The sequence below is a fragment of the Onychomys torridus genome, chromosome 3, assembly GCF_903995425.1.
Source record: "Onychomys torridus chromosome 3, mOncTor1.1, whole genome shotgun sequence".
In the NCBI taxonomy this organism is placed as follows: domain Eukaryota; kingdom Metazoa; phylum Chordata; class Mammalia; order Rodentia; family Cricetidae; genus Onychomys; species Onychomys torridus.
This window is the reverse complement of record NC_050445.1, coordinates 113,779,989-113,850,631: the sequence shown is the minus strand read 5'-3', so window position 1 is coordinate 113,850,631 and position 70,643 is coordinate 113,779,989. Positions and strand designations below refer to the sequence as shown.

At 46.7% G+C, this 70,643-nt stretch overlaps 2 protein-coding genes across 6 annotated transcripts; both read left to right on the top strand.

Annotated features, from left to right (window-relative positions):
* Positions 1-10,940: 10,940 nt before the first annotated feature.
* LOC118580382 (STAM binding protein) lies at positions 10,941-38,548 on the top strand. 5 transcript variants are annotated; one of them, XM_036182058.1, is made up of 11 exons: positions 10,941-10,998; positions 12,847-13,063; positions 19,503-19,578; positions 19,875-19,970; positions 21,141-21,498; positions 24,537-24,661; positions 25,747-25,884; positions 28,940-29,052; positions 30,773-30,872; positions 34,577-34,667; positions 36,267-38,548. In XM_036182058.1, exons 2-10 carry the CDS (start codon positions 12,861-12,863, stop codon positions 34,631-34,633), a joined length of 1,266 nt encoding a protein of 421 aa, XP_036037951.1. In that variant the 5' UTR covers positions 10,941-10,998; positions 12,847-12,860; the 3' UTR covers positions 34,634-34,667; positions 36,267-38,548. The 5 variants fall into 5 exon arrangements, with proteins under 5 accessions (XP_036037951.1, XP_036037950.1, XP_036037949.1 ...); XM_036182057.1 differs by lacking the exon at positions 36,267-38,548 and adding an exon at positions 35,055-35,293; XM_036182056.1 differs by lacking the exon at positions 36,267-38,548 and having other exon boundaries at positions 34,577-34,707.
* Positions 38,549-43,935: 5,387 nt separating this feature from the next.
* Actg2 (actin gamma 2, smooth muscle) lies at positions 43,936-69,107 on the top strand. Its single transcript, XM_036182870.1, has 9 exons — positions 43,936-44,026; positions 52,624-52,787; positions 53,175-53,303; positions 58,127-58,237; positions 58,482-58,566; positions 60,434-60,595; positions 61,387-61,578; positions 64,880-65,061; positions 68,917-69,107. Exons 2-9 carry the CDS (start codon positions 52,662-52,664, stop codon positions 69,058-69,060), a joined length of 1,131 nt encoding a protein of 376 aa, XP_036038763.1. The 5' UTR covers positions 43,936-44,026; positions 52,624-52,661; the 3' UTR covers positions 69,061-69,107.
* The last annotated feature ends 1,536 nt before the right edge of the window (positions 69,108-70,643 follow it).

Sequence of the window (70,643 nt, the reverse complement as noted above, 5' to 3'; positions counted from 1 at the left end):
GCCTCCGTGCCTAGTACTCATTTCAGCCCCTCCGGATTGTCCAGTCCTGCAACAGTGTTGTCCTGATGGCCATCTTCCTGACTGTGCTGTGGCCACCAAATACAACATAACACAAAAGTCTGTCTAGCCTAGAGAGGCCTGCTTGCCTGAACGTGTTTCCTTGAAGGCTGGAATTGCTCTGAAGTTGTAATGACCTCATCATGGAAGGTAGTGCTCACTTCTGCCCTCCAACAAGATGAGTCCTGCGCGGGGATGACAGGACAGACACACTGTCAGTGGCAGACTCTGGACTCTGACTGGGTACACACTCTCTTCACTGCTTCTGCTAGTGTTGTCCCTGCCTAGAAGGGGAGCTACCCAGCACACACAGTCCTTCTCCATGAAGTTCACAGAAACTCATATTTTATTTCAAGTAAGTGTATTTTTAAGAGGATTTGTAATTTCTAAAAAATGTGTTATTTAATTCTACAATAAAAGTTAACTTCTGGGGCTGGAGAGATGGCTCAGAGGTTAAGAGTTCAATTCCCAGCAAGCACATGGTGGCTCACAACCATCTGTAATGAGATCTGGTGCCCTCTTCTGGCCAGCAGGCATACGGGCAGGCAGAACACTGTATACATTTAAAAAAAAAAAAGTGGCAGTTAAAAAAAAAGAAAGTTAACTTCTGTGACATGCTCTGGAGTCTTTTCTCTGACCAGGTATCACATGTTGAATGAGAGACATGGTCGTTAGCAAGTGGGACTGACAGGTGCTGGAAGGCAACCTTCTCCTGGTTACTTTCTTTTTCCTCTTTTGTTTCCCTTTACCCTTTTCTGTCTTTCTTGGTTTTTTACTGTGGCTGGATCTCAGTGTGAAGCAATGTCCAGCCTAGAAGTCACTATGTAGTCCAGGCTGGCCTGGAACTTACAAAGATCCACCTGCTTCTGCCTCCCAGGTGCTGGGATTAAAGACTTTTACTTCCTGTGGCTGTAAATTGTGAAACTTATTCTTTGACATTGTTCTCTGTGTCTGTAATGTGTCTTAATCATATTTAATCTTCAATGCCCTCTTGCGTTCTCCAGCTCCTTCCAGAATCCCTGTTCCCAACACAGCCTCCCTACTTTTATGTTTTAAAATGTGTGAGTCATACAGAGAGAGACAGAGACAGAATGCTAGAGGCTCTGTGGTGTTCAGGAAAACTTGCAGGAATCAGTTCTCTGCTTCCCCGCTGTGGGATCCCAGGATTAAACTCTGTCAGGCTTGATGTCAAGGGCCTTGTCCCCTGAAGCCAAACTACCTGCCCCATTTTCTGATTTTGAACAACCTGCTGAGTTTCACGGGGGGGGGGGGGGGGGGGGGGGGGGGAGTCTTGCATGCACATGTTTGTGGGGTCCTATTGGATCCTGGGCAACTTCCCAGGCTATACACCCTTAAAGAAAAATGCCTCCTCCTCCCTGCAAAACAGTTAACTGCCAATAGCTGCTCAGCTAGGGGTGAGTCGGGAGCCCTCACCCCATGTGTGCTGGAGCACTGAAGGGCTGCACCTTGTGAAGCTTTAGTTCCTCCACTTGCTCACTGAACCATTAGGAAAAACTACTCCAGTTCCACTCCTGCTTATTCCACAGTTCACAATGATCTGGAACTCCTGATGAGGATGGCTGGCAGATTAGGAGACAGTGTAGAGTCCTCTGTCCTCTGACCAGTCTCCCCATCAATCCCCCATACTCTAATTCTGTGCTACATTTCTTGGCCAGTCCTGTTATTCAGTCCCAGGCCATCTTTCCTGCTGCAGAGTCCCTCAAGAGCCAGGTATCAGTGGCTCTGCTGCTGCCCTGGGAAACGCTTACCACAGTCAAAGGGCCCAGAGAGAGGAGTGAGGAGGCGGGGCTGCACTTGGGAGGTGGGAAGGCCGTGAGCTTCAGAGGAGGGATGCTTCTGTGGATTCCTTCTGCAGGATGAGGCTGTGGACTGCAGAGCCTACTCCTCAGCTGCATCTTAGCTCACTCCTCGAGTCCCCGAAGCAGTTGGACCCATTACCATTTTGGAGGTGTGCATCGCTATGGGTGTGGGTGCATGCGTGCACAACATGCAGGTGTGGAGGTCAGAGGACAAACTTGGGTGTTGTTTTTCAGGCACAATCCACATTCTGAGACAAGGTTTCTTGGTGGGCTGAAATTTTGCCACATGAGTAAGGCTTAGCGTGGTGCCTGGCTTTTCCGTGGACTTCAGAGATCCAAACCAAAAGCTCAGACTCCTGAGGTTGAGCACTCTACCGACTGAGCCTTCTCCCCAGCTTCCTATTGCCTTCTGAGTCTCCCCAAAGTCCTGCCTTTCTTGTCATCTTCTGTCTTGGGTCTCCTACAGATCCCAGGACTGGCCGTCTGGCCCCTCCTCAGGTTGGCTTTGTGCACCTTTCTCACACGTCTGAGAAGTCACCTGAACTGAGTCACGCCCCTCAGCAATTCCTCTCAATGCTCTGAGAGCCTCCTGCACATGCGCTCTGGCCGCCTTCTGCCTGGGCCCTCTCCATCTGTCCGGACAATAGCAGAGCTCCTACATTGTCTGGTTTAGAACCATTTTTCCTTCAGAGCCTCAATTTATCTCATGGGCTGTGCCAGGCAAGAGGGATGGTACAGCTCCACCTTAGCCTTTAGAGAGCAGCTTCCTGTGTCAGCTTCCTCCTCTATGGCATGGCAGTGGCTAGAGAAGACCCTCTTGGGGCTAATGTGGGAATTGGAGCCACTGCATAGAACCCAGCCTGGAGGACATGCAAGTTATTTCCTACTTGGGAGTTGAAGGCAGAAGGATCAGGAGTTCAAAGTCATCTGTAGTTGGAGAATTTCTCTCCAGTTCCCACCAAGCCCTGGCAGTTCCACAGCCCACTTATAAAATAAACACAGACTCTAAAATTTTCTTTATGTCCCCATAAGATACAGTGCCCCCCTCCATAAGGAAGTAGTAAGAGAAGCTATGCCCAAATTCCCAAATATACCAAGCTGGCTTTGGAGATGGAATTGGCTCACTCCTTCTCTAAACCCAAACATTATTGCTAAAAATAAAAAAAAAAAAGGTTGAGAGATTCTTTTGTCCCACATCAGAAGAGTCCTCTGGTGTGGGACAGAAAGAAAAAAACCCCAATATTTTTATTTAAATCAGATTGATTATAAATGCCATCTCTTTCTAAAGAAGTAAAGGGGATATGATATAGATATGATAGGATGAAAGGGTAGATTATTGAATCTACTTTTAAAGAGCAAAATCTTGTTTGAAGAATTTTTTACATTGGTATGGATTTTAGTTTATTGATATAAATTTAAAGTTAATTTTGTTATACTGTATATATATATATATATATGTGTGTGTGTATATATATTTCTATTCTTGTTTGAGGTATTATGTTTATGTAACTCATTTAGATTGTAATGGATAATTAAGAAATACAGATTAATAATTAGTCTTCTATGATAGTCATGTTGTTTTTCTAGGTATACATAGATATAATTCAATTAGGTGGGTAATCTTCAAACACTTCAAAGACCTACAGAATATGGCATTTTAAATGTTTAAAAAATTTAGACTTTCTGGACAGTGAGACATGTCTGCTCCTTGTAGCACCTATTTACTTCAGAGAGGAGGATGGGCATCAAAGACACTCCATATGGAGTTTATCTACTTCTTGACAAAAATAGCCATTTGGGCAAGAAACTGTTCTTGCCTGGACTGCTTGAAAAAAAAATGTATCAACTGGACATGCAGGACCTATAGGAAGGTGACCACTTAAGTTTGCTTGGCAAAATGGTCCTTCAGGTTCCTGCTTCACAGAGGAAACTGCCAGGCATTCTACAGGACACAGAGAAAAGCCACTGAGAGATGCTAGACCTGTGGGCTGAAGACAGATGCCCCAACTTTACAGAGGAACTTTGGATGACTGTCCAGGCTGCCAACTATCTCTGTCTACTCTCACCAGACTCTCGAAAGTTGCTTGCTTCCCATTTCTCAGGTAATATTATATCCTTCTGAGATCTTTGATGTAGTTGAAGACTAGATATAATTTTCCTTAGTTAGGATAAGAGATAAGTTAAATATGAAACCTTAGACTCACAAATATAAGATAGATAGGATATCTTCTTTAATTTTGCCAAATACAAATAGACTGGATATTACAAATAGACTAGATATTGTAATTGTAATTCTTGCTTGATAATTGTTTTGTTATATGTAATTTTACTATGTGAAAGTTAAAACCTTCCTTTTTGAAAAAAAAGAAAAGGGGAAGTGCTGTGGATATCACTCTGTATAAATAAAATGCTGATTGGCCAGTAGCCAGGCAGGAAATATAGGCAGGACAAGCAGAGGAGAGAATTCTGGGAACAGGAAGGCTGAATGAGAAGACACCGCCAGCCACCACCATGAGTATCAACATGTAAGATCCTGGTAAGCCACAAACCATGTGGCAAGGTATAGATTTATAGAAATGGGTTACTTTAAGATAGAAGAACTAGATCACAAGAAGCCTGCCATGGCCATACAGTTTGTAAGGAATATAAGCATCTGTATGTTTATTTTTATAAATGGGCTATGGGACTGCCAGGGCTTGTCGAGACCTGGAGAGAAAAACTCCAGCTATAGTTATCCTTCATGACAGCAAGTTAAAGGCCAGTCTAGACTTCATGAGACCTTCTCTCTAAAAGACAAGTTACTGTATAGGATGAGTTTAGAATCAAGTTTTCCACATAGACCCCACTATCCACATGTGCAGAGCTCACTGTGCTTTACACATAGATCCCACCATCCACATGTGCAGAGCTCACTGTGTTTCCCACATAGATCCCACCATCCACATGTGCAGAGCTCACTGTGTTTTTCACATAGACCCCACCATCCACATGTGCAGAGCACACTGTGTTTCCACATAGACCCCACCATCCACATGTGCAGAGCTCACTGTGTTTTCCACATAGACCCCACCATCCACATGTGCAGAGCTCACTGTGCTTTACACATAGATCCCACCATCCACATGTGCAGAGCTCACTGTGTTTCCACATAGATCCCTCCATCCATGTGTGCAGAACTCACTGCATTTCCACATAGATCCCACCATCCATGTGTGCAGAACTCACTGCGGTGAAGATGCACTTTCTGACTCCCTACTCACTCTAAGGAGAGTTCTCTCTAGCCCAGTGTTCAGCAGATGGGGAGACAATGCTTCAGAGCTTTAGAATGTGCACAAAGTTTAGTCCAGACTTCTCTGGCCCTGTCCTCTCCCTTGGCTCCCAGCCCTGCCTGAGTGGCAGCTCCTCTGTGGATAAAACACACACAGGGTTCTGCACTGGCATTGTCTTGTGACTCGTGGCTCTGAAGACCCATGTGGAGAACAAGAAGGGTCTGTCCTGAGGGTCCTTGTGAGGAAATGATCTCTGGCTGTTCCCTAGGGAGGAGCTGTGTGTCTGTTCCCCTTCTGTGTTAATGCTGGAGATGCGCTTTTGACCACTGTGAAGCCTGTGGTGGTGTGGACAAGACAGTCACCCCAGCTCGCACGTAGTGAAGGTGCAGGAAGGGAGCCAGGGAGAGCAGAAGGTTGACTCTTTACTGCATTCCTTCCTGAACAAGCAGCTTCCCCAATTTTATCTCATTTTTTATCTCTTCCCCCACTGCCCAGATGTGGGTTGACATGCCTGTGACTCCAATATTCTAGAGCCTGAGGATGACTCTGCCATGTGGGCCTGAACTCTCTTCAGAGCCTCGGTCATGTTGCCGTCTATCTGTGGCATTAATGACTCGTCCAGCAAGTCCCTTAGATAGAAAGCCAGTCCACCTCAGTGAATGAACCCCTTGAGCCCCAAACCTAAGACCTTTCACAGAGCACACAGGAGCACTATGGAAAGAGGTTTTATGAAATAGGACAATGAACTCAAAAGAAAACAAAACCTTGAAAATTTCCCATATTTAAAGCCATATCCCACACTCCCAATCTTCCATGCGTGACCATGGGGGGAAAAAACACTTTTAAAAGGACTATACTTGCAGTATTTATCTGCAGAGGCCCGTCCCATGTCCCCATGGCTTGTAGCCCTTGAAATCTTGTGCCACATATTGCCTAGTCACTCATTCTAAAGTTCCTAGACAGATTCACACAGGCACCCCTGAAAGCTTAGTGGCCCCGACATGGATTGTATCTGTAGATTTTTCTAGCACTACCCTCCTCAGGCAAATCATTAGCAACTCAGCCCAGACTCACATCATCACTGACACAAGAAGCTGGTGAGACTCACTCAGAGGTCACAGCAGAAGCACTAATCAGGGACTTAAATGCTAAAGGAGCTCACGGCAGGCTGGGCTGCCAATGCCTGACCTTGTGCTTGAGGCATGGTGTAACACCATACTGCATTTCTCAAGTGCCTTTCTTTACTGTTTCCCATAAAGTCCATCAGGGCAAGCTGGTTCATGCTGCTTTGAAATATATCATGAGAAGGCACACGGTATGCCTCACCATGTTGCTTTCTTTAAAAATTGTAATAGAATATAAATAGGAAAACATGCATGTAGTAAAATATTAGCAGAAAACAGCATCTTTAAAAGCCAACTACAAGGTTTTTTTAAATAATGGGGCTCATGTGGACTCTAACCCAATCAATGTATTGACCCTTTGGTGGGGTCATAATGTGATGGCACTACTGGGGAGTGACAGAAACTAGCAAGTGGGGCCTGTTAAAAGCAATGTGGTGCAAGGGGTGTGCTTTGAAGCTTGGATCTTTGCCTGTCCCTCCCAGTCTCTACATTAGTCTCCTTCCCCGACCCCTGCTGATGCTCTGCCTCACCACTGGTCCACAGTGATGAGGACAATGATGCTCTGCCTCACCACTGGTCCACAGTGATGAGGACAATGATGCTCTGAAACAGCTGCAACTGTGAGACACAGTAAACTTTTCCTCCTTTGGGTTGTTCCCTCTGGTATTTTGTCAGAGATGAAAACTGACTGATACAGCATCCTTCATGAATAGATTTGCCTTGGGCCATGAAATAATCTGGTTAGGTAAAGGAGAAAGGCCATCCAGGCTTTCTGTGAAGCAGACATTCCTCTTATAGTGTTTTACCCAGCACTACTCAAGATGAAAATATTTGTGTGTGAAAAGGGTTTTTTTGTTTTGTTTTGTTTTTTTGTTTTTTGGCCAGGTGTGGTGGTGTGTGCCTTGAACCCCAGCACTTGGAAGGCAGAGGCTGGCAAATCTCTGAGATGGAGGCCAGCCTGGTCTACAAAGTGAGTTCCAGGACATCCAGGGTTACAGAGAAACCCAATCTCTAAAAAACAACAACAAAAATATTTTTGTTGAGCTGGGAATGTAGCTTAATATGTAATGTAAAGGAGTCTAGTGTGCATGAGGCCCTGGGTTCAATACCTCAAAAAGTATTTAAGGATACAGTTAATTGAATAATAATTAATAATAGTTAATTAAATAATAATTGGGTAATTAAGTGAATACCGTTAAAATAAGGCCATATCTTTGTTGTTGTTGTTTTAGGCCACTAAATATGAACTGTGTGTAAATGCCTTTGTGAACCATGAAAAGTGACCTACCATTTACACGCATGCTAATGGGAGACATAACATGAGAAAACATGTTTAAGTTTCTCTTTTCAGTGTGCAGATTTCATGACCATTTCTGGACTCTCTTGATATATAAAAACATCCAATTTCCAGCTCTGAAAATACAAAAGGAGGCAAGACGTGTTGGCTCATTTCCCACAGTAAAATAACAACAAAAAACCCACGCAAATACCTTTTTTCTGGACCTGTACTTTACCTGGCCTTCACTAATGTCTTCTTTCTCCAACTCTTCCGTTTTTTTTCTTGATCCTGCACCCGAGGTTGATACAGAATGTTGGAGGGTCAAGATTCTATACTGGGATTGGCAGTTTGCAAGCAGAAGTAAGCCAGTTATAACTGCCACACCAGCTGCACTCACAAAAGAAGAGAATGGAGCTGGGCACCTAGGTGGCTCACACCTGTGATCCTAGCACTTCTGAGGCTGATGCAGGAGAACCTCCTGTGCATTTGATGCCTGCTCTGGCTACCTGGTGAGTTCCAGACCAGGTTGGGCTGCAGAGTGAGACCCTGTGCAAAACAAACAAACCAACAAACAAAAAAGGGAAGGAAGGAAAGCATCTTTGATGCTTTTCGAGCATGAAAGACCCAAACAGTGGGATGTCTACATGGTCTAAGGAAGAAAAAGCAGCAGAGTATGGGCAGGATTCAACCAGAATAAGGAAAGCTTGCAGTCAGCTGCTGCTGCCTCTCTGCTGCTTGCTTCTGGTGGGCAGAGCCATTTTCAGAGCATCTGGATACTGAGAAGAGCCCTTCTTCTGGAAGGTGACCGGAAGTGACATCTATGCGCTTAAGAATGCAAAACAAAGGCTTTTTCCAACAAACATTTCCCACAATAAAGGGAGGGGAGGAAAGTAGAAAAGAAATAGATGTATGCCCAATCTGACCTAGCCCATCACAAGGAAGGTAGCAGTTATGAAGAAAGTGAAAAATAAGAACTTTGGACCACACCATCCCCTGAGAGGTGCACCCCATGAACTTCACCCTACTCCTGACCCAAATTAAAGATATTAAAGATATTTTTAAAAAAAGCCTTTAATCCCATTGTTTGGTCCTTTAAAGCTGCCAGAAGTTCATGGATCAGATTAATTCAATCTGGAGGTTTTCCTTTCTCCCCAAGAATAGGTTCTGTCCATATAACATATACTAATGTCAGGTTGGGGATTTAGCTCAGTGGTAGAGCGCCTGCCTGGCAAGCACAAGGCCCTGGGTTTGATCCTCAGCTCAAAAAACAAAAACAAAACAAAAAGAACAAAAAAAACACTAATGTCATCTGTTAGAATGGGGGAATCTTATGCATATACATTTAAAAGAAACGTTAAAATAACCTAAGAGTCTTGGGGGGGGGGCGGCCATGACTGTCTTACAGGCTTTCACCATCATGTCTGGTTTAAGCATTCATTTTAACAACACAAATACACGTTGAAGAATTTCCCAATAACGATAAGAACTTAACTTCCCTAACTAATTTGTTCTCAGTGACAGGAAAGGCCTGCCTTCAAACAAAATGGAGCTCAGAACCACAAGCCCATCCCAATGCTACTACGAGTTCTACACTGGGAAATTTGAGCCAGCTAACTGAGGTGTGTTCTATAGCTGGAGATAAGTACCAACTATATCATTTCCCTGCAATAATAGTGTACAAATTCAACGCCTTGGTGCCTTTTCTGTGTTTGAACCCATAAAACCACATCTTTCCCCCTAAGTGTTTATGGCCTAGGCTCACCTGTCTTTTTCAGTCCCAATGAGCTCACAGCAAAGAGGCCAATACTGTGACCAGTCTGTCTTTAGAGGGCATCACACATCTCCTCACAAACACCCTCATTCCTCAGCAAAGTGTAAGACAGGCGTGTGCAGTGCCGTGGTGCGCCGAGCTCACAGCTTATACTAGTGGATTTCTCCCTACTGCATCTCACCCTAGTCCCTGGCAGCCCTCACAGCAGGAACTTGTCCCTCAAGTGTTCCTGCAGACTTAGTGTCACAGATACTTACTAAATTAACTAACAAGGGTGCCCCATCCCACTGTTGTGGTGATATTTTGCTGGACTCTAATAAAACTTGCCTGAAGATCAGAGGACAGAACCAGCCACAGAGGTCAGGCAGTGGTGGCACACATCTTAAATCCTAGCACTCAAGAGGCAGAGATCCGTCTAGATCTCTGGAAGGCCAAAGCCACCTACACAAGCTTAATCCACTTGAAAAGAGAAACAGCCAGGCAGTGGTGGCACACACCTTTAAGCCCAGCACTAGGAAGGTTGAGACAGGAAGTGATATGGCTGGGCAGGGAAAGGAAGGAGACAGGAATTCGGCCCTCTCAGGTGAGAGGTCTCAGAGGCATTCAGTCTGAGGATTCATGGAGCCAGGATCTTCTCTTTTCGGCTGAGGAGTTGGCGAGGTGGGAAGTGGCCGTGGCTTGTTTCCTCTGATCTTTCAGCATTTACCCCAATATCTGGCTCCGGGTTTTGATTATAAGACCATCTAGGATTTGTGCAACACACTGCCTTCTCCTAGTTCTGATTGTTTCGTCGAGAAATTTGGTCCCAAGAGCACAATGATCAGCCTGTCCTTGTCATGGACCCCTTCAGAACTGATTAGTCCATCCATGTACTCTCAATAACCCCTGCACACGCAAGAATATGTATGGAGTGTGGGACCACAAGCCATTGCAGGCACTGGGGATAGAGCCTTAAGTTAGAAAATCTCCCTTCTTTCAAGAAATTATAGTTTAGGAGAATTACAACAGGACCAGCGTGGGCTGGTGAGGTGGGTCAGTGGGTAGGGGCACGTGCCGCCAGGCCTGATGGCCTGGGTCCAGTGCCCAGAACCCATACGGTAGGAAAGAAACTGCCCCCCCAAGTTGTCCTCTGACAGTCACCATCTCTTGCAGCATGCTCACACACACACACACACACACACACACACACACACACACACACACACACACGATAAAAATGAATGTAAGTTTAAAACAAAACAAAACAAAGCAGGACCCACTGACAGGGTGGCTGGGTGGCTGCTTAGATGGGTAGTCCTTTTGTTTGAAGCGGTGCTGTCACCTGAGCTGTGAATGTCAAGCTAGACATCGACCCCTCGTTGAAATGTTACATTGCTATTGTCCCAGTGGAGGAGCCATTGGCAGGAAACTGCTGCTTCAAAATAATTTTTAAAACATACTGGTTGGGTCGGCAGCTCCGCTCCCTCCTTCACTTGGTTTCCTTCTCTTCCTGGTTCCTTTTCCTCTACGGAGAGCGCAGCTGCAGAGCTCGTTCTCATTGGTGGAAGATTCCAGCCCCACCCACCCGCTCTCCACACCAGGTCTTAAATCCTTGGAGTGTAATTGAAGGAGTGGCGAGAGTGGGCGTGTCATCGGAGGTGACGTTTCCGGAAGCTCCGACTGTCATCCTTCAGGAAAGGTGGGAAGGGTCCCGGGAAGGCTGCGGGACGGGGGATCCTGGTGCGGTGGGGCCCCGCGGGGAGAAGCCATGAGTGTGGGACCCGTACCCCCGACCCCGGTCCGCCGCGTGCGAGCTCCGGGATAGCCCTGTCCCCAGAGCTGGCTCCTGACCAGCCAGGCCCGGTCTCAACACTCCTTGCATTTTCGAGAAACCTGACTGAGTGCTTTCTGGAAGGGCGCTGCCAGCTGTTACAGCTAGATCCCTCTCCGATGCACACGCCCCTCTGCTCTGTCCTTTCGCCTCCTCCAGAGCCCCTCCTGGACCTTCCCCCTTCTTTTCGGACACTATCTTTCCTCTGCATGGTTGCTGAACCCCATGTTGACCCAAGCCAATCGATGGCTTCCGGAGGAGGGTCCCTTCTCTACTCACAAGTGCCTCCCCCACACCGCCAGCATCCCAATCCAGTGAGCTCTGCTGGGCTCTGCCCAGTTCAGCAGTTAGGGACTTGGGCAGGTTTTACACTCAGGAGGAGATGTGTTACATTTGCAATGCCTCCACGTTCTTAGCAGCCCCCAGCTTTTGCTAGGAAATAAGGAGCTTTAGTGGGGGAAACTTCATGGAAGAAATGCCACCCAAAAGGTTGAAGCAAGCTAAAGTAGAATTGGCCTAGAGAAAACAGGACAGGTGAGTAGAACTCAGAAAAACAATGGCTGAAGTTTAAAGGAGACTGTAATCTGCAGTTCCCGGGTTGGTGGGAATCCTGACGGAGGAATGTGCTACAGAGATGGAAAAGTGAGACTGCTCGAACAGAAGATGCGTGTATTCTAGAATAGGCTGGCTGGGGTGTGCTGTGATCCAGTGCACAACAACAACCCGGATTCCACTCTAGATTCTGTGGAATGATGGTGTGTGGAGCAGGGTCTGTAGTCGAAGGAAGTGACATCTAGAAAGAATGTAGACCCACTGGAGCTGGATTGCAATGAGTAAGAACTCCTAGAGTGTCCCACCCCATCTGAGGTAACTGCCCCACTGTTGGTCAAGCCTTGCTTGGCTTGTGGAGACAAGTATACACTGATGCTTCTGAGTGCTACCTGCCTGGCCCAGAAAATAGTAAATGTGCTGGACAGAATCCAATAGTGGTTTAGTGAGCAGAGTAGAAGCCCCCCCCCAAACACACACACACACACACACACACACACACACACACACACACACACTTGTGTTCAAAACTGAGGAAGTGTATTATGGTAAATATCACTTATTTGAAATAGTCAGCATGAGTGAACTGAGCAGTCTTTGCGAAGGTTCACTGAACCCACTCTGCCAGGTATTGGGGAAATGGAAGCAGGTATCTAGATAGAGAACAGAAAAAATAGCTGATGCTTCCTTACCTCCACTGTGCTCTAGGCACACCTTCCCCTGATGAAGAGTGCTTAAGGGAACACCAGACCCAGCCCACAGTAACCTGTTAATGGCTGTATTCCTTGTAGCATCAAATTGTGGGACAATTTCTTTTTTGACAGTCAGTTCTCAAATCGGGATTTGAGTATTCTTGGGGATAGGAGGGATAATTTATTGATCGGAACCACTGCGTGCAGTGTTTTCTTTTCTCTAATTTTTGTTAGTTTGTTTTGTGCTTGGTTTTTGTTTTGAGACAGGGTCTCTCTATGTAGCCTTGGCTGTCCTAGAACTTGCTCTGTAGACTAGACTGACCTTGAATTCAGAGGCTGGAATTAAAGGTGTGCTCAACCATGCCCAGCTTTTTCTATAATTTTTGAGAGAATTGTGATACGCTCATCCTGTGCTAGACCTCTGGGAAGATATGATCCTGGCTTTGATGTTATCTGGTTTTCTTTTTTATCCTAGAACTTACTGGTCCAATGTCTGACCATGGGGATGTGAGTCTCCCACCCCAAGACCGGGTGAGGATTCTGTCTCAACTTGGGAGTGCGGTTGAATTAAATGAAGACATTCCACCTCGGCGCTACTTCCGTTCTGGTGTTGAGATCATCCGCATGGCGTCCATTTACTCTGAAGAAGGCAACATTGAACATGCCTTTATCCTCTACAACAAGTACATCACGTAAGACGCCCACAGTTCTCCTTTTTTCATTCTTGTGAATGACACCCTTGCATCTGCCCCAGTGCTCACCTGTGCTTCTCACAGTTGCTAATAGTAGGGAACTTGACCATGTCAGCCACTAATCAGGTTCCACGCAGCTTTCACCTGTGAGTCGTCTTTGCTGTTCAAGGACTGAGGACCAAAGGTGGCATTATTTGACTCAGAAATTTCCTGGGGAGGAGTCTTAGTCCTTGGTCTAGGCCCACATGGCCCAGCTGGTAGACACAAGAGTTAGCAGGTAAGCTGGGTGTGTCTGCGTTGGTGAGTGTTTTGACTGCACTTTCTCTGCTCAGGCAGCCAGTGACAGGACTACTGCTGGTGTGTGGCAGAGCCCAGGTTCCTGTACTAGGTTTCCTTCTTAGCTATCACTGCGCAGAGTCACCAGATAACTATGGACCACTTGCTGTCTGACTTATCACAGAAAGACACTTCCCAAACTGTTTGTCCATGATAGCTGGGTAGGCAGCATAAATACGAGGTGTCCAGGCTGTCACCAGGGAACGACTCCTAAAGCCCCAGGGATAAGAGCACTGCGTGACTGAGGAAGGGCATATGGGAAAGGTCTTACTTGTCATTTCTAGTCTGAAGTTTAGTACAATAGGACGTATAGAGTTTTCCTGTGACTCAGAGGAACTCTGGGGCTCAGGAGGGGTTTCCCTGGCCTTGTTTCCTTGATCTTCACAGGGCAGTGTTTACTAAGTAGGCACATCACCTTCCAGTTCTGTTCTCAGAGGAGCAAACTTAGGGTTAAGAATGAGCTTGGGTTTCTGTTTGTGCTGACACCTCCTATTTCAGGCTCCATTCTAGAACATGGGTTCTTTTTGTTTTCCGTCTAGACTTACAGAAGGCAGTCCCTTGAGATCATAGTAAACCTCCCTCTCCATTCCTCCTGCCTAAGGCACCGACTCTAACCAGTTCCACATGTGTCCTCCCAGACAGACAGCTATATGTCAGTCCTCACACTGAGTCTCTTATCAGTCCATCAGTCATGACACACTGAGTTTATCAGGCTTCTCAAGCATGGTTTCTGACACAGTAGGGACTACTTCTGGGTTCTGTGCCTGAGCTGAGTGTTGAAGGGTAGCAGCATCTCTGGTTTGTGCCCACTAGGTGCCAGTATCATCTCTCTCCTCACTCTGGCCAACCCCAGTGTCTGGATTTTTCCTGGTTGTTTTTTCTTTGTTTACAAGAAGAGATGGCTAGCTAGATTTGGCCCACTAGTTTTATTTTGCCAAATCCTGGTATAGACAGTTTGGTTTTTGTGTTTTGGAGTGGTTTCTTGGCAGTGGCGGCTTGTGGGGGGGGGAGGGTGTTTGGAGATTTTAGTTTGTTTGGTTTTTGTTTGATTGTTTTAATTTTTTTTGAGACAGGGTCTCCTTTACACGCCCCTGGCTGTCCTGGAACTCACTACATAGGCCAGGCTGACCTTAAACTCACAGATTCTCCTGCCCCTGAGTGCCAGGATTAAAAGTGTGAACCATCGTGCCCAGCTTAGGCATCTCTTTGTAGAAACCTGGGTAAGATACAAAGTAGAATAATGAGAAAGTCATTGAATGGAGATGAGAAGTGTGAATGTGCTTCTCTATATTTTAAGATGGGAAATTCTAGAGCATGGGTTTGTTTTTGGGTTTTGTTTTTCCATAAAGAAAAGATCTTGTGAAAAAGGAGAGGCCAGTGGTCCAAGAGAGAGTGTTACTGTAACAACAAACTCCCAAGAAATAGAGTCAAATGTATATTAATGCTGTTAAGAGTCCATTCAAGGGGCCAGGCGGTGGTGGCGCGCACGCCTTTAATCCCAGCACTCAGGAGGTAGAGCCAGGAGGATCTCTGTGAGTTCGAGGCCAACCTGGTCTACAGAGTGAGATCCAGGACAGGCTCCAAAACTACACAGGGAAACCTTGTCCCAGGAAAAAAAAAAAAAAAAAAAAAAAGAGTCCATGCAGAGCTGCAGATACAGCTCAGTGGTACAGAGCTTGTCTAGAATGTGGAAGACCCTGGGTTTGGTCCCCAGCACCAGTAACAGCAACAACAATAATACTAATGGATGCAGAAGAAATTGGATTTCATCTTTTTTTTTTTTTTTAATGTGACCCAGTGTTACTCTGAATGACACATATTAGTGTTAGTGGTGAAATTGACATGGGGTGGGGTGTCTGCCCCTATACACAGTGAGTTATGGATAGGAGGGTTGCATTTCATTTGCTTGATTTGTTGGATTTGGAAATTAATTTGGGACTGCATTGGGTTGACTCGGCCTGAAGCAGTAGCTGCAGCTGCCTTCATTATTCTGGTACCTGGTTCTGAGTCTGTGAGCTGACGGGGTTGGAGGGGGAATGGGGATGGGGGGTGGTGCAGAGAATTTCTGGCCCAGTGACTGGGAGACTGATTTTCACTTGGTGACTTCCTGCCAGTGAGCCCATCAAAGGGGCTCACTCTACCAGTTACTACAACTGGAGAGGGGGGTGGGCAGACATCTACCTTACCGCCCTTCTGCCTCCCCGACTCATAAGAATATTGTTCTGGCTCTTTCATGCATGCTTTAGTTCAGGATTTAAAAGGCATGTCTGTCTTTCCTCCCCGAGCAGTTCAGGCATCTTAATGATCTCGGGCATATCTCCCCGCTTGGTAGTAATTTTCCTGCTAAAGGAATGCGTTGCCTTTTGCAGACCCCAGTATAGAAGAAAGATCTTCAGCATGTGGGATCAGTACATACTTTCATGATGAGCACAGACAATAAGCCAGGCCATGGATTCTTTCACAGCTTTTTATGGGCATCAGAAGGCTGCACAGAAGGGACTTAGAATATTCTAGCAGTTCGGGTCTGCTGTACTGTGTGAGCTTTCCCTCACACAAATCCTCTTTCTGCAAGTGAACCATCACCTGTACTGAAGGCATTCACTGGGACTGGGGTTTATAGACCAGAGAAAGGGTCTCCCGTGCTTAGGTTCACTTCGACAATTAACTTTGGAAACTGGAAACTGTGAAATAAAGATCCTTAATGCAACCTTCTATTGAAAAATCTGCTTTTTTTTCCTTTTCTTTTCTTTTTTTGTTTGTTTTTCAAGACAGGGTTTCTCCATGTAGTTTTGGTGCCTGTCCTGGATCTTCTCGCTCTGTAGATCAGGCTGGCCTGAAGCTGACAGAAATCCACCCGGCTCTGCCTCCCAAGTGCTGGGATTAAAGACGTACTTTTTGAATGAGTTGTTTTTTTCCCTCAAATATTAGAAGGGAGGAATTCAAGTTCAAACAAAAAATTTAGATGGCAGGTTGGTGATATGTCTCAGTGGGTAAAGTACTTTGCCATGGAAGTTGGTGTTCAATCCCTGGAGCCCACGTAAAGGTAGAGGAGAGAACTAACTCCACAAGTTGTCCTCTGACCTCCACATATGAACACACACACACACACACGTGCAAATAATAATAATAATAATAATAATAATAATGGCGTCCCATCCGGCACCTATGAGATAGCATTTCTGCATACACAAGCATCCCTGCTCCTTTGTCCTTGAAGCAGGAAAGCGGCTGCAGTCTGTATTCTGTTCTGAGCTCATTCTCTTAGTGATACTGTTTTTCCACTTGGGGCCACATGGAGCCTTCTCTTTCTACCTGAACAGTCTTCTGGATCTCTTCATGACCCGTTCTCTTCCAATCCCTACTCAGACGTCGTCTTGTGTGCTTCCCTGAGGTACTCCATCTCAAACCCATCCTCCAGCCACTGCCCATCCTCCTTTCCCGTTGATAATGACCTTCCTGGCACTGATGCCTTTTTACGTATTTCTGTTACATACTGGGGAGTGTTCTGTCTGCTTGTATGTCTGTGAACCACATGTATGCCTGGTGCCAGAGGAGGCCAAGAGAGAGTGTCCGATCTCGTGGGACTGGAATTAGACAGCTGTGACCTGCCGTGTGGGTGCTGGGAATCAATCTCAGGTCCTCTGGGAGATCTGCCAGTGCTCTTAACCTTCGAGCCATCTCTCCAGCCCTAATGGCGCTGATTCTTTGACATACTTCCTTTTTTAATGTCTTTTCTCCATTGTAATGGAGGGGAAAAGCTTGAGTGATTTATGGTATATCCCCAGCCGTCAGAGCCCAGCTCGGCACCTTATAGAAATGCTCAGTAAGTAGTTTCTGAATGAATGAGTGATTGACAAACATTGTTTCACAGTTGGATATGTAATGATTTATTCAATTATCCTGCCTCAATGGACATTGTTGTTTCCCCTGCTTTTATAATTCCATATTGAATCTTCTGGTGTGCATATCTCGGTGTATGCATAGATGGTGTATATTGATCTCCTCCGTAAGTTCCATGAGCCAAACTGAGTTTCTTGGCTATGTACATCTTAAGTTTGAATAATCATCTCCCACGTTTTCCTTCCAATAAGAAAGAAAGGTCAGATCTCTCTTTACCATCTTGCTAACACACGAGAGCACACATTTCCTACACCTGCGCCTATGCCAAGCACAATCTATCTGATGGCAAAACTGCTACATCACCTTTCCTTGGCATTTCCTTCTTCTGAGGTGAAGCTGAAAACTCTTGTCCTGTGCGCTCTCTGCCTGCCCTTCCCACTTTTGCCTCCTCTGTCACTCTGTGAGGTGGGTGTTTTGTTTTGTTTTGTTTTGTTTTGTTTTGTTTTGTTTTGTTTTGGAGCTGAGGATCGAACCCAGGGCCTTGCACTTGCTAGGCAAGTGCTCTACCACTGAGCTAAATCCCCAACCCCTGTGAGGTGGTTTTTGTGTGTTGGCTGACATGTCTTTGTTTTGACTGATTTCCTTTCTCTAGTCTGCAACCAGATATAACCCCAGACAGAAGCATCCATCTGGCCACTGCTGCGTTGTGTTGGCACCTCAGAAGTTTCCAGCCCTGGTGTTAGATCTCCTCCATGATAATTCTCTCCCCTGTCTTTTATTACCGTGTCTGCTACTGACTATAATCATATCCACACATGGCAGATATTGGCTATGAGTGCAGTCCTTTAATTTTTTGTTTTTTTAATTTATATTTATTATTATTATTTAGTAGTAGTAGTAGTAGTAGTAGTAGTAGTAGTAGTAGTAGTATGGAGAGGTATATGGATCACTTGCCATGTTCATGTACAAAGGTCAGAGAACAACTTTTGAGAGTCACTTCTTTTGGCCTGTACACGTTATCTTTCAATAAGTCTATGATTCTGTGTTGGCTGCCTTCAGAGTTACTCTTAGTTGCATCTGCCTTTGGACTGCAGGCTGCACACACTGGGGGCATTCCCACACTTGGTTTGGTGCAAAATATTCTTCTCTGAAGGATTGAATCCCAGGAAAAACTTCTAGTGCTCAAGGTCACAAAAGCAATACTGGCCATGGTTTTCTCTTCACCTCCTACCCCTGGCTGCCAATGGCCTCTGTTCTGCTTGGCATCTTTGTTGCTGTGATAAACCACTCTGACCAAAAGCAGCTTGGAAAGAAAAGGACTCATGTGACTTATGGGAAATCAAGGCAGGAATTTGAAGGGGAAACCAACAGAGGCTGCTGCTTACTGGCTTGCTCCCTGGCTCATGTCTATCTACCTTTTTTTGTACTGTCCAGGCCCACCTGCCTAGGGTTAACACCACTCACAGTGGACTAGGCCCTCCTTCATCAATTAGCAGTCAACACAGTGTCCCATAGAAAGATCCACAGGCCAATATGATGGAGGCAATTCCTCAGTTGAGGTTCCCTCCTCCCAGGTGTGTCAAGTAGACAACCAAGATTAGCCAGCACAGAATGAGGCATGTTTTATGACAGAGGCCCTTTCTGTCATATCACAAGGAAAAGGCCTTTTTCTTTGGAGTTACAACTGGGGCATACCACAGGCTTTTATTTACATTTGGTTTGGAGATGCGGGGGCAATGGCTTTTTTTCTGTTTTAAGACATTCTCACTAAGTAGTTCAGTCTAGTTTAAAACTCACAATGCCTCCTTGGGGCTGGAATTACAGGCATCAATGGATGCTATATCCTTCCTAGGAATTTTTTAAAATTTACCTTTCTATATTTTTTGTTGGGGTGGGGGTGCCGGCAATGTGGCATTCATGGAAGTTGGTAAACTACTTGGCTGGTTTGGTTCTCTTCCTCCACTATGTGAATAGTAAGGGTTAAACTCTGGTCCCCAGCCTTGGCTGCAAGTGCCTTTACCTACTGAGTCATCTCACTCACCCTGAGGCTCTCCTTTTTGATGCAGGAATCTTGTGTTTGCAGTTACTCCCTGTCTGGGGAGAAAAGATCGGAAACTTCTACGCAGGAACAAAGCTGGCAGAGGACAAGGCCTGTGCCTGGTCTCCCTAACATCCCTAGAAACTCTTGTTTCATGGCTGCATTGTCTCAGGGTCTCATGTGGCATTTTCTGTGTACCCTAATCATTCCAGTCTGTTTCCATAGGCTGTTCATTGAAAAACTTCCAAAACACCGAGACTACAAATCAGCCATCATTCCTGAGAAGAAAGATGCGGTCAAGGTGGGTCCCCGTTTTCACTGGTGTCTGTCTCTAAGCTCCAGAGCAGCGCCGAGCAACTGACCTGCAACCTCAGCCCATTCATCTGCCTGTCAGAGCCACAGAGAAGAACTGGGCTGCCTCTCCAATACAGGAGGGGGTAGTGGGATGGCGGGGTGAGGGGTTGAAATCACATACATGTAGGAGGGACAGTGATGTCACTCTAGTTCTCTCTCTCTCTCTCTCACTCGCTCTCGCTCACTCTCTTCCTTGACTGACATTAGAATGTTCTGATTCTCGGGTTTGGTTTTGTATTTCAGAAATTAAAGAACGTTGCTTTCCCTAAAGCAGAAGAACTGAAGACTGAACTCTTGAAAAGATACACCAAAGAATATGAGCAGTATAAAGAACAGAAGGTCAGTGTGAGCAGCCTTCAAGAGCTAGGAGGATGGTGTGCTTGCTCTCAGCCAGCCCCAGGGCTGTGCTGTGCCATGGCAAATGGAGTCTGTGATTTTTAATGGGCTGGTTTGTGCAGGGTGAGGGGGCACAAAGGCCAGTGACTCAAAAGAGTCACTAATGAGTGGTGATAGGGAGGATTCTCACAGATTCAGCCTATGGGCCCAAGAGGGTGACTTGAGGACAGACACCTGTGACCTTTCTGTCATATCTACAGCTAGAGACCTGACCACAGTGAACTTCCTCACCAGAGCATAGGTGTTTCAGAGGTCGGGTGTGAGAAGTTGGGATCCTGTGCTTGTCCCAAAAGCTTTTTGTAGTCATTCATCTCCCCAGTGATGTGCAGTGGGTCTTGTTTAGAATAGTTTCAGCTTGTGGAGAGACACAGGGCCCTACAGTGCTTCCTTGTAGAGCAAGAATACACACTGGAGGGATACCTGTGTGCCAATATGTAGCCGTCTGCTGAGCTGTTCCCGCACACTGGTACTGACAGTCAGCAGAGGGATTAACGGCTCTGAGCCATACATTTCTAATGCATTACAGGAGTTTGTTAATTGATATTTATTAGTTTAAATGTCATTGTATTTCAATAACCACTAGGAAAGCTTGGAGACTCCCACAAGTTGTCCTCTGACCTCCACATATAAGCCTTGGCACATGTCACCACTCTAGTAAACATAGAAGTAAATGTAATTGTAAAAATTAAAAACAAACAGCATGAATGCTTGCACACTGGTGCTCAGCTCTCTTTGTTATACACTCCAGGGTCCCCTGCACAGGGAGGGAATGGTCCCATCTGCAATTAAGATGGGTCAAGATCATCCCCTACAGACATGTCCAGAGCCTTGTTCTCCAGATGATTCTAGAGCCTGTCAAGTTGGCAATGAACACTAGCTGTCACACCAAGGTACCTTGAAGGTAGGAACTCTAACTGTCCCTGACAGGTATATGGTGGCCTGGTAGAACAGGGTGGTGACTACTTCATGGCTTTAGAGGTATCCAGCAAAGCACAAGTTCTGAACTGGGAAATCAGACCAGAGCAAAACAGTATTTTGGACATCTCTGTGCCGAGAAGGCTTTCCTTCAGAGAGGTGATGCGTTAGCCAAGGCCCTTTTTTCTTCTTCTGTAGAAAAAGGAAGAGGAGGAACTCGCCCGGAATATCGCCATCCAGCAAGAGCTGGAAAAGGAAAGACAGAGAGTCGCCCAGCAGAAGCAGAAGCAGCTGGAGCAGGAGCAATTCCATGCCTTTGAGGAGATGATCCAGAAGCAGGAGCTGGAAAAGGAGCGGCTAAAAATTGTCCAAGAGTTCAGGAAGGTGGACCCTGGCCCGTGTGGGCCTCTGCTACCTGATCTGGAAAAGCCTTGTGTAGATGTGGTCCCCACGTCACCCACGCAGACTTCAGACTGTAACAGAACCGTGAGGCCAGCTAAGCCGCCCGTGGTGGACAGGTCCCTGAAACCCGGAGCACTAAGCATCATAGAAAACGGTGAGTCCCCTGCTGATGCCGCCTTCCATCTCTCTTACTTCCGTGTCCCTCTTCCTTTGCTGTGCCAATAGAACCTCGTGTGATGAGTGCTGTCTTTTTCTGTCCTGCCATCCTGTCTGTCTTGTCAAATGGCCTTTAACTTAGGCTGATCTGCGTCAGTTTTCTAAAAACTTCCTGGAAGACAGGCCCTCAACTTTTAAGGGTTCTGCAGAAATGTGAAGTGTTCAGTGAACTAGAGGTCACAGGTGGCACTTCCTGGAAGCAGTTTTAAAATGTTTAGTACCACATGCAACTCTGAGTGGCTTTTTTTTTTTTTTTTCCTCTGAGACAGGGTTTCTCCACGTAGCTTTGGAACCTGTCCTGGATCTCACTCTGTAGCCCAGGCTGGCCTCGAACTCACAGAGATCCGCCTGCCTCTGCCTCCCAAGTGCTGGGATTAAAGGTGTGTGCCACCACCGCCCGGCTATGTGACTGGCTTTTTATTTTTAAGGCCACTGAATTACCCACCATGCCCTGGAGTGCCCCTCATCCGTAAGGAGCTGCTCAGTGCGGCTGGGCATTGCGGGTGGGTGCTCGGCGCCTTCAGAAAACCTTATGACCCATCCTCAAACATCTAAGAAAGGAAGGAGGGCTGTGCTCTGAGGCTGCCCTTCAGACCTTCTCCCTGGGTCCCTCTGAAATCTTCCATCCCTCTGCGGCTCCTTCTTGCATGGCCTGTGCTCCGGGGAACACTTTCCAATGCCTTCCCCACAGGTTTGTTAGCTTCCATCCAGCCTTAGCAGCTGCCTTCTCTGCTTTTCTTAACGGTCCTCTCTGTTCGGTCAGATTGATTCAAGGCCCATAAAACTCCCAAAGATCTTCCCATCCTCGATATTTTTGAAATAATTTCTGATAGTGCCATCATTTGTCAATAAGTAGATTCTAACTTCCTGCAGGTGAGGCCTCCAGGCGTTCTCCTCTTGTGTCTCCTGTGGGTGAGTCATGCCTTCTGAGAACGGGTTGAGAGGAAGACTCTGCCCAGCCTTCACCTGTCACCCACAGATACAGCTGTTCAGCTGCTGTAGCCCTGTCTGCAGGTCTGCGCTGGCTCCCCTGGCAGCGCAGGTCTTGCAGTTCAATGTGTGGATGCGGCACGCCTGTTTTACTTTGTTCTTAATAGGAAAACGTGGCAGAGGAAGTTCCTTCCTCCCCTAGCTTGCCGGGCCTCACACAGCTGCTCTGTGGAGTTCATGAGTGGATTCACTCTTGGCATCCTAGATAGGTCTTTCAAGCTGCTTTGGAAATGCCTTCTCAGGGAGCTTGACCTTTTTTTTTTGTTTTGTTTTGTTTTGTTTCGAGACAGGGTTTCTCTGAGTAGTTTTGGAGCCTGTCCTGGATCGCGCTCTATAGACCAGGCTGGCCTTGAACTCACAGAGATCTGCCTGGCTCTGCCTCCCGAGTGCTGGGATTAAAGGTGTGTGCCACCACTGCCCAGCTAAACTTTCTTCTAGCAGGTGTTCCAGAGGGCACCAGGTGGTCAGACAACAGACAACCTTGAGGGTCAGTCCTCAGCTTCCACCTTATTTGAAACAGGACCTCTCTGTTGTCAGCCATGATCTTCTGATGATCCTTCTGTTCCTGCCATTCATCTTCCCATAGGCACATGGGGCCGGTAGATGTGCCCTGCTGTCCTGTGTTTTATGTGGCTTCTGGGGATTTGAACTCAGGTTCGTGTTTAACCAGCAGTCTCTGTACCCATGTAGCCATCAGCTCCTCAGTCCCTTTTTGTTGTTTTGCTTTCTGAGCCTCACTGTATAGACTGACTGGCACCAGACCTGCGATTCCCCTGCCTCAGTATTCCGAGTGCTGAGATGACAGTCGTGTGCCTTTTGCCATCATACCTTTCTTTTCAAAAAACCTTCAAAAAGTAGAAGGTGATCCTTACCTTGAATGATCAAAACCTCCTCTCCTTGAAGGATGGGGATCACAAAAGAAGAATCCAACTTTCCATCTAAATCAGATCTAGATGAGGCAGTCAGCCTTCTCCAGCTGTGAGCTTGTGCAGCCTCGAATCCACATTCCCAAAATACAGTGGGGAGTCAGGAGTGAGATGACACCATTCAGAAGGAGGAAAGAGGAGCAGGGGAGGGGTGACTGGTCCCAACTCAGTCCAGAATCGTGCCATATTGGTTCTGCTGGGCTCAGTCGCCAGCTGTACTCACAGTTGGGGTCTCAGGATGCAGCATTCCCAGGCTGAGATGCACCCTAGTTGCACACAGCTTCGGGGTCCCAAGACACTGCTCCGTTCCTACCACACTGCCCTAAAGGGGGAATCTCTGTGGAACTCTCTCCTAGAGACAAGTTTCTTTGTGTGCCACCAGGCACTCTGTAATGTCCTTTAAAGTACAAGTGGAGTCTCCCATGGTCGCACGGCCCTTCGGGGACTTGGCCTGCATGGCTGAGCATTCCCACAACAGACTTTGCACACGGAAGCTCTGCAGTACTGATAGTGTGGCTCAGTCCACGTGTGAAAGGCACAGATCAAGGAAGCCACTTGCGTGAGCCTCAGTCTGAGGCCAGAGATCTGAGGACTCAGCACATGTCCACAACCCAGGGTCCAGAGCCTAGCAGACCTGCAGTCTCAGGACAGAAGAGCGTGCATGTCCTAGAAGAGATGCACAGGAAATCTTTTCTCTGTTCCCTGCAGCTCCCGGCTAGCTGCATGCTGTCTACCCATGTTGAGAGTGGACCTTGCCCATAGAGCCCAGGCGCCCACATACATACCAGTTTCCTTAGGAATTCCTCATGGTCATTTTCAGAAATAGTGCTCCATCCAGTCTGGTTGATACTAAAGTGTGTATGTGGTCACAGCTCCCAGTCAGCTGTGGCCCGATGTTGGAGAAGAGACTTTATGTCCCTCTGTGGTGCCGCTGAGGGGAAAGGGGCCCATGGAGGGAAACCCAGTGACGTAGCGTCTCTCCCCCGGGCTGCCAGCTCTGATTTCTGCTCAGGGACCCCTGCCCCTATGGCCTCAGACTTTTCCCTCTTGCCCATTTCAGTTCCCACCATCGAAGGCCTGCGCCACATTGTGGTACCCCGCAACTTGTGCTCGGAATTTCTCCAGCTTGCCAGTGCCAATACTGCCAAAGGCATTGAAACTTGTGGAGTCCTCTGTGGAAAACTGGTAAGGAAGTGGTGCTTGCCCGAGCTGGATCTGTCTCCTCTGTGGCCTCCTGTAACTCTCAGACAGGATATCCAGGGTCTGACTCGGCACCAAGCCCTCCACCAAGAGTGCATGGCATGGCTACTGGGGAGGTAGAGAGGCAGGTCCCTGAAGTTTGTGGGTCAGACAGCCTACTTTAGAATTCCCAGGCCAATAAGAGGCCACGTCTTAAAAACAAATGTAATTGAACGTGAAGAACAACATACAAGATTTTCCTCTGGCCTACACACACATGCATGCACACACATACACTGTAATACTGGTCAGGAGTGGTGCGTGGTGCCTCACGCCTGTAATCTTACCCCTGGGGAATCTGAGACAGAAGGCTTTCCACAAGTTTGAGGTCATCTTAAACTACATAGAGAGTTGTGGCCAGCATTGACTATGGAATAAGAGTTTGTCTCAAGAAAGAAGGAAGGAAAGAAGGCTTAAATTCTAAACTGAGCAGGAAGGCTCTTCCTGAGTGGTGGCCCGGGGATATAAATTATCTAAGGTCTCCGTATGTGTCCATAAAGTGTGCAGTCCTTTGCAGAGACGGGAGGAACCCTGGGGTAGAGAGAGTGCTGAGCAGTATGTTCACTAGGAGATGTAGGGACTGTGAGGAAGGCAGGGCCACTGAGGGGAGCGCCTGAACCCATTCCTCATTTCCAAACAAGTCAAGGAGTAATGAGTAACTTTGAAGCAAACCTCACCTAGAGGTTCGAGGCCTGAGCAGGGAAGCTGCTTTAGGCAGCAGAGGGGCTCTTTCCAGAACACCTCAAGAACACTGAGCAGACCTGTTGACTACTACAAGAAAGCTCCTAGGGCTGTTGCATTGGCCCAGCCTGTGCTAAGAGGTTAGATTTGGGGTTTGTCTCAACACCTGTGGCTTTATTGAGTACCTAGACAAAATACATGAACACCCACTGTTGTGAAGCGCTGGGGTGAGGGATTCAGGGTGGAGGAGTGAGTGTCATGCTCAGGGTGGAGAGGCTTCCATTTCCTCTGTTAAGGGTGTGGGGTTGAGAGCCCCAGGGAATTATGACCTGTTGTTTTCTCCTTTGCAGATGAGAAATGAATTCACAATTACACATGTTCTCATCCCCAGACAAAATGGTGGGCCTGATTATTGTCACACAGAGAATGAAGAAGAAATTTTCTTTATGCAGGATGATCTTGGACTCCTCACTCTTGGCTGGATCCATGTAAGATCTGACTTCCACAGGGTTCCTCTTGTCTGTTAGAAGCACACTGCCTGCTTCACTCCCTGAGCCGAGTAAAGCCCATGCAAACTCTTTGTGCCTCTGCACACATGACTACCAGATTGTGTCTCTGCACACATGACTACCGAATTGTGTCTCTGCACACATGACTACCAGATTGTGTCTCTGCACACATGACTACCAGATTGTGTCTCTGCACACATGACTACCAGATTGTGTCTCTGCACACATGACTACCAGACTGTGCCTCTGCACACATGACTACCCGATTGTGTCTCTGCACACATGACTACCCGATTGTGTCTCTGCACACATGACTACCAGACTGTGCCTCTGCACACATGACTACCAGATTGTGTCTCTGCACACATGACTACCAGACTGTGTCTCTGCACACATGACTACCAGATTGTGTCTCTGCACACATGACTACCAGACTGTGTCTCTGCACACATGACTACCGGATTGTGTCTCTGCACACATGACTACCCGATTGTGTCTCTGCACACATGACTACCCGATTGTGTCTCTGCACACATGACTACTGGATTGTGCCTCTGCACACATGACTACCAGACTGTGTCTCTGCACACATGACTACCGGTGGTCCGGTATTGACTCAGAGCATTGCCAAGAGCTTTTGCAGTTTTTCTCAACTTTATCTTTTACTAAAACGAATTCTTTGATGTTCTGGTATCAGTGGTGAAGGGAAGCTGGATATTTGTGGACATGGCGTAGAGACCATCTACCTGAAAGCTGTATAACTGAAATATTTTAAATAGCCAAGGGAGGTCATTCTGAGGGTTGCACTCTGTCACTATGAAGCAGCACTTACTTTTGCATGCAGTTTTCAAGTGTTTGCACACTCATGCACACTTTTGATGATGTCCAAAGAAACACAGTTTCTTCCCTAAAGAGTGCTTCTGAATGTTTCTCTCATTTTTTTTTTTTGTCTTGTTTTTGTTGTTTTGTTTGGGGGTTGTCTTTGTTTGTTTTGTTTTTGTTTTCAAGACAGGGTTTCTCTGTGTATCCATGGCTGGCCTGGAACTACTATGTAGACCAGGCTGGCCTAGAACTTGCAAAGATCCACCTGCTCCTGCCTTCCAAGTGCTGGGTTTCTCTCGTTTTTGAAGGTCTCTGACTCACTGAGCAAGCTGCTTTCCTTGGCATATGGCAGATGTAAGCCACACTCGGGTGGATTATTTGTGGGTTTAGGGAGCCATACACGCTTGTACTCAGAACTAGGGAAGTGCCGTGTAGGGCAGTTCCTTTTCAGTTCAGTTACATAAACAACGGGGGGGGGGGGGGGGATGCCGAGTGCAAGGACATAAGATGGCAGATAGAAAACTTGTCCTGTTGTGCTGCCTGGGGACACAATTGAGGATCACACAGAAAACCAGCACCTGTTCACATGAGGCAGCGCGCGTTATATTCCTCAGCAGGTGAACACAGGGCACTGTGGGTTTCAGAGCAAGGGGTGGGGCTCACAATTGAGGTGACTTATGATGACTTGTAATGAGGGGCCAAAGGAGAGTTTCGTGGGGGAGGGGTGAGCAATGGATAGGTACACTGTGCTCCTGCATCAGTGAGTGGTCCTGTTGGCTGGAATTTGCGGGTTTTCCTCAGAAAAAGATGCAAGGTCGAAACAGGAGAGCGATCTGGGAGGCTTTTGTATCCACTGGCCCAGGCATCCCTGAAAGTGGGGAGGGTTGACAGGAAGAAGTTACTTGCTGGCAGCCTGGAGGCAGGCTACTAAGGGGGCAGAAAATGCAGTGAGTGTAAAAAGGAAGTGAAGATGTGGGAAGCCAGGGAAAGTGGAAGCCACAGAAGCCACAGAGCAGGGACGTTAAAAGGGGGTCTGGGATGCTCACCTGCCTTGGGCACTAGCGTGAAAAAGACTTGGATCACCTGCTAGGGCTGGGAGCTCACTGAAGAGATGAATCCAGTGAAACCCAATGGTGGAGCAAAGACTAAGATTTTGAAGTCATGGGAAGCCGGGTGTGGTAGCCCAGCCTGTAATCCTAGCACTCAGCCAGGAGGGTTATGCATTGTGGCCAACCTGGGCTACATAGCAAGTCCCTGTCTCCAGAAGACGAAACAGGAAGTCATAGCATGAAGATGGTGGGGATGGTAGAGGCTGCCATCTTGAAGCTTGGCTCTAAGGGAAGGGAGAGAGATGAGGTAGCTCTTGGCAGAGCTGCACTGACAGACTGATGACCTGTTTGTTGAGTGTGGAACGGCTTGACCCTGTTTTGTTTTGATCTGGCTTCGATTATCCTAAAGCATTGTACGTTAAAATGTAGCCGAGTTGTGTCTGTACCCAGACTAACCCTGCAGTTCAATGGATCATTGTGCCAGCATCTTTGTGCACACACTACCTAAATAAGGAAAGAGGACGCTGCCAGTGGCCTGCTCCACCCCTCCCACTTCCTGTCTCCAAGAATGCTCCCCCTCTGCACCCATCACCCTGCCCTAACTTTCTTTAGAGTTCACCCCCTAAGTCTGACCCCCTACTTGCTGTCCTTCTGCTCAGCTTGGTTCTGACCTTGAACTGCAATTGTAAGATATGTAATTTTTACATCCGGCTTCCTCTGCTTAACCCTTCAAGATTTATCCACACTCTGGTATGCAGCTGTCTGGGGTGTGTGTGTGTGTGTGTGTGTGTGTGTGTGTGTGTGTGTGTTTACATCTGGTGAGCAGTGGAGGAGGGATGAATAGGCAGGCTGGGCGAGACAATGTGCCAGCAGGACAGTCCATCAGAAGAGCTCATGGGAGAGAGCACACAGCCCTCAGAGTCAGGATTGAGGTCAGAGCGCCAAAGATCTTTCCACACACTGGTGTTGGACTCCATGTGTTTACAGTGCTGGGCAGGAACTCACTGTGAGGGTCAAGTGTGTCCCTTATGGCTGCAAATAGCTCTGTACCTGAAGAAGGGGTTGGGGCCAGCTGTTGGGAGCTCCTTGGAACTGCCTTCCTTAGTGGGCCAGGCATGGCAGCTGGGCCACTGGAAATTGTCTGACCTGTTTCATCTTTTCAGACTCACCCAACCCAAACAGCCTTTCTGTCCAGTGTGGATCTGCACACTCACTGCTCCTATCAAATGATGTTACCGGAGTCCATAGCAATTGTCTGCTCCCCCAAGTTCCAAGAGTGAGTACCAAGGATGTGGTCATGGGTCTTACAAGGAACAAAAGTTCTCTACTATTGAAACCAGCCGTGTGTGTGTGTGTGTGTGTGTGTGTGTGTGTGTGTGTGTGTGTGTATGTGTTCATGTGTTTGCTTACATGTGTACACGTGTATAGGAGGGTGCCTGTGCACAAGTGTTCACATATGTGTGGAGGCTAGGGGTTGGCATAGGACATCTTTCTCTGTTGCTTTTCTACCTTACTGTTTGTGACACAAGGTCTCTGGCTGAACCTGGAGATCACTGGTTAGGTCGGAGAGTACCACTCTCTGTCTCCCTAGCTTGGGGATTTTAGATGAATACCATCACACCAGGCTCTTTTGTAGATGCTGGGGGTACAGTCTCGGGTTCTTGTGTTTGTATGTCAAGCATTTTTACTGACTGAGCCATCCTCCAGGCCCCTAGACCTTTTACTTTTATTTATTTATTTATTTATTTTTGGGGGGAAGCTGAGGATCGAACCCAGGGCCTTACGCTTGCTAGGCAAGCACTCTACCACTGAGCTAAATCCCCAACCCCAACCTTTTAAAAATAAAGATCATAAACTGTCTTAATTGACTGCTCTAGAAGGCTTCTTTTAAGGTCCATATTCTGATAAACACAACCTAATCTTTAAAAGATATATTAATAATGTCAGTCTTCTAAGAAAACCCTTCAAGAAATTTGAACTATTTGACTTCCAGTAATAAGATCTCAAGAGCCTGAAGTTAAAGGTTAAAGAATTCTCACATTGGACACTATCTCCTAGGATTAATTCTTTTCATTCCAATTGTCGTCTTTACTCTGAACTGTCCAGCAGAGCTAAGAATGGAGACAGTCATGAACTAGCCTTCTTACGTTTCATTGTTTTTAGGTTTCACTTTTGTGTACTTGGTGTTATCCCACAGGGCTTTGTGACTCTGTTCTTAACATTTCCCCTCTATTCCTCAGACCGAAGACTCTTAATTCACCTAAGTAATTGTTCATTGGTCCTTTTTTTATTCCTATTTAAATCTGTTGTTGATTTGCCCAAAGGAATTTCTCACTTTTAGTTTTAATTTTCAAGTAGAGAATTCCTCTTTTTTTTTTTACTTTTTTTTAAACATTTATTTATTTATTATGTTTACAGAAGAGGGCGCCAGATCTCATTACAGATGGTTATGAGCCACCATGTGGTTGCTGGAAATTGAACTCAGGACCTCTGGAAGAGCAGTCTTAACCTCTGAGCCATCTCTCCAGCCCCCAAAGAATTCCTCTTTGGAGATGGGGAAGATGGCTTGTCAGAGCACTTGTTGCTTGTGCAGAGGACATGGGTTCAATTCCCAGCACCCACTCAGTGGTTCACAATCATCTGTTAACTCTGAGGCTTCTAACACCCTCTTCTGACCTCACTGTGTACCAGACATGTAGGCAAAGCACTCACAAAATAGAGTAAATAAGCCTTAAAAAAAATTCCTGACTCCTATTTATAATCACCAGATAATCTATTCTTTAACTATGACCCATTCTCCAGAGAAGAAGGCTATAAGCCAGTATACTGTGAACGCTGTCTCAAAATTCTTCTGCCCTGCTGAGTCCGTGTGCTTGCCTGGAATGTGTGAGTACAAGAGACAGAGGGAGACAGGCAAAGACAGTGTTGAGACTGAGGGGAGGCCTCTTAGGGAATACCTTGACTCTTGACTCTGAGCCTGCCCTTTCTTATTTCAGAACTGGATTCTTTAAGTTAACTGACTATGGCCTTCAAGAGATTTCAACCTGTCGGCAGAAAGGCTTTCACCCTCATGGCAGAGACCCCCCTCTGTTCTGCGTACGTATCTATGTACAAGTCAGAAGCCTTGAAGTGCATGCTACTTTGTAACCCACCTGAGTTCAGCCCCGTTACTCCTGCCTTTCCAGAGTTCCACAGTCAGCACGAACACAAGAAGCGGTGGGCGGTGGAGACAGGTTTGGATCCCACTCTGTCTCCCATTAATGTCTATCTGTGAGGCTCTGACCCTTCCTGGGTCTTTCATCTGATACGTGGGATAATAATACTTACTTTACAGAGGATGAGAAGATGAAATAAGTGGGGCACGGGTGTAGCCCAGACAGAGTATGTGTTCAGCATGCATGAGGCCCTGGGTTCAATCCCCAGCATCACTAGCAATGGAAGTAATAACAAAATACTAATACATTATCTACTTATTAAATGTTACTTTGGTCAGTGTTTGTTACTAAGTTTCAGTGAGCAGCCTGAATACAAAGGGAAAAGCCATGTAAACTAGGTAAATTAAGCATATTTCATTCTATGCACTCAGTTTGCATAGAAAATAGAGCTCGCTCTCTCTCTCTCTCTCTCTCTCTCTCTCTCTCTCTCTCTCTCTCTCTCACACACACACACACACACACACACACACACACACACACACCAGGAAGTGGTTTCTTCTCCCAGCTTGTGTCCACGACAACAAGCTTAGCTGATCATAGATCTCAGGATGTCAGATAAGCCTCAGGTCAATGAGATTCTGGTACTGACTCCACACCAGCCTGGGGTTTTCTCTCTTCCTTTTTGAGGGAGGCTAGGGAAGGAGGTCCAGAGAAAAGCAAGCAACATAGAGGAAGGAGCCAGAGCCCTATGCCATAAAGCATAAAAGAGCAGGGAATGTATCAGAGAGAACCACAGAAGGCTAGGATCATGGGATGTGAGAGCTGATTTTGTATGATAAAACAGTTGTGATACACACACACACACGCGCGCGTGTGTGTGTGTGTGTGTGTGTGTGTTGGTGTACTTCATACTTTTTCCAAGCACAAAAACTTAAGCTTCATAGAATAATAGCTTCTGAAAATGTATGTGTATTATTGATTTATTATTTTTAGGTTTTTTTATTGAACTTTATTTTCAGTCTTGTGGATCAAACTCAGATAACACATTTCAGCTGAAAGTGAGGAAGAAAATATAAATCTTAAAAAATAAACAGGGCCAGGAGTGCTGACTCAGTAGGCAGAGACAGGCAGATCTGTGTAGGTTTGAAGCCAGCCTGATCTACACAGTGTGTTCTAGGCAAGCTCTGTCTCAAAAAGTATATATATTGGTCTATCTTGGGATATAGTAATGTTTAGATGCCAGAATGTTGAAATAAAGATTGTACCATCAAATAGGCCTGGGACACTAGTACCCAGGTTTCTAGTTCTAAAGATTCTTTCTGGAGTTGCTCATGGTGCAACATACCTGTAATGCCAGCACTCAGGAGGCTGCAACAGGAGAATCACCAGTTTGAGGCCAGCCTGAGCTACATAACCAGACCCTGTTGACTCCAATCAATCAATCAATCAATAAGCAAGCCTTTTTACGCCAGAGTGAGAACCTGCCCTCCACCCCCACCAGATGGTGGTAGGTGGCCTTTATTTTCTGGATGATATAATGCCCCCAACATTGCCAGAAACCTACTAATTCTTCTGAATAAAGGAATATTTAACAAGAAAATCTATGGGAAGATGCTGATTCAGACCATGAGTAGAGCTTGGTGGGAGTGATGATTCCCCGGCCTGTTACTGTAATTGCCACTGACATCATGGTCTGGCTCCCAGTCTTGGCTCCCAGTCTAGGAATCACTGACCTCGAGCCAGCATTTTCTTTATTTACTCACTTATTTTCCAGAACTTCACAAGAGTGCTGCATCTACATCACTCCCACACCTCCCTTGCCCCTCCAGTTCCTCCTGTGTCCCCTCTTCTCCCTCCCAAATTCATGATTAATTATTACATGTACATATACGCACATTTATACAGCCTACTGAGTCTATTTAGCTCTGCTCATATATACACATGTTCTGCGATGACCATTTGGGATTGGACAATGTCTGCAGGAGCTCATCCCTTGAGGAAACGAATTCTCCCTCTCTCAGCAGACAATGACCTGGAGCTTTCACCTAGGGGTGGGACCATGTGAAATTTCTCCCATCCATGTTGGCAGGTTAAACTGGTGTTGTCAAAATAGTCTGTCTTGTTTATGCCACCGTATTGTTGATATTTCGTGGATGCATGCTCCCTGTCAAGTCTAGGGGTCACTGCTGTCTCACAGCAGGCGTCCTGGGCCTCTGACTCGCACACTCTGCTCCCCTGTTCTGAGACTTTTCCCAAAGCTTGGTTTTCCTGGTTGCCCTGTAGATCTGTCACTTATTTCTGGTATTTTCATCAGTTGCTGCCCTCTGATGGTCTTCATCTGCTGCAAAGGGAAGCTTTATTGGTGAAGGGCGAGAGAGCTCCATGTGTCCGTAGGTAAAAGGGTGTTTAGAATACAGTCAGAAACTCTGTCGGTTTAGGAAAATGGCGCTGGCAGGTTCTTCTCTCAGGACTGTGACCCTCTCCAGCCATGGCTATGTTTACAGTACCAAATATGAATTCGCTCCCACTGAGAAGGCCACTGTTAGTCACCCCCAGGATAAAAATGCCACTGTTGAGCCCCTGTGGCTAGCTTACCTATCTGGTTGTTATTGTGAGTCGTAGGTGTACAGCTGGGTAGGACATCCACTTGCTTCTCTTCTGTAGCAGCTTACGTAGTACCTTTCAATGCTCTGAGAGCCAATCCTCAGCAAGGAGGGTTTCCAGGTCAGTTCCAGCTTGAGTCCTCCGCGTGCCGTGTCCGAAAGAGTGTGGTATCTTCAGCAAGTCTTACCTTCAAGTTCTGGGAGGCAACCAAGGCCAATGACAATAGCTCGTATTGTTTGGGGAGACTTCTAATCCTCCAATCAATGACCAACAATATATATTGGGAGGGACAGGGTCTCAGTAGCCAGCTGCTACTCACTATGTAGACCAGGCAGCCTTAAACTCAGAGATCCACTTGCCTCCTGCCTCCCAAGTGTTATGATTACCACTGTACCTAGCATATTGTATGTATTTTTGAAGTAAACTTATAAAATAGGGGAACCTATGTTTTCAGGCACCCTTAGTGTTACTTATCTCTTCTTCCCTCTCTCCCTGTATTATTCTTCCTCCCCCTCCCCAGATAACCCCCCATTATTCTCTTAACCCCTCTGTAGCACTTGACCCCTACTACTCCCTCCCTGGAGCCTGGTGACCAGCCTCGCTGCCGTGGTCCCTCTCTGCTTTCCTGGCTTCTTCTGAGATATTAGGGTATCGACTCAAACGTAAACGTTCAGAGCTGGGCTCCACAAATAAGAGATAACACTTGGCATTTGTCTTTCTGGATCTAGGTTACCACTGGAGTGGGCATTTTAAATGAGAGGTTTAGGGCTGGGGGTGTAGTTCAGCTGGTGGAGCGCTTTCTGCACAAGCCTCCGCCCCTGGCTCCAGTCCCAGTCCTAATGAACCGAGCTGAGTAGTGTATACCCTGTAACGTCAACCCTGGGTAGCGGCTGGAGGAACAAGGCCCTCCTGGGCTACCTAAGGGAGTGCGAAGCTATTCATAGAAGCCAGGCTCAAATCAAAAAATAAATAAACGTTTGTTTTTTAATGACTCTAAGGATTTTCCACAAGCTCATCGTCCTTCCTTTCTCCCTGTTCCAGGACTGCAGTCATGTCACTGTCAAGGACAGGATTGTGACCATCACAGACCTTCGATAAAGCTCAGTCGTGATCCAGGGAGTTGGCTCATTGGGTAAAGGCACTTGCCCCCAAGCCCAGCAGCCCAAGTTCAATTCCTGGGACCCACATGATGGAAGGAGAGCATCAACTTCCCCCAAGTTGTCCTCTGACCTCCACTTGTGCACTGTGGTATGCGTATGCGTGCACGTGCATGCGCGCGCGCACGCGCACACACACACTCTCACACTAAATAAATAAATAGATAGATAGATAGATGTATTTTACAGAAAGTCTTACCCTCCTCCTGAATCATGTACCCTGATCAGTTTACTGCCCATCCACCCTACCCCCGCTGCAGAATTAAGCTTTTAAGACAGAATATGAAAGGATCAACACCAATGGGAGACTGTTGATCTTTTTAATTTGTTATTTGAAAATAAGCCATTTTATTTTTTTTAAGGCAAATCTGAAAAATGAGCAAATCACACCAAGCAACTAACTGAAAAATTAGGATGCAAGAGAAAGCATCTCTTTAGATCCAACCACTGGCCTTTTGTTCCTCTTGTGATTTATCTGCCAACTTGTTCATCTCTACCTTTGGACTAAATAAGGGCATCTATGCAAAACTGTGAAAGCCATTTTGAAGGATTTTGCTGTGGGATGTTCTGTATGTTAAATGTGTTGCTCTGATTGGTTAATAAATAAAACACTGATTGACCAGTAGCCAGGCAGGAAATATAGGCAGTACAAGGACAGAGGAGAATTCTGGGAAGTGGAAGGCTAAGGCAGAGAAGATGCTGCCAGCTGCAACATGTAAGATACTGGTAAGCCACGAGCCACGTGGCAACTTATAGACTAATATATTTGGGTTAATTTAAGATATAAGAACTAGATAACAAGAAGCCTGCTGTGGCCATATAGTTTGTAAGCTATATAAGTCTCTGTGTGTTTACTTGGTTGGGTCTAAGTGGCTGCGGGACTTGCGGGTGAGAGAGATTTGTCCTGACCGTGGGCCAGGCAGGACTGGAGAAAACTCCAGCTACAGGATTTGGCTTTTTTTCTTGTTTGTGGCATTACTAAGGGAGCGTATCACTCTGGAGGGAAGTGCATGAGGAGCTTACAGCCCCCAATAAGTTGATTTTGTTTTAAAAAACAGAAGTATATTATTTAAAAGGTTAGGATGTTATTTTCTTCTGTAATAAAACAGCTCACTTGTGTTGTGCTCTAGAGTTTTCTGTCTGATTGCAGGCAAATGGAATGGTGCGTCCTGCAGCGATCTGTGTGGTAGTTCATTTGTGGTCAGTGTGGTTTGCCTGCCCACTGTCCCCTCCACAGGCAGGAAGTCGTCTCTTGTTCCGGTGTTGTTTCAAGTGGGTCCTCCCACTTTCTCCTCAGGCCTTACAGCCGAGGCCCTGAGCCTTTCAGAGTCCCAGCAAATGGAGCAGTTGCCTAGCCACCCACCCTGCTAAGCCACTGTGCTGGCTTCGTCTTCTTTGGAATGTCTAGGATGGTGTGTGAGACTGTGGGTGATAACTCACTTCTCTTCACCAACTGAGCAGGGGTTAGAGGTAGCCTAGAAATCTGTGACACCAACATGAAAGAAGAGTAAATATGTTGGACAGCAAAATTATTTTTTAATGTGTGTGTGGGGGGGTGTACTGTGTGCATACAGGTGCCTGCAAAGCCAAAACAGAGCTTTGGATTCTCTAGAGCTGAAGTGAGCTGCCGTGAAGAATGCTGGGAACAGAACCCAGATCCCGTGCAAAAGCAGAAAGTGCTTTTGACTGCTGAGCCATCTCTAGCCCCCAAACTGATACTCTCAACCATACCACAATGCTGCCTTCCTAAAATATACATAGGCGCGTGCATTCAGAAAAGGATGGATTCGTATTAAGGGGTAGGGTTATGAAATGATTCTTTATTTTTCCCCCCCTCTCCTTTTTTCCATTTTTCCCAACTTGAAAGAACATATACTGCATTTTAACTGGACAAAAAGAATAGTACCTCCTGTTTCCCAGAAACCAAAACTCCACTGCCCCCTTAATGTGGGAACCCAGCCAAGACCTGCTTCTCTGAACAGCCTCAGTGAGGGGGCCTTGGTAACACTCTCGGGCAACGCAGCAGACGTATGTCATATATGGGAACCTTCCACGAGGCTGACCTCACTGCTGGAACTTGTTCAACATAAACCTTGCCTTGAGATCTTTGGAAAAAGCCTGGTGGATGGAGAGCTGAAAAGTGCCTAAGGAGTGAATCTCTGGTGTTACGCCTGAAGAAGTCGGGGCTGTGCTTCTGGGCTGTTGCTGCTGAGGAGGACTACCTTTCCTGTCACCCTCCTCCTGAGAGGAGCTGCTGCAATGGCCTACCACTGTTTCTGACTTCTGAGCTTGGTGAGAATACAGGCAGTTGCTTAAACTGAACACTACAATTGTTACTGGTGGGTGACGGAAGTGGAACCGTCTCCTACACAAAAGGCAGCGAGGCCATTAGCTACTCCTCTGCCTGTTCCCTGCCATTAGAGCTTTGCCACCCCCAACAGTCCTATGCTCACCTCATTTTGCCTTGGAAAAAGTTAATGATTCTGGGCATGGTGACACATGCCTGTCACCCCCAGAACTGTGGAGGCTGAGGCAGGAGGCTCAGCCTGAACTACACAGTGAAACCGTCTTTAAAATGTCAACGCCATTGCACTAGAGCAAAGTTCCATCCTATTGTGCCATCCATGCTGTCTAAGCATTGGCCACGTGGCCACCTTGAACAGCCTTTAGTCCCTGTTCAGCACACTAGGCCTCTGCGTCCAGAGCGTTTCTGCCCCAGCCTAGTGCTTCAGCCCCTTTTCTGAGACTTGGAGCTTAGAATTGTCTTGAACTGATTCATGGTAGACCCAGGAAATGGTCACACAGGTATTTTCATCCCCAGTGGCATCGTGGCTTTGAAAGCACACCATCTCTAAGAACTATGACACTTGAAGCTTCAGCTGGCCCAGAAAGAGACCACAGAGAAAGAAAGGAATGTGTGTTAGTTCAAATACTTTTCATTGCATTAACAGAAAATTCAGCTGTTGGTCAGACATAGCTGGATCCAGTGTCCACTGTGACCACAATTCCCTTGGTTCAGAGTTTGGTTATTGAAGTGAGTTATTCCATTTAAAGTAATGAAGACAGCTGTAGTTTAATAACCTATTGTCCTGATAAATCTAGCTGAAAATGAACTTCTGGGTTTCAACACAACTGTAATTGAGTTATTGGGTCATAGCTTTGGCCACAATTCATCCTGGGACTACTGTGCCTAGAAGGATGGAATGTTCTGGTTGGTCAGGCCTGCACTGAAAGCCTGTATCCCATCTGAGCTGCATGGTCAGAGATCAGGGAGCATTCTTTTTCAAAGCCTGTCATGACAGCATTAGAAGCAGAAGTGGATGCTGAGCAAGGGGAGGCAGCAGCTCCCTCCAACAGATGCCAAGGATGAGAATCTAAGTCTGCCAATGGCTGTGGTCCCAAAGTGGTTCCGCTTATCAAGTGCTGTGGAACTTAGGTAATAACCCCTAGACTAGGGGAAACTGACTCCCTCCACAAAACATGAGTCATAGATCCAGATCATGACTCATTCAAGAGTACTACTGTGTGAAAAAAACAAAACAGATGTTCTGCCCTCTGCCCTCCAGAGATATCACTCCTGTGATAGCATGAGATCAGTCTCCTCCCAATGTAAACAGGACAGTGACCGGGAGACCCTAAAGAGAGAAATATGTTTTGTATTGTAGTTAATATATTCCACTTTCCATTCATTCAGCAAATATTTACCATATACCTACTAAACACCAAGTCCCATAGGGTATGATAGAGGCAGGCTCTGGAGAACTTCCAGGGAAGATATCAGACAGATCTGGGATATATAAATTATTGCAGCCAGGCAGTGATGGCGCACACTTTTAATCCCAGCACTCGAGAGGCAGAGCCAGGTAGATCTCTGTAGCCTGGGCTACAGAGCAAGTTCTAGGAAAGGCGCAAAGCTACACAGAGAAACCCAGTCTCAAAAAGCCAAAAAAAAAAAAAAAAAATCATTGCAAAGAAGAATTTGGTTGAAATCAAGCACACAGGCAAGTGGATTCAGTAATTTTTTATAAAGGGGTAATCAACCATAGGCTAGAAAGATGGCTCAGTGGTTAAGAGCACTGCCTGCTCTTGCAGAGGACCCTGGTTTGGTTCCCAGCACCCACATGGAAGCTTATAACCAGTAACTCCAGATCCAGGGGACCCAACACCCTCTTCTAGCCTCTGCAAACATCAAACACATATGTGGTACACAGACATGCATACAGGCAAACACTCATACACAAATTAAGTGTGTCTCAGTTGGAACCTACAGTGCCCATCCAAATGCCAGCAGAGTTATTTTTCTTCTCTATGTGCTTTAGTGAGATACCATAATTTTTTTTTTTTTTTACCTTTTTAGAGCTTTATTAGGAGAGAGGGGGAGAGAGGGGGAGGGAGGGGACCAGAGAAACAGGGAGACTGCGTGGAGGGAAGAGAGCATAAAGAGAAAAGGGAGACACACAGAGGGCCCACCCACTTTTTAAGCTGGGCCACATCCTAGGCTGATGACGTAATTAAGGACAGAACCCTTACATCCCAGACTTTCACTTATTATAAAAAAGCAGGTAGATGGGAATAGGGGTGTCGTTCCTCTCAAAAACTGATTCCAGCTGATTTTTTTGGACATCGGTTGGCTCTTGGGGGAATGGAGAAGGGGAGTCTTCCAAGGTAGACAGGCATTGTGGGATGCTGTCTGCCATCCGTTTGTTCTGGAGACATGTATCCCTCTTGACTGTGGCTGGGAACCTTCTGTCTGACAAGATGCTGGTGACATAGAAAGAAGCTTAGGGAGAAAATCATTATTATTTTATGTTGGTAGATCTAGCCTGTCCATATGGATTTTGAAACATGTTAAGCTTTATCAGAGACAGATTATTTAAAGCCCCTGTTTCCTTTACTAATTCGGCATCCAGGAGACAGGTGATCAATTGTTAAAAGTATCTCACAGTAATAGATGTTTACATTAAAGTCTTTTTGTAGCGCCCACTTTTGGGTCTGGGGGTGTAAATACCTTTTAGCTGTTACAGTTCCTTACTTGATGACCTTTGGACTCTGTGGTGGTATTGTGTTCCCTGAAATATTGTGTGTTCCCCGAAATAAACATATCTGGAGTCAGAGAACAGACAGCCACTAGAACAAAGCCAAAAATGGTGGCTAGAAAATAGGAAGAGTAAGCCCTAACAGAAGTTGGGCGGTGGTGGTACACACCTTTAATCCCAGCACTTTGGAGGAAGAGCCAGGTGGATCTGAGTTCAAGGCCACTTTAGAAACAGCTAAACATGGTGACCCACGCCTTTAATCCCAGAAACCCAACCTTTAATCCCAAGGAGTGGGGGCAGAAAGAGAAAGGTATATAAGGCGTGAGGACCAGGAATTAGAGGAGAAAAAAGCATTGTAGTTAGTTAAGCATTCGGCTGGTTAAGCATTCAGGCTTTCGAGCACAGTTCAGCTGAGAGCCATTGGGATGAGGATTCAGAAGCTTGCAGTCTGAGGAAACAAGACCAGCTGAGGAACTGGTGAGGTGAGAAAACTGTGGCTTGTTCTGCTCCTCTGATCTTCCAGCAATCACCCCAATAACCTGCCTCAGGTTTGTTCTTATTAATAAGACCTATTAAGATTCATACTACAGGACTCCGGTTCTGAGGTGGTCCTGTACCATTAGCTGAACAGTGAGTTAGAACAGGGAACTGGGAAGAGAAAAGCTTGTGGTACATGAGAATTTATTTTTTGGAATTAAGGATAAGGCAAAGATCATAGCCCTGTCTGTATGCACATGAGAAACACAGGAGATGCCATAATTTATATTGGAAGACAGATCCTGTCTACCAAAAGATGCTGGGTTTGTGTTATTATGCAGATGATTATGACATACCTCATCCAAAGTGATTGTAGTTCACACTTAATTTGAATTTCCTTGTATAAGCTACTTGAGTCATGGTATTCAATCACGGCAACAGAAAAGAAACTGGTAAGAAAATGAATCTGAAGTTATTTGCATTCTGTTGTGAGACGCTCATCCTTACAGCATGGCAAGTGACCACTCCAAAAGTTATTGGCAAGCACTGGGGGAGAGTCACGTTCAGGTTCAAAGACAGGACCTGGTGCTAGACTAACCCAGAACAGGTGGATTCCTGGTTTCCGTAAGAGGCTTCATCTCCCTTGACCTCAGAGTCTCCAACTCTTTTTTTTTTTTAAGTCAATAATACCAAGATGAAATATGATTACTCAGGGGTCAGCAAGATGGCTCAGTAATCAGAGGAACTTTGTACAGCAAGCCTGCGACCTGAGTTCAGTTGAACCCATGGAAAGAGAAAATAAACCCTATGGTTATCCTATGATCTTCATACGTGCACTGTGGCACACAAACTTGCTCATATACATCATACTCACACATTCATATGCACACAATAATAATAAATTTAAATATATGACTGTATGTGCAGAGGATTATGTATAATATATAGCATGTAGACACAAATCAATAAATGGCAGCTCTGATAATAACAAGAAAGTATTAACCTGTGTCAGTCACTTGTTCAAATTCACCCTTGGGGATTCTGGTGTTCTAGAACATTCTGGTCTTGCCTAACCAGGTAGGCTGAGGGTCCTAACCGCCCAGATTTTGTTCAGCCCCTGTAGGTTCCCTCCTCTTCCTAAGGAAACCGCAGTATTGATCAAAAACAGAAGGGAGGGGCCTGCCTCCACTTAAGCCATCTTTCTGGTGACAGGCCTGAGTTTCATGTGAAGAGTTTGATGTATTTTTGTTTTCTTTGACTGCTGTTTTGGGGGGTTTGTTTGTTTGTTTGTAGCCCAGGTTAGCCTTGACTTTATGGTCCTCCTGGCTGCTGGAATTATAGTTTTACTTAGTTCTAGGCTGAGGCCAGGATAACTCAAGTGGTTTGCCAGAAGATGAATGTGGGTGTGGGAATGAAAAAACTGATAATTGGGGGCGCGGAGGGGGGGGGTGGGAAACAGGATTATGGAGACCCAGATCCCGAGGCAACTCCCAGGCCAGCTCAAGGCTTAGAACTCTTGGAAAATAGAAGGAATACAGTCTGTGCCTAGCTCTTCTAGGTTCCCATCTCATGGGACGATGGGAGAAACAAACGTCTTTTCACCTAGCTGATTGGCAGGTTTCAACTTTTTCACTTTAGACCTCTGAATGTTAAGTTTTTCCCTTTAGTGCCGAAGTCCAAATGGTGGCGCTGAGCCAGTGTCCACATGGGAAATTCCTAGAAGTTCTGGCCGGCCACATAGTTCTTTGTAGAGAAATCAGTCTAGTCCAAAGGCTTCCACCTGCCCACCCTACCTGCTTCCAGAGGGGACCCACAACCTTTTATGGAAGGAGTCCGAGGTGGACTGGCTGGCCCCTGGAGTGGGGCTCACAAGAAGGCTCAAGTCCAACCACCTGTCCTGTGCCCATTTGACAAAGCTGGCAGCCCAGCTGCCATCCACACTCTCTTCTCCTCCCCACTCAGGTGGGCACGGCACATCAGTGCAGCTGGGCCTGAGCAGGCATCCAGACACGAACAAAGTATCATGGCCACTCTAGATCTCCTGAAATGCTCTCTTGGAATGCCCCTCACTCCCCTTCCCACAGAAACAGGAGAGGTCCCCTTGTTCACACTCTGTCCTCACAAGCCCAAGAAGCTCTTTCCATCTGTCTCCACAGCCTGGGAGACAGCAGGAAGCTGCAGCTGGGAGGGTGGGCGCTCTAAGTGGGGGTGAGTACCCTGAGAGGGGGGAGGGGTTCTTTCTATTCAGGGCCATCTAGAGCCTGTTATTTACAGCTGGGGGTGGGGCGTAGTGGCAATTTGACAATGTGCTACCTAAGCAAGATTTAATCCTGTTGCTTTAAACACTGTATCCTTTCTTGTTTTTCTCTCCTCCGGTTGTTCATCCACTACTGAAAAGATGTTAAAAACCTGAGTGTGAGGTAGGCTGTGGTGAGGCAAGCCTGTCCATAATCCCAGTACCCAGAAGGCCATCTGAGGGTACATAATGAGGTCTTGTCTTGTTTTTGACAGTGTGTGTGTGTGTGTGTGTGTGTGTGTGTGTGCACGCGCACGCGCGCGCACATGAGTGCATGGTCATATTTCTTTAATTAAAATATAATCACATCACTTCCTCCCTTCCTTTCCTATCTCCAATCCTTCCCGTGTACCCCTCTGACACTTTTTATGAAATGTCTCTACCTTTATAACTGCTTCTTACCTTAAAATTGTTGTACCTAGGCTGGTCTAGAATTCATGGAACTGTGCCCAGGTACCTGGAGATGGAGAGAGAGAAGCTTCTAGACTGACTGGCTTTCCTGAAGGACAGAGTGAGAGGAAAGACTCTGGGGGAGGAAATCAGGGGTGCACAGTTTGGGGGGATGAGGGGTAGGGGAGACAGGATTTAGACAGCTGAGCTTGAAGAGCCCACAGTCACCTGGATGCAGCTCTCCAGCTCACAACTGATCCTTTTGGTCTGGATCAGGTGTGAAATGTGAAGTGGGAACTAACTGCCACAGAGCTGGTGGTGGACACTGTAGGACCTGGAACAGCCACCCAGGGAGAGAATGCATTATGTCAGAAAATCCATGATCACAGGACTCTGGACATTTTGTTCCTGCCCGTGGGTCTTGCTAGATGTGCTCAGTCTTGAGGCAGGCCCCTCATTCTTCATTTCCCAGGAAGGAAAACTGGAGAGTTTGGAGTTCTGAAGGAAGTTTAAGGGCACTGGAGGTTCCAGGGCAGCAAAAACAGTGGTGCACATGGGATGTTTTGCCAAGCACAGATGGAATTCACCCTCAGCCCTCTGCTGCCCGGGACTTGCACCTGACAAAGCACAATGGCACTCATTCTGTCGATATGGCATGAGGCATGAATGTCCCAGGCAGACCCTGGGGCAGCAGGCAGAGGGCCTGAGGAAAAAGGCGGGGACAGAGGCGGCCACTGCCATTCATGGTATGGTTCTCTCTCCAGGAGCACAGCCCTATCAGGCCTCACTCTGGGCAGCTTATAAGGCCTGGTGTGATTTTTTTTTTTTTTTTTGTTTATGCAAGTATGGCCTAAAAGGAACAAATCCACAGCCCAGAGACTGTTACCATTCGAATCCTTTTGCATACATTTTTCAAATGATAATTCACTCTACCCACCCTCCATCCACGCCCCCCAAGGCTGGTTTCTTGAAAAAAAACCACCTTATATGGTAATAGTGTTACCACACCGTCAGCTGGCCTTTTTAGGGACTCTGTTTAAAGAAGATCCGCCTCAGGGGTTTTATATTGCTCTGGTGTTTCTGCCAAAGACTCCACGGCCCTCAGTCCCTCCGAGAAGGACTTCTCACACCCTCGGTGAGTACTGCCTGGCTTCTGCAGCCTCTTCCTTTCTGGGGCTGTCAGGCCTCCTGTTTATCTGTGCAACTCCAGATCTGCTTGGTTTCTGTGGCCCAGGTCACAGGTCAAGGCCCTTGGTGGTAGTGGTGCCTGGAACATGTTGCCGCGTGCTGAGAAAAGACATTTCTGATCAGAGAGCATCCTGGAGGCAGGACAGTTTGGGGACTCCCAAGGGTATGACTCCTGTAGTCTATACCTGTCCTGTTCTCCTTGCCTTGGGTCACTGTGTCACTGCAGAAAAGCAGCTTTCCCCTGGGTATTTGGGTCACAGCCAATGGTGGCCCTGGTACCCATGAGCTACCTGTATTAGAATAGGAAGGGGCTTCCTTCGGCTGGCCTTGGCTGGTCCCTCTGTCCTCCAACTTGAGATGGAGGCTGAGATGAGTGGAGAGTTTTCACAGTATCTGAAGACTGTAAGGTCATTGTCGGATGTGGAAAGTGAGACGCGAACAAATGTCTCATGGCTTCATGATGTTGAGGGGCTAGAAGGCAGCTAACTTGTTCTCCTCTGAGGAAGTCGCTGAGGCCCTTCCAGGGCAATTAAGCAACTTTTCCAGAAGATGCACCCTCGCTGGTCATGGTGGCTCATGCTTGTATTCTAAGTACATGGGAGCCTAGGGCGGGTAGATTGCCCAAAGTTCAAGGCCAGCCTGGGGTACATAGTGAGTTCCAGGCCAACCTGGGCCTCAGTGTGAGACTGGCTCAAACAAAACAAAACATCTCACACCATCCGTGAAGTAATATGCCAAGGTCACCATCTCTGCAAAACACACACACACACACACACACACACACACACACACACACACACATGTCGGGAGGGCTCTACCACCTTTGTGAGTTGTATCCAAGTGGAGCAGGCTGGGGTCAGGATGCTGGTACCCAGTGTTATGAGTGACCTCCATGTCCTCACCCATATGGGCACCCAGAACACCTCTCAGAGTGACTCAGAGTGAGGAGTAAATGTGTATAGTAATCACCATGGAGAACATGGTGGTGCAAGCTTATGTTCCTAGCGCTTGGGAGGTGGAGGCTAGCAGATCAGAAGTTCAAGGTCGTCTTTGTCTATATAGTAAATTTAAGGCTAGCCCAGGCTTTACGAAACACTCTATCAGAATAAAATGAGATTAACAAATAGAATCACAATAGAGTATCTAAGTGTGTGAAGGGGGGAAGCCCAAGAGAAGCTCCTGGTTAAGCTACAAGCAGGGATGGCTTACTGGAGGAAGAATACCTGAGCTGAGCTCCGGAGAAGGATAGTCTTGGGGGTGGGGGAGGGGGAGGGGGTGGGGTGGGGGAGCATGGTGGTCTTTGGGACAGCAAAGGACTCAGCTCCACTCCATTTAGATTTCAAGGCAAGGAGCAGGCCCAGTAACTTTAGAAGGGTGGGTAGGTCAGTCGTTTGGTTTCTAGATGCTAAATTAAAGGACTGAACAGTGGGCAGTATGGAAGGAGTCAAGCCTAAAGGACAACAGCCAGTGATGTATACCAGGGAAGGAGTGCCCTAGAGGGCGAAAGGACTGGGCACAGGGCAGAGGCACCACCACCTGTGTGGTGGCGTGGAGGCAGAATCCAAAAGGGCTATGACTGGCTAGAAGGGAAAAGAGAGTACAAGGTGCCAGCTCTGGGTTCTGGGGTGGTTGGCATACCTCTCTGGGTATAGCTCCAGCTAAAAGCTGATGCTGTCAGCCAGCCTGACGGTACCAGGTTGGGATACCTTGGACTACACACACCTCACACAGCTCGCTCGGCAGGTCTGGAGCTCAGGAGAAGGGTCTGGTCAAGAGCTGAGCTGGGACCCTGAGTGGGAGGCTGGGCAAAGACCAGAAGAGTGGGCGATATGGGTAGATTCTTGAGGAAGGGAAAAAATGAGGAACCACCTTGCATGTGATTACATGCCTGTAATCCCAGCACTGGGGACCAGAGGAAGGAGACTCAGGAGGTCAGGCTCATCCCAGCTACACAGGGAGTTGTTCAGGCTTTCGGAACTAAGGTCTACCATAACCACCTTCAACTCTGCAGCTATAACAAGAGCAATCACAGACGGTGTGGGCATGAGTAGGTGTGCCTGGGTCCCAATAAAACAATTTACAGAGGCCAGTTAGGATTCAGAAGCCCATGATTTCAGCACTCAGAGGTGGAGGTGGAGCAGCAGAAATTCCAGGCTGTCCTCAGAGTGATCTCAGAGCCAGCCTGTCTTGAGAATAAAATAAATACTTACATACACTAAAACTGAATCTTACATAACTTTCACAGGTCATGAACTACTAGTCTCCTAACATTTTTAAAAAGAAAATATCCTTTTTTCTTCTTTTCGGCTTTTTTTTTTTTTTTTGGTTTTTCAAGACAAGATTTCTCTGTAGCTTTGGTGCCTGTCCTGGACTAGCTCTGTAGACCAGGCTGGCCTTGAACTCACAGACATCCACCTGCCTCTGCCTCCCGAGTGCTGGGATTATAGGCATGCACCACCGCCCAGCTCTTTTTGGCTTTTTGAGACAAAGTTTCTCTGTGTAGCCCTGGATGTCCTGGAACTTGCTCTGTAGACAAGGATGGCCTCAAACTCACAAACATCCACCTGCCTCTGCCTCCCAAGTGCTGGGATTAAAAGTGTACACCACGACACCTGGTTAAATATGCTTCTTTTTATTTTTAACTTTTTATTTGTGTGTGTGTGTATGTGAAGGTGTGTGTGTGTGAAGGTGTGTGTGTATGCGTGTGCCCTTGTCCACATGGGTGTCTGTGGTGGCCATCAGCTGACATTGGGTGTCCTCCTTACTATGCTCCGTCTTATTTTTGAGGCTGGATCTCTCACTGAACCTGAAGCTCACTGACTCAACTGGCTTGCCCAGCTGGCCAGTAGGCTCTGCTCTGGTGGTTCTTCCATCTCTACCCACCCAGAACTGGGATGACAGAGGAGCCAGCAGTGACCCCTGGACTTCCTGTGGAGTAGGGATCTGAACTCGGGTCCTCACACTTGCACAGCAAATGTTTCATCCACTGAGCCCTCTACCAAGCCTACCTTCACCCACGTAAAACATGTAAAACCATTAACTTCCAATCTGTAAGAAAGTAGGCCAGAGTTTGCCTAGCCTGGGTTACAGTCTGCACAACCCTTTCAGATCCCTGTGTTTGTTTAACCCATCCTCTTCTTTTCAAAGTATTTTTAGGGTTTTTCTTTCTAGGTTTATTTTTTTATTTTATTTTATGCATAGGAGGGTTTGTCTGCATGTATGTATGTGTACCATGTGTGTGCCTGGTTCCTCAGAGATCAGAAGAAGACATCAGATCCTCCGAAACTGCAGTTATAGATGATTGTGAGCCACTGTGTGGGTGCTGGGAACTGAACTCAGGCCCTCTGTAAGAACAGCAAGTGCTCTTTTCCACTGGACCATCTCTCCAGCCCCTAATCTTTTCCTTGTGAGATGGATGTTCTCATTTCAGTTTTGTAGTGGAAGAAACTGGGAGCCGGGGAGGGCAATGGGAGGGGCTGTGGGGAGAGGGTTCCAGGAAGAATAAAGGGCACTGAAGGAGAGATGAGCCACCGGGGCCAAACCAGCCCCTTTGCAGTGCCAGAGATGGGTGTTCACACCTCTCTCCTTATGCTGAGTTGAGGTCCCCAGGGTGATCGGTGAGGGAGCCCATTATTTGCACTCATCCTGTCTAGCTCAGGGCTGCCTTGCAGAGAGGATAAAACTCAAAACTGTGTTTTTAACTGTGTAAAATCCTCTCACCAAAGTCTGGATGGGGTACATGCTAAAACGGCCACAACAGTTTGTTCAGCTTCCCACGAAAGCAAAGTGGTTGTGACCTCAGCAAACCACAGTTACATTGGCTCTAGATCTGCCACAAATAACCAGAAAGGTCAAGAATTTTGAGACATGGCAGCAGATGACCCACAGCCCTTCAGGACTTCTAGCTCTCTCAGCCTTCAGCGCCCTACCTCATCTCTGGCTCTGCCACAGAAAAATGTTTCTGGGGTTGAAGAGATGGCTCAGTGGTTGAAGACACTTGCTGTTCTTGTAGAGGATCCAAGTTCAGTTCCCAGTGCCTACATGGTGGCTCCCAACCATCTGTAACTCCAGTTTCAGGGTTCTGATGCCTTCTTCTTACATCAGTAGGCACTGTTCACATGCGGTACACATACATACATGCAGGCAAAACACTCACATAAACATAAACAAATCAGAAAAAAATTTTCAAAAGGAAAAGTGACTCTAAGTCTCTGAAATACTCTGGTGGGAACTGGTAACAATTTGAAGTTGCTTAGTGGATGCTTCGGTGGCTATGCAACCTGGAAAAGAAGGTGCAAGCCTGTGATTCTTTGTGGGGCTGAGTTGGGGTAGGGGGGGCTCAGTGAAAACAGAGAGATGAAAGAGTCATTGAAAAGTCAAAGGGACCAGGTGATGGTGGCATATGCCTCTAATCCCAGCACTTGGGAGGCAGAGCCAGGCAGATATTTGTGAGTTTGAGGCCAGCCTGGTTTACAAAGCAAGTTCCAGGACAGCCAGGGCGGTTACACAGAGAAACCCTGTCTCGAAAAAAACAAAACAAAAAGAAAAAAAGAAAAGAAAAGAAAAAAAAGTCAAATGGGAGTCACCCCAGGATGTAGGTCAGTCAGTAGAGTGCTTACCCAAGCATGCACAAAATCCTGGGGTTTGATCCCCAACATTGCATAAGTGTAAGTCCTGGGGTTTGATCCCCAACATTGCATAAGTGTAAGTACCGGCTGGTAGGAGGCTCAGAAGTTCAAGATTATCCTTGACTACACTGGGAGTTCAAGGCCAGCCTGGGGCACATGAGATCCTGTCAAAAGAAGGAGGGGGTTGGGAAAGCCACCCAAGAGGAACTAGGCTTGAGGCAAAACCCCTGTAATGCTAGCTAGCATTTGGAAAATTGAGACAGAAGTAGTACTGTGAGTCCAAAGAGGCTACCTGTGTAGACAAAGAACGCTGACTCCGAACACTAAGACAAAATTAGAAAGGGAAGAAAGCCATAGGTGTGAATACATCACACGAAGAGACAGTATGGGAGACCTTAGGGAGAGCCACAGAAGTGTGGCTTCCATCCTCCTGGCCTTCAGGCCCGGTTCCCCTCTGGAGGATGGTCACTATGTCCATGTAGCTGATGACGAGCTAGGGGAGAGATAGCCAAGTGCCTGAGATCCCAGGAACAGAGCAGACAGGTCTGGGAGGGGACCCACTATGTCCACATTTATTGAGCACCTCCTGTGTACCAGACATTGAGTTATATGTTAGGGTAAACCTGGTCCTGGTGTAGAAAGAGCTCAGAGGATGCCCAGAGAGAAGAAACAGGGGCCCCTTGGTGTGCTCCTGGAAAGCAAGGGGAAGCAAACTGCCATACAAGGAGAAGTTCTGACCGCGTCTCGGCCACGGCAAGGACAACACAACACAGGCTGGGGCACATCCACACCTGGCCTGGATCCATGCCTGCCCTGACTGCTCCCCTTGTTCTGGCTGGGAGGTCTCTAGCTGAGTTCTTTAACTTTTCTGAGTCTTGATGTGCAAGTCAATAGAATGGGATTTAAATATATATTGTCTCAGGACAATTTTGAAGTTTAACTAAATAATACTATAAATTGTAAATTGTAAAATTGAGGTAAAAATTTTTTTTTTTTTTGCACCAGACATGGTGGCTGTAATCTCAGCACTTGGCAAGTAGAGGCAGGAGAATTACTCTAAGTTTGGGCCAGCATGGGCTACACAGAGCTATCCTGCCTCAAGATACATATATATATATATATATATATAAAAAATATATAAACACATGCTCTGTCTCCCGACTCAGAAGCACTGACCACAGTGTGATGGGAGTAACTCAGCACCTTTTCATTACATCACATACTTTGCTTTCTCCATTGGGTGGTCAGGTGGAGGGTTCTAGCACTTCAGCACCAACTAACTTTTTCTTTTTCTTTTTTTTTTTAAGTAATTTATTTAATTTTATTTTATGTGCATTGGTGTGAAGGTATCAGATCTCCTGGAACTGGAGTTACAATTGGGAGCTGCCATGTGGGCACTGGGAATTGAACCTGGGTCCTCTGGAAGAGCAGCTCTTAATCATTGAGCCATCTCTCCAGCCCCCGCCAACTAACTTTTTCAATAACTTCTTTTCATTATTAAAATTTGTGTGTGTGTGTGTGTGTGTGTGTTTTGAGACAGGGTTTCTCTGTGTAGTTTTGGTGCCCGTCCTGGATCTCACTGTGTAGACCAGGCTGGCCTCAAACTCACAGAGATCCTCCTGGCGCTGTCTTTGAGTGCCGGGATTAAAGGTGTGCACCACTGCCGCCTGGCTCTGATTGTTCTTAATTTATTTTTATTTTATGTGCATTGGTGTTTTCTCTGCATGCATGTCTGTGAGAGGGTGTTGGAATCCCTGGAACTAGAGTTACAGATAGTCTTGGGCTGCCATGCAGGTGCTGGGACTAGAACCCGGGTCCTCTAGAAGAACAACAGCCGGAGCTCTTAACCACTGAGCCATCTCTCCAGCCCTTCACTTATGATTGTTTTAAACAAAGCTATGCTCACAGAATGGCTCACTAGGTAGAGCATTTGCTGCCTAAGGCTGATGGCCTGAGTTCAATCCTCAGCACCCAGGTAAAGGTGGAAGCTCCATAGTGTCCTGAGTGCCACCTCATGCCAAGGAGCATGTGCCCTCCCCCCCACACACACACTGTACACACATACAATAATGTATTTTCTAGTTGTTATTTTATTTTGTGTGTGTGGGTGTTCTGCCTGCACATACCACATTCATACCTGGTTCTCTGGAGGCCAGAGAGGGCATCAGATCCTCTGGAAATGGAGTTACAGTTGATTGTGAGCCACAGTGTAGGTGCTGGGAATCAAACCCAGGTCCTCCATAAGAGCAGCCTGGGCTCTTAACCTCTGAGCCATCCTTCCAACCCCAGTGTTAATAAAATTCTGCCCTGATCCTGTCTAGCCTTCATGATCTCCTGATCAAAATCCCAAAACATAATCTCTTTGCCTGGCTCATGATCTTCACTGCCTGGCTTCAGCACAAAGCTGTTTGGAATCAGTCACAGCTGTCTGTAACACCTCTCTCCTCCCCTCTATAATAGGGCCAGCTGTGGTCACATACACCACATGACACGTTAGAGCCCTTCCTTCCCAGATAGTTTCTCTATTCCTTGTTCCATGCCTTTTGCATGAAATTATCTAATAAATAAATTAATAAATAATTTTTTAAGAGAGAGAGAAGGAAGGAGGGAAAGAAGGAGGTTGAGTGGGTTGTCTCCTGACGTACACACATACACATACCTGGACACATAGCTGCACACATACACACATACAAACATAATATATATATATATATTTATGTGCTAGGTGGAAGGTGGCTTTATTTGTCAGAGAGGCTGGGCGTCTTTCGTTGGAAGGGTTCTGCTTCCCTTCCTTGTCAACTGTCTTCTCTCAGTCTTTCTTTTTCTTTTGGGCTGTCTGCTTTCTGGTTTGTAAAAGATCTTTCTCCTTGTAAATACTAATCCTGCCTCAGGTATATTATAAAACTTCTCAACCTGTTTAACAACCAGTAAGTGCTCTCATGATTCTCTCCACTGAATGAAAGTTGTATAGCTATTTCATCTTTAAAATCAAGTGTAATAAACTGGGCACTGTGGTGCACATCTTTAATCCCAGCACTTAGGAGGCAGAGTCAGATCAATCTCTGTGAGTCTGAGACCATCTTGGTCTACATAGTGAGTTCCAGGCCAGTCAAGGCTACACAGTAAGACCTCAGGAATAGAGAGATGGCCTAGTGGTTAAGAGGACTTGTTGCTTTTGCAGAGGACCTGAGTTCAGTTCCCAGCTCCCACATAACAGCTCATAACCACTCTGAACTCCAATTCTAGGGGATCTGAAACCCTCTTCTAGTCTTCCCAGACACACACATGGTACGCATAGTGAGACCCTATCTCAAAAACTAAAATTAAATAAATAAAAATAAAATGTATTTCTTGGCTGATTGCCATACCACACAACCATAGACAAGGGCCTTTAAGGACAGAAATTTGTTTTCTGACAATCCTGGACACTAGGAGTCTGAGGGTCAAGATGTCTTCAGGGTTGGTTTCTCCTTAGGACCCTCCCCTAGCTTATCGATGGCTGCCTTCTGGCCATGTCTTCACATAATCTACACTCCCTATATATCTGTATTCTAATCTTCTTTTCTTACACAAGATACTACCCTATGAGAGCAGCCATATTGGAGACCAGCCATACTGGATTTATAACGTCATTCTAAACTCAATTTCCCTCTGTGAAGACCTGGCTCTAAATCCAGTCATATTTTGAGGTGTGAGGATACTGATGTTCATTCCATATATGAATTTAGGGTAACATAATGCAGTGCTTAGCAGCTGAAGGGAGGTATGAGCCACAGCTTCTAGAAACAAGGAAGCCAAACCTATGGCTGTCTCTCCTAGAACAGGACCCCAGTTGCTCAGACTCCAGAGCCACAAAGACTGTCTCTCCTGTGTTACCTGACAAGTGGCTAACTGTTCTGTCTCTTCCAACCCAAAGGTGCTCCTCCAGCCCCAGCTCACTCAGCCACACCCACCATGTGTGAAGAAGAGACCACCGCCCTTGTGTGCGACAATGGCTCTGGCCTGTGCAAGGCGGGCTTTGCTGGAGATGATGCCCCCAGGGCTGTCTTCCCCTCCATTGTGGGCCGTCCTCGCCATCAGGTGTGTTCCCTCTGGGCCCAAGACAGCAAAGAACTATACTGAGCTCTCTCTCTCTCCCTCTCCCTCTCCCTCTCCCTCCCCCTCTCCCTCTCCCTCTCCCTCCCCCTCCCCCTCCCCCTCCCCCTCTCTGCAGAGAGTATAAAATAAGATAAGGGGATACATACATCTATGGGCTTTGTTCTCTCTCAGAAAACCACATAGTCTTCTGTGAGAGAAAAGGATCAGCCCATGAGAAATCCCCCACCTCCTCTTCCTGCCTCTGCCCACCTTTGTTTCCTGCTTCCTTTCCTCATCTCTTTCCTTCCCAGAGACATTCCCGTGACTGAATCTCTTGTGTGTGGACCCCTAAGCCAATTCACTTTTCTCTCCTTTTCTTTCATGTCACAGGGTGTAATGGTGGGAATGGGCCAGAAAGACAGCTATGTGGGGGACGAGGCTCAGAGCAAACGTGGGATCCTAACCCTCAAATACCCCATTGAACACGGCATCATCACCAACTGGGATGACATGGAAAAGGTATTGGAAGCCCCCAATGTGGTTATTTTAATGGTAGCATCTCCTCTTCACTCCTGTCTTTACAGTCTTCCTCCTTCCTTTCCATTCCCTAGATGATTTCCAGCCTGAGCCCCAATCTCTCCCCCTGGACCATGGCAATGGCTTCCCCGAAGTTTCTCTTCTCCTGTGACCTTAAGGATTCATCCATACACTTCCCCGTATCCCTAACTCTTTGTAGCACCCTTGGAGGATCCCGTCATACCTAATTTCCAGCTTCTGCCTCTCCTGCATGACTCCATCTGGCTAGGCTCGGGCCCTTGTTTGAAATGTCCAACATCTCAGCTGGGGCTGAGAGATGGCTCAGCTGTTAAGAGCACTTGATGCTCCTGCAGGGGACCCACATCAGGCAGCTCACAGGTATCTGCAGCTCCAGCTCTCTCTTCTATTTGTTTGCCTTGACATACACTTTCAGCTAAGGGCAATGCTGATACAGTATTCTCCAATGAAAAACTTCAGTACTAGGCTAGGAGTTTCTGGAAGTTTTTTGTTGTTTTGTGTAAGAAAATGCAGAAGGCGGGGCAATGATGACATCACAAGTGGAAACGTCAGCAGCTCCTTTCTAGTGTTCTTCTAGATACAGCCAACCACTGTCTCCGAATCTCTGCTTCAGCTATGACTGTCTTCTAAAATGTAACAGAGAGCTTCCTGAGCAGGTGGCAATGGGGGCTGAATGGTTGATTTGTAGTATGTAATCCACTTACAGTTCCTTTGCACCTTCAGGTGTGAACTAGCCTTCAGGTATGTCAAAGCCTTCTCATTGCAGAGAGGTGCAGGCAAGGCACTGGAGTGAACAGCAAAGAAATGTGTGTACAAACTAGACTTAGTATCTTCATTTCTGAGCTGGAGATTAAAAAACAAACAATTTAGCCAGGCGGTGGTGGCGCACGCCTATAATCCCAGCACTCGGGAGGCAGAGGCAGGTGGATCTCTGTGAGTTTGAGGCCAGCCTGGTCTACAAAGTGAGTTCCAGGACAGCCTCCAAAGCTGCAGAGAGAAACCCTGTCTCAGGGGAAAACAAAAAACAAAAAAAAACCTTTCTTGTGAGGTGCAGTGGCTCATGACTATAATCCCAGAGCTTGGGAGGCTGAGGCAGGAAGATTGCCACTTTGTTGTGAATTCAAGGCCAGCCTGGGTCACAGAATGAGACCCCATGTCAGATCAAGCAACTTCCTTTTCCACTAGAGGGCTTTGGCAATGAAATTAGACACTGATTCATTGTGATCCCAACATATGGATTGGAGTTTTAGAAATGACACTCATTATTTACATACATCTCTTCTTATGAAAACATAAGAAACAAAATATTTTCTCACAGTAGGGACAGTGCATGAACTCTTTAAAGAAAACCCTAGGTATATATTATGCATCTTAAAAGAAAAGCTAAATAGGAATTGGATGGATTGTTCTGAAATAACCACTTAGTTATTCAGGAATGCAGAATCTTACCTCATACCATTTCTCTGAAATATCAACTGAACTAAAAAGTTAAATATAAAAACTCAAAGACTGCCGATACAGTAAGGTAGAGGGTGAAAGTGGTCATAGAAGGAAAATATATAGGTCTGACTTCCTACAAGTTGTAACTTCTAGTGTATATTCCAAAAATAAAATCTGAAGGTCAAACAACACATTACAAAAATATTACAGCAAGCTGGGCGGTGGTGGCACGCGCCTTTAATCCCAGCACTCGGGAGGCAGAGCCAGGTGGATCTCTGTGAGTTCAAGGCCAGCCTGGTCTACAGAGCTAGTTCCAGGACAGGCACCAAAGCTACACAGAGAAACCCTGTCTCAAAAAACAAAAACCAAACAAAAAAAATTACAGCAAATATATTGAAAGATCATTAGACAGGCAGCATAGATTTATCATTATACAAAATACAAGTGCTGGAATTGGAGAGGTGACTGGCACTTAAGAGCACAGGCTGCTCTCGTAGAGGACCTACATTTGGCACCCAGCACTCCGTCAGGTGCCTTACAGCCACCTGTAACTCCCACACCAGGGGATTCAATGCCATGCCATCTTCTGGCTTCTGAGGACACCTGTACTCATGTGCATCACACACACACACACACACACACACACACACACACACACACACACACACAAATACACATAATTTTAAAAATCACCTTTTTAAGAAAAGAAAATTTCCCTCTTTTAAAAAAAAAGGGGGGGGTTGGGGATTTAGCTCAGTGGTAGAGCACTTGCCTAGCAAACGCAAGGCCCTGGGTTCGATCCTCAGCTCAAAAAAAAAAAAAAAAAGATCCACACTTCAAAATAAAATAAAAACAACCAAGTGTAGTGACACCTGCTTTTAATCTCAGCCCTGGGGAGGGATCAGGCAGATCTCTGAGAATTTGAAGCCAGTCTGGTCTACAGAGCAAGTTCCAGGTAAGTCAGGGCTACATAGAAAGACACTGTCTCAAAAAATTTAATTAATTAATTAAAAACAAATTTCAACATGTAATGATAATAATAATAACAATAATAACAATAACAATAATGGATATGAAGTGAATAAGAAATAATAGCCAGGTGGTGGCGGTGCACACCTTTATTTAATCCCAGTGTTTGGGAAGCAGAGGCAGGAAGATTTCTATGAATTTGAGGCCAGCCTGGTCTACAGAGCAAGTTTCCAGAACAGTCAGAGCTGTTACGAAGAGAAACCCTGTCTAAAGGGGAAAAGGGAAGGAAGTAAATTACAAATAACATAAAGACAAGAGCCACAAGGGAAAGATGTCAGAATGTGAACTATAAACAACAGATGGGATGAAGACATTTTCCTAAAATGAAGTCCAGTGCTTGGCCCACTCCGAATGGTGCTGACTGGCAGATCTGGGTAGAGCTAAGGCAGCTGGTACCTACATTCACAGGCCCAGGCTGAGACGGAGCAACTGGGGAGAGTTTTCTTTTTAATTTATTTTAATGTGTGCTGGCATTTTTGCCATGGATGTCAAGTCCCCTGAAACTGGCATAACGGACAGTTGTGAGCTGCCATGTGGGTGCTGGGTATGGAACCCAGGTCCTCTGGAAGAGCAGTCGGTGCTCTTAACCTCTGAGCCATCTCTCCAGCCCATGTGAAAGGTTTTCAAACCGACTTCACTCCACTGAGGCCAGTCCCCGTCCCTGATCTCCCTGTGAAAGTTCAAAGTCCAAGGCCTCTGTTTGTGGTGTCCCTGTGTCTCAGAGGCCCTCTGAAGCCTTTGGGGGCCTCCTCTGCTTCCCAGCCCATCCCAGTCACCCAGATGATCATTTCTCTCTTCTGTTCATTTAGTTGCTTCTTGGTATTTCTGTCTTTTGGCCTTTCTCCCATCCAGACTTTGAAACCAAGTAGACATCATGTCCAGCCTATAGTGGCTCCTGTCACATTTATTAACATTTCAGCAAAGCCCACAAATACAGTGGCATGATTTAGCCCTGTTGCTAAAGAAACTGAAACCCCATGTGCCTGACACTGTTTGCCAAACCCCTCGGAGGTGAAGCCCCTCATCTGATCATCTTCAAGCACTGGATAAGGAACTAGTCATGGGCTCAGGAAACTTCCTCTAAGGCAGGGATTCTTTATTATTATTATTAAATATGTTTATTTATTAATTTTTTTCCATTTTACATACCAACCCCAGTTCCCCCTCCCTCCCCTTCTCCTGCCTCCTCACCTCCCTCCCACTCTGCCCCCATCCACTCCTCAGAGTGGGTAAGGCCTCCCATGGTAGTCAACAAAGTCTGGCATACCAAGTTGAAGGAGAGCCTAGCCCCTCCCCATTGTATCAAGGCTGAGCAAGGTATCCCACCACAGGGAATGGGCTCCAAAATGCCAGTTCATAAGGCAGGGATTCTTGTCTAGGATAGGTTTGCACATGTAGGCACACACACGCACACACACAGACACACACACACACACACACACACGCACACACGCGCACACGCGCGCACACACACGGACGTGTGGTAATGTCTAGAGATAGAACCAAATTTGTGCTAGAGCCATTAGATGCTCTCCAGTGAGGAGACTAGCAATGCCACTAAACCTCCCATGATGCACAGGTCTGTCTCACACAGCACTGACTGAGCCGATCTAAGATGACAGGGTGCTGACGTAGAGAGGCCTTGCTCAAAGCACCAGCCTGGTCACCAGTAAACTGAGAACTGGGTCCACGTATATGTATCAGGATCACAGCAGGAGGCAGTATACACTTTGGATGAGGCTGACAAAATGAATACTTACAGGGATGTGAGCAAGAGTAAGGCAACCAGAGAAGGATGAGCACTAGTTACCTCAGGAGCTCTTGTGATCTCAAGAGTCCCCCGCAGAAACTTTGAATGGGTAGACAGTGTCCTTGGAACGCGGCAAGACCTAGAGTGCTGAGAGAGGGGCCATCAGCTGAAGGTGTGTTTATGGTAGGCCACACCACAGCAATGCCCTGGCTTTTCTCTCCTCCCACTGTCCAACCTCTTGCCAGTATCACTCCAGCTAAACACGACCAGGAGCCTGAAAGCAATTAGCACCAGCCTGCCTTTTGGAAGGCACAAAGCAACAGGAGGAAGTGGGAGGAGGGAAGAAGAGGGAGGGCCAAATGGGAAACATGAGCACTTGCTGGGGGAGAAGGAATAGATTCTCAACACATCCATCAGAGATTCCCCGGGGATGAGCAGTTTCTCCAGAGTCACTGTCCTGCGTGGCTTCTGGCTGTCCTCCTCCAGTACACATGCACGGGCTGGTCAGGTTCTGTTCATGCCCCGGGTCTGAACAATGCTGGGCTTCTCTGGCTTTTGTCTCAACCAGATCTGGCACCACTCCTTCTACAATGAGCTTCGGGTAGCACCAGAAGAGCACCCAACCCTGCTCACGGAGGCCCCCCTGAACCCCAAGGCCAACAGGGAGAAGATGACCCAGGTAAGAGCACTGTGCACAGGGAAGCAGCCTGGCCAGGTACTTCTTCCCCATCATGTACCAACGCAGCAAAATGTCTTTACATACACGCTGTATGTGTGGGCCACCAAGGCGAGTCCCGTGGAAGTGGGATAAGGAAGGACCACTGAGTTGGCATAGTTCTTGCCCTGAGAAAATTACAGAGCATCCTGTAGGCCGGGAGATGCTGTGGTGTTTGTGAGTCAGACCTTTCCTCCTGTCCTTGCAGATCATGTTCGAAACCTTCAATGTCCCTGCCATGTATGTTGCCATTCAAGCTGTACTCTCCCTCTACGCTTCGGGCCGCACCACAGGTCAGTAGAGTTTCTGGCTCCAGGCTTCCTTCACAGTCCTGAAAATGATCTGTAGTGGCCATACGTTTGGTTTTTGAATGACAGAGTCTGCAGCGAGTTTATAGCAAACCAAAGAAAAAGAATACATAGCAAGAGACAGATGATATAAATCCATAGATAGCAGAACATCATCAGATTGGTTACTCAAAACATCCAGTAGAAATCAGCTAGGGATGCCCCATTGAGGCCATCGCTGGAGTTTCCAATAGAGAGTCCTAGGCAGGACAGAGTGTCCTCTCCAAGTAAAAGAACAAGTAACAGCAGATAGGTGATGTCATCGAACTGGGGACTTACAAATATCCAACCGAAACTGACTAGGAAGCTGAGGCAGTCAGCACAGATCTGAGTTTCTCTCCATGGCTGAACTGTGGCTTCCCTTTCCCATTACAGGCACTTTTTATATCATGGGCTAAACAGTAGTAACCTTTGTTGGAAATGGTTTAGCTTCTAGCTGTTCACACTTACTTTACTCTCTCTTCCCTCCCCACCACAGAATCAGGGGGCCGGCCCATCCACAGATAGGGCCGTGGAGGGCATTTTGAGACAAACACACTTGGTCTGAAATGGAGGTGGGACAACTCCATTTCCAGAGCCAGTGTCCCAGTGAGCTCAAACAGCGTATGACAATTTATCAATACAATGTGCACTAGTGCAGGGGAAGCAGAGTCAAGTTGGACTCCTACAAAGGTTCATGCTTAGAACAAGATGAACAGCCAGTGTCCAGGAAAGTAACAACTGAGAGTGCCCATGGAGCAAACTGGGTGAGCCTGCTTGTATAGTTGGAAAGAAATGACATGAACAAGCTATAATTGATACATGAATTGATGTGTACAAGGGCTGCACATAGTATGTGCCTAGATATAGAAGGATGCCCAGGAAGCAGAGAATCTGTGATCCTCAATAGGGACTTGAGCACTATCATAAATGCTTTTTAAAATGTATTCTTTCGCCGGGCAGTGGTGGCGCCCACCTTTAATCCCAGCACTTGGGAGGCAGAGTCAGGCAGATCTCTGTGAGTTCGAGGCCAGCCTGGTCTCCAAAGTGAGTTCCAGGAAAGGCGCAAAGCTACACAGAGAAACCCTGTCTCAAAAAACAAAAACAAAAACAAAAACAAAAAAAAAAGAAAGAAAGAAAGAAAAAGTATTCTTTCAGCCAGGTGGTGGTGGTGAACACCTTTAATCCCAGCACTTGGGAGGCGGAGCCAGGTGGATCTCTGTGAGTTCGAGGCCAGCCTACAGAGTGAGATCCAGGACAGGCACCAAAACTACACAGAGAAACCCTGTCTTGAAAACAAAACTGTATTTTTTCATGTTTGCTGCTTACCTGAGCATTCATCCTTCCAGGGTTTCTCACAAAGCCTGTATCAAACAATAGGTGTACTTGGCTGCAGAGATGGCTCAGCAGTTAGGAGCACATACTGCTTTTGCAGAGGACCTGAGTTCAGATCCCAGCACTCACATTAGGCAGCTCCAACTCCAGGGGACCCGACACCCTCATAGAGAGTGTGCAGTCTAAAAATAACAAATAACAGAATGTGGAATCCAGACTTAGAGTAAATTGACAAGTGTCCATATCATGTATGTATTTCACAGACTCCAAGAACTTGAGACATAATACTTGCCTTCTAGAACCTAATCTTCTTATTTAGGAGAAGGAAACACACACACACACACACACACACACACACACACACAAAATGACTGAGAAGTCTCATGGTGGGCGAATTTTCTTAACTACTGAAGGAAAATACGATAATGGAAGATCATTCAGTAACAGACTCCAGAAACAGATGAAAGATGAAAATGAGGTTTGTCTTCCCTGTCCACAGGCATCGTTCTGGATTCAGGCGATGGTGTGACCCACAATGTCCCCATCTATGAGGGCTATGCACTGCCCCATGCTATCATGCGTCTTGACCTGGCTGGACGGGACCTCACGGACTACCTCATGAAGATCCTCACAGAAAGAGGCTATTCCTTTGTGACCACAGGTACCCACCCCTTTCCTCATTCAGACTTGAGCTCAAACCCAGTCTCATCTAGTACCAGAAGTTCTCAGGAATGATGAGAGTTCTGCGGCTCTGACCTCAAGCTGTCTTGGGGTGGACTGGGAACCCCTTCAGTGTTAAGACAGCTTCATTGGAGGATGGAGGTTCCCCATGGAGATGCTCTGGGGAGGAGGACAAGGCTTACAGCTAGTTTCCTTCTGCAGTGCTCTGCAAAGCCATCCTCAGAGCCATCTCCACATTCCCATCCCCCAGCACACACTGCCTGTGGTCATGTCACCTCAGTCCCAGTGGTTTCAACAAGGTTTGGCTATACTGGAGAGATGGTGATAAAATTTTCTCCTTGGAGGTGTCTGTGGTTTCTATAAGAACAAATGATATAAAAAAACCATCTGAGAGGAGAGAGGATCATGAAGCCCACCTGGGTGAGAGTGGATTTTTGGTAGTAATTTTTTTAGATTCTGCCAAGTCACAAGGGGTAAGTCCAGGTCTACCCCGCAATGTGCCCTGTAAGGACCCCAGTAGCAACTGTGGTATTGTCAAAGACAGAGTGACAGAGCAAGAAGACTATCCCTTGGGTTCCTGCTTGAGAATCGAGCCTTTTTGAGGGATGGGACATTTAACCCAGCATGGAAGAGAGCCTTGACTCTCTTTGGGGCAGATTTGTCCTCTTCCTAAGACTGGATTCAAAGTAGACTAAGGGTTTCCTGGGGAGTACATGATACAGCCAAGCTTGGAGAGCCCAGTGACCACTTTACCATTTCTAAACTGTCTAGCTGAGAGAGAAATTGTACGAGACATCAAGGAGAAGCTGTGCTATGTGGCCTTGGATTTTGAGAATGAGATGGCCACAGCCGCCTCCTCTTCCTCCCTGGAGAAGAGCTATGAGCTCCCTGATGGGCAGGTCATCACTATCGGCAATGAGCGCTTCCGCTGCCCGGAGACCCTCTTCCAGCCTTCCTTCATCGGTGAGGCGCTGCCTTGGGCCCTGCTTGTCACCCAGAGGCAGGGTGGAGGGTATAAGCTGGAGGAGCACAGGGTAGAGAGTGCAGGGTGCAGGGGCTGCAGGATAGAGGGTACAGAGTAGAGGGCTGCAGGGTAGAGGGTGCAGGGTGAGGGCTGCAGGGTAGAGGGTGCAGAGTAGAGGGCTGCAGGGTAGAGGGTACAGGATAGAGGGTGCAGAGTAGAGGGTGCAGATAGAGGGTTGCAAGTAGAGGTAGAGGAGGTGCAGGGTGAGGGCTGCAGGGTAGAGGGTGCAGAGTAGAGGGATGCAGGGTAGAGGGTGCAGGGTAGAGGGCTGCAGGGTAGAGGGTGCAGGGTGAGGGCTGCAGGGTAGAGGGTGCAGAGTAGAGGGCTGCAGGGTAGAGGGTGCAGGGTGAGGGCTGCAGGGTAGAGGTTGCAGAGTAGAGGGGTGTAGAGTAGAGGGTGCAGGGTGAGGGCTGCAGGGTAGAGGGTGCAGAGTAGAGGGATGCAGGGTAGAGGGTGCAGGGTAGAGGGCTGCAGGGTAGAGGGTGCAGGGTGAGGGCTGCAGGGTAGAGGGTGCAGAGTAGAGGGCTGCAGGGTAGAGGGTACAGAGTAGAGGGCTGCAGGGTAGAGGGTGCAGAGTAGAGGGCTGCAGGGTAGAGGGTGCAGAATAGATGGGTACAATGATTCAGTTTCACACTAAAGAATGAAAAGGATCTTCCTCTTGGGTAGTTTAGACCAAAAGCAGGCCTAAATTTGAATCCTGTCTCCTCCATCTGTCTAGTGTATTTAACCTGTGTCCTCTGTCATCTGTCTGTTATATGTATCTGGTGCCTGTCTGGTGCCAGTGCCTTGCAAAAAGCTTTGCTCTATATTTGCTGAACAGCACAGAACACATAGCATGGGAAAGGAATGAGGGATTCTTTACAGAAATCCTTAACAAGAGTTTTCTAAGGAAAAGAAGTTATTTTACTGACCCCCAAGAGTCCAGAACAGCACTCAGAACCAGACACAGATGTGATCCACCTAAATCCTCATGTTGCTTCCAACGTTTCTGAGATGCTTATTTTCTTTAAGGTTGCTTTCAACCTGTTGACAGCTTTCAGCAAATGGTTACCATAACACACACACACACACACACACACACTATTCTGCATCAGGGACATGGAAGCATACATAGTTTAAGATTAAAGCTATACAGTTAGCTTAGGTTGTAAAATGAAATTATGTAGGAAGTCCAAAGTATAGTAAGGGGCCGGGTGGTGGTGGCGCACACCCTTAATCCCAGCGCTGGAGAGGCAGAGGCAGGTGGATCTCTGTGAGTTCAAGGCCAATCTGGTCTACAGTGCGAGATCTAGGACAGGCACCAAAACTACACAGAGAAACCCTATCTCAAAAAACCAAAACCAAATATATATGGAGAGAGAAAGGGGGGGGGTTCTTAAAGGCAAGTTAAATCTTAGGACAGCAGATCGAGTACATAGTTTTAAATGGTCTCAATGCATATCATTAGCTTGGTTGCACAGTCTAGCAAAAGCTCAATTTCTAAAGGTAAGAGGTATTTTCAGAAAAAGCTGTTCCAACAATACAGGGTGGAGGGGCCAAGATTGCCAGTTATAAGATAGAGTGCAGGGTGTGTTGTTATATAGCAGAGGGTGTAGGATGGAGGAGACAGAGGGGTAGGGTGCAGGGCTGAGGAGTGGATTTGGAAAGAGAGCCACCTAGAGTCACAGAAACTTTGTTACTTTTATCTTCCCTAAATTTTCCCAAGAAGGAACAGTATTGTGTAAACAAGTCAATAAAAACATAGTTTTGAACAGAAGACTAAGGAAAACAAGATAAAGGAAAAAAAAAACAGGATGGGGTGAGAGCGAGGGCTTAGTGGTTAAGAGCATTCACTATTCTTGCAGAGGACCTAGGTTCAGTTCCCAGCACCCACACGGTGCCTCACAACTGATTGTAACTCCGGGTCCTGGGGATCCAATACTCTCTTCTGGCTTTCATGCACACTTGCATGAGCATGGTGCACATAAACTCATGTGGGCACAGACATATACAATTAAATATTTTTATAAGGAAAAATATGACAGATGATATAGTATGAATAATGAGGTTAAAGGTCAATCCAAACCACTTCTTCATCTCTTGGCATTTAGGTCATAGAGGCCCGTATTTAGACAGTGGTGCAGAGAGGGAATCTGGGATCAGACTTGATTTTCGGTGCTGACCCTGTACCTGTCCATCTCTGAGCACTGTACCTGTCCATCTCTGAGCACTGTCACACTGGACGCACCAGCTCCTTCAATCTGAAGCCTTTTCTTCTATAAAAATGGAGATAATGGGTCAGGACAGACAGGTGCTCACCACTTACGGGCACCAACCCATCTTTCCAGAGAGCCCAGATTCAATTCTCAGCACCTTCATGGTTCCTAACAGCCTGTAGCTCTCGTTCCGGGTAATCTGACGCCCTCTGACCTCCACAGGCACTGTAGTCACATGCACAAACCCATATCAGACACATAAATAGAACAGAAAGATTAATAATAAACTTTTGAAACATGGAAATAGTGACATGTACTTACCAACTAGTACTATGACAAGGTCTAAGAGAGAATACTTAATAAGAGAAACACTTTCTTGGGAAGTGTTTAAAGGGGAAAATGGGGCGTGGCTACTCATAGCTTTGGGGTTTCTCTGAAGCCATTAAAATGCTCGAGAGCTGGGTGTGGTAGTATACCCATGTAATCCCAGTGCTTGAGCTGTGGAACTGGGAAGGTCAGGAGTTCAAGGTCACTCTCAGCTGCATAGTGAATTCAAAGCCAGTTTATCTTAAAAAATAATATGGTGGTGACAACTGCCCAGCTCTGTGGATATACTAATTACCACTGAGCTGTACACTTTAAAAGGGTTAACTTTATAGTATATGAATTACATCTCCCTAAAGCCAGGGAAAGAAGTGTGTTGTTTCAGAAATGTGCCTTGGGCAACAGTGAGAAAGGCCAGCTGAGGCATGAAGAAGCTAAAGGCAGGCCATGACTGGTAGAGGGTCTAAGCTTGTCATCAAGGGTCTGAACCAGGCAGCTGCAATGGGGAGGGTCCTTTAAAGAGCTGAAACCAGACTTCTGGTGGTGTTTTTGTCTGCTTTTGAAACAGCGTCTCACCCTGTAACCCAGGCTAGCCCTGAATTCATTGACCCTCCGACCTTATCCTCCCAAGTGCCTGGGATGACAAGCGTCAGCCACCATGCCCAGTATGAGCTACATTTCTGAAGGCATGGGTATTGACTAAACTCTGTAACCTCCCCAGGCATGGAGTCAGCTGGAATTCATGAGACAACATACAATTCCATCATGAAGTGTGACATTGACATCCGCAAGGATTTGTATGCTAACAATGTCCTCTCTGGGGGTACCACCATGTACCCCGGCATTGCTGACAGGATGCAGAAGGAGATCACAGCTCTGGCTCCCAGCACCATGAAGATTAAGGTGGGTTGGGTCTTGCCCTACTTCCCTTTTAATGTTCTACATACAAATACCTGCCTATATGAGAGATGTCGCTGGACCTTGCCACTCGGTGATCTCCTGGTCTCATCTTTCTCCTGGGCTGCAGTCCATCGCATGGTGGAGGGTTATGTTCCTTGGGGCAATGTTAGGATAAAGATATGTTAGCATGGCTCAGGCCATAACCACATGGACATCATACGAGAAGATCCTGAAAGGATTTGAGGTAGTTACAATATTTAGGGAATTTGAGGGGGAATTAGGAGGAAGGAGATAGAAAGAGAGAGCAATCGGAGTCAGAGAGATGACTCTGCCATTAAGAGCACTTTCTGCTGGGTCAGTCAGGCATGGTGGCGCACACCTTTGGTCCAAGAATTTGTGAGGCAGAGGCAGGTAGATCTCTGTGAGTTCCAGAAGAGCCTGGTCTACAGACTGAGTTCCAGACCAGACAGGGATACACAATGAGATGCTATCTCACAAAACAAAACAAGTAAGTTTGGTTCCCAGTACTTATACTTTACAGCTTATAAGAGCTGATGCTCTTCTGGCCTCCATGGATACTTGCATGTGCAAACACAGAGAAAGAGTGAGAGAGATATGCATGGCTTTCTCTCTCTCTCTCTCTCTCTCTCTCTCTCTCTCTCTCTCTTTCTCTCTTTCTTTCCTTTCCTTTTCTTTTTTGGTAGGGTCTCACTATTTAGCCCTGGCTGATCTGGAATTCACTGTGTAGACCTGACTGGCCTTAAACATAATGATCTGCCTGACTCTGCCACCTAAGTGCTAGAATTAGAGTTTTGTGCCACCATGTCCAGCTCATACAAAAAACATTTTTTTTTTTTTAAGAAAAGAAAGTGGCGATACTAAAGAATCACTCAACTTTAAAAATGGCTTAAAGAGAGATTTGGAAATGGCTCAGTCAGCAGGGTAAAGCAGCTCGCTCTCCATGAGCCTGAGTCCCTAGTACCCACATACAAAAGTAGACGGAGCACATCTGTAATTCCAGCACTTGGGAAGCAGACACAGGCAGATCCCTAGAGCTCAAAGGCTGGCCAACCTACCAGAATCAGTAAACTCTGGATTCATCGAAAGACGTGTGTCTCAGAAAATAAGGTAGAGAGAGATTGGGGAAGATACCAAATGTTAACCTCTGGCAAACATACATGTATGCAACACACACATGACTTGAAGAAGAGATGGAAAGTTCTAGAGGGGAAATATTAGGCCACAGGGCTGGCTGTCACTTCAAATTCCCAGAGACATTCTCTAGACCTTGGCTAGGCAGCTCTGATCTACTGAACGTTATGACAGCAGTGTCCCCATGATACTTCTCATGATGGTGCCTGGTCTCAGGGGTCTTGATAGAAAGGAATCCCATTTGTCTGGTGACAAGCCTGGCTCCTGGTCTCCAAACAATCATACCACTCTCTCAAGGATTTCTGGGGACTTCACTGTTAATAGATTTTTTTTTTTTAAGAATTGGGGGGGTTGGGGATTTAGCTCAGTTGTAGAGGGCTTGCCTAGCAAGCGCAAGGCCCTGGGTTCGATCCTCAGCTAAAAAAAGAAAAAAAAAAAAGAGCTGGGCGGTGGTGTCACACGCCTTTAAACCCAGCACTCGGGAGGCAGAGGCAGGCAGATCTCTGTGAGTTCGAGGCCAGCCTGGTCTCCAAATCGGGTTCCAGGAAAAGGCACAAAGCTACACAGAGAAACCCTGTCTCAAAGAAAAAAAAGAAAGAAAAAGAAAAAGAAAAGAAAAAAGAAACTGTAATAAAGAATTGGGGGCTTGCCAAGTAGTGGCGCACACCTTTAATCCCAGAATTCAGGAGGCAGAAGCAGGTGGATCTCTATGAGTTCAAGGCCAGCCTGGTCTACAGAATGAGTTCCAGGACAGCCAAAACTACACAGAGAAACCCTGTCTCGGGGATGGGGGTTGAAGGCTTAAAAACTTCTTTAAAAAACCAGGCATAGTGGCACATAGTGCTTTAGTTCCAGCACTTGGGAGGCAGAGGCAGGCAGATCTTTGTGAGTTCAAAGCCAGCCTAGTCTCCACAGTAAGTTACAGGACAGCCAGGCCTACATAGTTAGACCCTGCTTTGAGAAATGGCTCTGCAGGCAAAGGTGCCTGCCACCAGGCCTGAAGGCAGAGTGTATTCCCCAGGACTCACATGGTGAAAGAGATAACTGACTCCAAAAGGTTGTCCTCTGACTTCAACAAAAGTACCATGGCATGTGTACACCTGCACCACACACCACATCCCCACAATAGATAGATAGACATAGACAGACAGACAGAGTTGAGGGATGCATTGGTGGTGTACACTAGTAATTTCAACACTAGAAAGGTAGAGACTGCAGGATCAGGAATTCAAGGTTATCCTTGGCTATGCAAAGAATTCAAGGCCAGCTAAGGCTCAGTGAGACCCTATCTCAAACAAACAATTAACAAAAAACAAACAACAAAACACTTCCAATGCTTTAAAAACTGAAAAATGAGTTGGAGTTCAAAGCTGTCTAGTGCGTGGACAGGATTAACAAAGTGTGCATAAACTTGAGAGCCTCCCACATATGAGCGGCCATTGCTAAGTAAAGCTCAAAGCAGGGTTTAAGCAGACTAGCATAGAGTTGAGAACAGAATCAACAGCCAGGCATGGTGGCACATGCCTTTAAACCCAGTACTCCAGAGGCAAGGATCTCTGTGAGTTTGAGGTAAATCTGGTCTACAAAGCAAGTTCCAGGACAGACAGGGCTCTGTTATACAGAGAAACGTTGTCTCAAAAAAAAAAAAAAAAAAAACAAGTAAAAAGAAAACAGAATCAGCTCAGCCCAAAGTATCTGTGAATCCAAACTCTAGGCAAGGACCAAACAAAGCTCTCCCTATTGATTTTAGTAATGGTTAGCTATTGCTGAGTAACAAACACCTACAAAATCTCAGAAGCACATAACAATGAACATGGTTACTTATGAAGCTGTGGGTCAGCAGAAAGTCAGCTAAACCAGGTCAGCTTTGGCTGGGCAGCTTGATGGGTCTGCTCATCTCAGGTCAAGTTCTTCATCTCAAATTCCAAGGCTGAGGCTAGAGACCTGCAGCTCCTATAGAGAAATTCTTCTCATGAAAAGGGAAGAGGCACAGAGAACATGGCCAACTATACAAGTACATTTCCGTTCCTGTGTGTGTCATGGTTGCTAGCATCCACTGGACAAGGTGACACAAGGCCCAGCCCTAAGTCACAGGATAGAGGAACCCACTCTTTCAATGGAGGAGATGGGGAGTGGAGGGCAGGGGACATTTTGACCAACAATCTAGTCATCTCCCATTTCTATCTCATTTAGTTTTAGATTTAATGTGTGTGTGTGTGTGTGTGTGTGTGTGTGTGTGTGTGTGTGTGTGTGTGTGTGTATTTTGCCTGCATGTGTGTATGTGCACCATGTGGAGGCCAAAGGCTTCAGATCCTCCTGGAACTAGGGTTACATATAGTTGTGAGCTGCCATGTGGGGTACAGGGAACAGAATCCAGATCCTCTGCAGGAGCAACAAGGGCTCTTAACTACTGAGCCACCTCTCCAGTCCCTAGCCTGTTCATTTCTGACCACAGAGGCTACCCTTTTCTGGAGTGGGTTGAAAACATTTCTGATTTTTGATTCCCCTTGCTTATTTTTAATTTTGTATTTTTATTTTTGAGATGAGATTTTGTATTGATCTAGATGGTTTAAGAATCTTGGGTTCATGTGAGCACCTGGTTTTGAAGCTCCCCAGTATCTGAGACCACAGCATCCAACACTGTACCCCACTTCTTATCCACTCTCTTGGGGGCTGGTCCTAATTTGCCACATTTTCTCTTTGCAGATCATTGCTCCTCCCGAGCGGAAGTATTCAGTCTGGATTGGAGGCTCCATCCTGGCCTCTCTCTCCACTTTCCAGCAGATGTGGATCAGCAAGCCGGAATATGACGAGGCTGGGCCCTCCATTGTCCACAGGAAATGCTTCTAAAGTCAGAGGGGCTTCTCTGAGGATTCCTTCAAGACTGCTGTTACCCATCACAGAACATTAAAACCTTCAAGCCTTACTTCTCTGTGTGGGGCTCTTTTGTTCCTGGATGTTCCTATATGTGTGTCTCACAGGCAGTGCTAAGGGATTTTCAGGTTTTATTTCTCCTCCTCCTTCTTGTTAGATACAGTTAATGTATGGGTGTTTTGCCTGCATGTCTATGTACCACATGTGTGCAATACCCAGGAAGGACAGAAGAGGGCATTGCTTCTCCTGGGACTGGAGTTACAGATGGTTGTGAGCTGCCACTCAGGTGCTAGGAATTGAACCTGGGTCCTCTGGAAGAGCAAGCAGTGCTCTTAACCACTGAACCATCTCTCCAGCCTTCCTCTTTATTACTCATTTTTAATTATATGTTTGTATAGGTATATGTGCATGTGAGTGCAGGTGCCTGGAAAAAAACCACAGGATCCCCTGGAGCTGGAGTTACAGGCAACTGTGAGCCGCCTGAAAAGGGTGCTAGGCACCGAACTCAGATGCTCTATAAGAGCAGCAAGCACTCTTACCTACTGAGCCATCTCTCGAATTGCTCACACGACATGGCTAATCCCACACTACCCCTGAGGTGGGTGCTATAATTATCCCCGTTTCACTGATAAGGACTCGAGTTTCTGAAAGTTGACTTTACTCCCACCTTGACAAATATGTGGTGGTTGTTCTTGTTAATGTTCGAGGAGAGGATAAAATGGCACTGTAGGAAGAATACTGGCTTTAGTGCCAAACACACTTGAGTGTTCTTGCTTCTAGGGAGTCTTCACCAAGACCTTAACTCTTCTGAGTATCCATTTATGTACCATTCCCTTCCATAGCTAGCTTACTAGTCACTAGTCCGTCCTGCTAGTTAGGATCAGAAATAGGCCCTCCTTTCTGCCTGACGTCCTTTTCTTCATCTGCCTAGTCCTGGCCTCTGTGCTCCTGAAAATATAGCCTGGCCCCCAGCCATTGCAAACATACACACTTAGGAATAGTGGGGCCCCGTAGCCAAGTGCAGAGACCTTAAATTCTTGGACAGCAGCCCACACGTGAGTTTTAGGAGGGATGGGAGAGTTGTGTTTCCAAGACTCCTTGGAGGAATACAGTCTTAGGATCTATTCTCCAGAAGCAGGTCCTGGAATCAGGATTTGTGTGTGACTTCTTTCCTACAAGGTCTCTGAGGAGGACCCAGTAGGCTGCTTGGAAGAAGCAGAAGAATCCTGGTCAGCAAAGGCCCTTTGGAGGGTTGCTTGCATCTAACCCACACAGACTGCTCTAGAATCTAAGCCAAGTCAGAAGTAGAACGCCAGCCTCCACAATCCCAGCCTGCTAGGGACTGGTGAGGGTGCAGCCTGGGAACACGAGAGCTCTTTGATCCTCTATGTATGCTTCCTCGGGCACTTCTCCAAGAGACTGGCTGTTGGAGGCAAAGCTCAGGGACACACACATACAACACACACACTACACATACAACACACAGATATGCAACACACAGAGGATTCAAGGACAGGTGGAGACCAACTTACTCTAGAAGAATGCTCTGGAATCTTCAC

Bases quoted from the DNA above. Each gene is read 5' to 3' on its own strand.
- LOC118580382 (XM_036182058.1), top strand. From the start codon at position 12,861: ATGTCTGACCATGGGGATGTGAGTCTCCCACCCCAAGACCGGGTGAGG. The intron at 24,662-25,746 runs GTAAGGAAGTGG...TCTCCTTTGCAG, and splicing joins GAGTCCTCTGTGGAAAACTG to ATGAGAAATGAATTCACAAT. The intron at 25,885-28,939 runs GTAAGATCTGAC...TCATCTTTTCAG, and splicing joins TCACTCTTGGCTGGATCCAT to ACTCACCCAACCCAAACAGC.
- Actg2 (XM_036182870.1), top strand. From the start codon at position 52,662: ATGTGTGAAGAAGAGACCACCGCCCTTGTGTGCGACAATGGCTCTGGC. The intron at 58,567-60,433 runs GTCAGTAGAGTT...CCCTGTCCACAG, and splicing joins CGCTTCGGGCCGCACCACAG to GCATCGTTCTGGATTCAGGC. The intron at 61,579-64,879 runs GTGAGGCGCTGC...TAACCTCCCCAG, and splicing joins CTTCCAGCCTTCCTTCATCG to GCATGGAGTCAGCTGGAATT.